This window comes from Chiloscyllium punctatum, chromosome 44 (assembly GCF_047496795.1).
Source record: "Chiloscyllium punctatum isolate Juve2018m chromosome 44, sChiPun1.3, whole genome shotgun sequence".
Taxonomy (NCBI): domain Eukaryota; kingdom Metazoa; phylum Chordata; class Chondrichthyes; order Orectolobiformes; family Hemiscylliidae; genus Chiloscyllium; species Chiloscyllium punctatum.
In genome coordinates, this window is record NC_092782.1 from 41,610,573 (window position 1) to 41,682,661 (window position 72,089).

A 72,089-nucleotide genomic window follows, 5' to 3' on the forward strand; every position below is an offset into this window, starting at 1 on the left:
AGGGATCCACGGTGATCTCCTTCCTCTCTGATCATTGTACACTGGACAGTGATCAGGAACATGGATCCAGGATCATCTCTCCCCTATGTCTGATCATTGTATACTGGACAGTGATCAGGAAAAGGGATCCAGGGTGATCTCCTCTCTTTCTGATCATTGTACACTGCACAGTGATCAGGAACAGTAATCCACAGTGATCTCCTCTCTCTCTGATCATTGTACACTGGACAGTGATTGAGAACAGGGATCCAGGGTGATGTATTCTCTCTCTGATCATTGTACACTGGACAGTGATCAGGAACAGTGATCCTGGGTGATCTCCTCTCTCTCTGATCATTGTGCACTGGGCAGTGATCGGGAGCAGGGATCCAGGGTGATCTCCTCTCTCTCTGATCATTGTGCACTAGGCAGTGATCGGGAACAGGGATCCAGGGTGATCTCTCCCCTCTCTCTGAATATTGTCACTGGACAGTGATCAGGAACAGGGATCCAGGGTGATCTCCTCTCTCTGTGATCATTGTACACTGGGCAGTGATCAGGAACAGGGATCCAGGGTGATCTCTCCTCTCTCTCTGATCATTGTATACTGGACAGTGATCAGGAAAAGGGATCCAGGGTGATCTCCTCTCTTTCTGATCATTGTACACTGCACAGTGATCAGGAACAGTAATCCACAGTGATCTCCTCTGTCTCTGATCATTGTGCACTGGACACTGATCGGGAACAGTGATCCTGGGTGATGTATTCTCTCTCTGATCATTGTACACTGGACAGTGATCAGGCACAGGGATCCAGGGTGATCTCTCCTCCCTCTCTGATCATTGTACATTGGACAGTGATCTGGAACAGGATTCCAGGGGGATCTCTCCTCTCTCTCTGATCATTGTACACTGGGCAGTGATCAGGAACAGGGATCCACGGTGATCTTTCCACTCTCTCTGATCATTGTAGACTGGAAAGTGATCTGGAATAGGGATCCAGGGTGATCTCTCCTCTCTCTCTGATCATTGTACACTGGGCAGTGATCGGGAATTGGGATCCAGGGTGATCTCTCTCTTTCTGATCATTGTACACTGGCCAGTGATCGGGAACAGGGATCTCGGGGGATCTCCACTCTCTCTGATCAATGTACACTGGACAGTGATCGAGAACAAGGATCCAGGGTGAGCTCCTCTCTCTTTCTGATCATTGTACACTGGTCAGTGATCAGGAACAGGGATCCTGGGTGATGTATTCTCTCCCTGATCATTGTACACTGGACAGTGATCAGGAACAGTGATGCACAGTGATCTCCTCTCTCTCTGATCATTGTACACTGGGCAGTGATCGGGAACAGTGATCCAGGGTGATCTAACCTCTCTCTTTGATCATTATACATGGACAGTGATCGGGAACAGTGATCCACAGTGATCTCCTCTCTCTCTGATCATTGTACACTGGACAGTTATCAGGAACAGGGATCCAGGATGATGTATTCTCTCTCTGATCATTGTACACTGGACAGTGATCGGGAACAGGGATCCAGGGTGATCTCCTCTCTCTCTCTCTGATCATTGTACACAGGACAGTGATCAGGAACAGGGATCCAGGGGGATCTCTCCTCTCTCTATGATCGTTGTACACTGGACAGTGATCAGGAACAGGGATTCAGGGGGATCTCTCCTCTCTCTCTGATCATTGTACACTGGGCAGTGATCAGGAACAGGGATCCACTGTGATCTCTCCCCTCTCTCTGATCATTGTACACTGGACAGTGATCAAGAACAGTGATCCAGGGTGAACTAACCTCTCTCTGATCATTGTACACTGGACAGTGATTGGGAAAAGGGATCCAGGATGATATTTACTCTCTCTGATCATTGTACACGGGACAGTGATCAGGAACAGGGATCCAGGATGATATTTTCTCTCTCTGATAATTGTACACTGGACAGTGATCAGGAACAGGGATCCAGGGGGATCTCTCCTCTCTCTCAAATCATTGTACAATGGACACTGATCAGGAATAGGGATCCACGGTGATCTCCCCTCTCTCTCTGATCATTGTACACTAGACACGGATTGGGAACAAGGATCCCGAGTGATGTCTTCTCTCTCTGATCATTGTACACTGGGGAGTGATCAGGAACAGTGATCCAGGGTGATCTCACCTCTCTCTCTGATCATTGTACACTGGACAGTGACCAGGAACTGGTAACAGGGTGATCTCCTCTCTCTCTGATCATGGTACACTGGACAGTGATCGGAAACAGGGATCCACGGTGATTTCCTCTCTCTCTCTGATCATTGTACATTGGACAGTGATCGGGAACAGGGATCCGGGGGATCTCTCCTCTCTCTCTTATCATTGTACATTGGACAGTGATCTGGAACAGGGATCCGGGGGATCTCTCCTCTCTCTCTGATCATGGTACACTGGAGAGTGATTGCGAACAAGGATCCAGGATGACCCCCTCTCTCTCTGATCATTGTATACTGGACAGTGATCAGGAACTGGGATCCACGGTGGTCTCTCCTCTCTCTCTGATCATGGTACACTGCACAGTGATCGCAAACAAGGATCCAGGGTGAAATCCCCTCTCTCCGATCATTGTACACTGGACAGTGATCAGGAACAGGGTTCCAGGGGGATCTCTCCTCTCTCTCTGATCATTGGACACTGCGCAGTGATCAGGAACAGGGATCCAGAGTGAGCTCCTCTCTCTCTGATCATTGTATACTGGACATTGATCAGGAGCAGGGATCCAGGGTGATCTCTCCTCTCTCTCGGATCATTGTACACTGGACAGTGATCGCGAACAAGGATCCAGGGTGAGTTCCCCTCTCTCTGATCATTGTATACTAGGCTGTGATCGGGAACACGGATCCAGGGTGATGTATTCTCTCTCTGATCATTGTACTCTGGACAGTGATCGGGAACAGGAATCTAGGGTGATCTCTCCTCTCTCTCTGATCATTGTACACAAGGCAGTGATCAGGAACTGGGATCCAGGGTGATCTCTACTCTTTCTCTGATCATTGTACACTGGACAGTGATCAGGAACAGGGATTCAGGTGGATCTCTACCCTCTCTGTGATCATTGTACACTGGACAGTGATCAAGAACAAGGATCCAGGATGACTTCTTCTCTGTGTGATCATTGTACACTGGACAGTGATCCGGAACAGTGATCCAGGGTGAACTAACCTCACTCTCTGATCATTGTACACTGGACAGTGATCAGGAACAGTGATCCAGGGTGAACTAACCTCTCTCTCTGATCATTGTACACTGGACAGTGATCGGGAACAGGAATCTAGGGTGATCTCTACTCTTTCTCTGATCATTGTACACGTGGCAGTGATCAGGAACTGGGATCCAGGGTGATCGGGCCTCTGTCTCTGATCATTGTACACTGGGCAGTGATCGAGAACAGGGATCCAGGGTGGCCTCCTCTCTCTCTGATCATTATACACTGGACAGTGATCAGGAACAGGGATCCAGAGGGATCTCTCCTCTCTCTCTGATCATTGTACACTGGACAGTGATCGGGAACAGGAATCTAGGGTGATCTCTACTCTTTCTCTGATCATTGTACACGTGGCAGTGATCAGGAACTGGGATCCAGGGTGATCGGGCCTCTGTCTCTGATCATTGTACACTGGGCAGTGATCGAGAACAGGGATCCAGGGTGGCCTCCTCTCTCTCTGATCATTATACACTGGACAGTGATCAGGAACAGGGATCCAGGGGGATCTCTCCTCTCTCTCTGATCATTGTGCACTGGACAGTGACCAGGAACTGGGAACAGGGTGATCTTCTCTCTCTCTGATCATGGTACACTGGACAGTGATCGGGAACAGGGATCCACGGTGATTTCCTCTCTCTCTGATCATTGTACACTGGACAGTGATCGGGAACAGGGATCCAGGATGATATATTCTCTGTCTGATCATTGTACACTGGGCAATGATCGGTAACTGGAATCCATGGTGATCTCTCCTCTCTCTCTGATCATTGTGCACTGGACAGTGATCAGGAACAGGGATCCAGGGTGATCTCTCCTCCCTCTCTGATCATTGTACATTGGACAGTGATCTGGAACAGGATTCCAGGGGGATCTCTCCTCTCTCTCTGATCATTGTACACTGGGCAGTGATCAGGAACAGGGATCCACGGTGATCTTTCCCCTCTCTCTGATCATTGTACACTGGAAAGTGATCTGGAATAGGGATCCAGGGTGATCTCTCCTCTCTCTCTGATCATTGTACACTGGGCAGTGATCGGGAATTGGGATCCAGGGTGATCTCTCTCTTTCTGATCATTGTACACTGGCCAGTGATCGGGAACAGGGATCTCGGGGGATCTCCTCTCTCTCTGATCATTGTACACTGGACAGTGATCGAGAACAAGGATCCAGGGTGAGCTCCTCTCTCTTTCTGATCATTGTACACTGGTCAGTGATCAGGAACAGGGATCCTGGGTGATGTATTCTCTCCCTGTTCATTGTACACTGGACAGTGATCAGGAACAGTGATGCACAGTGACCTCCTCTCTCTCTGATCATTGTACACTGGGCAGTGATCGGGAACAGTGATCCAGGGTGATCTAACCTCTCTCTTTGATCATTATACATGGACAGTGATCGGGAACAGTGATCCACAGTGATCTCCTCTCTCTCTGATCATGGTGCACTGGGCAGTGATCGGGAGCAGGGATCCAGGGTGATCTCCTCTCTCTCTGATCATTGTGCACTAGGCAGTGATCGGGAACAGGGATCCAGGGTGATCTCTCCCCTCTCTCTGATCATTGTATACTGGACAGTGATCGGGAACAGGGATCCTGAGTGATGTATTCTCTCTCTGATTATTGTACACTGGGCAGTGATCAGGAACAGGGATCCAGGGTGATCTCTCCTCTCTCTCTGAACATTGTCACTGGACAGTGATCAGGAACAGGGATCCAGGGTGATCTCCTCTCTCTGTGATCATTGTACACTGGGCAGTGATCAGGAACAGGGATCCAGGGTGATCTCTCCTCTCTCTCTGATCATTGTATACTGGACAGTGATCAGGAACTGGGATCCTGAGTGATGTATTCTCTCTCTGATTATTGTACACTGGGCAGTGATCAGGAACAGGGATCCAGGGTGATCTCTCCTCTCTCTCTGAATATTGTCACTGGACAGTGATCAGGAACAGGGATCCAGGGTGATCTCCTCTCTCTGTGATCATTGTACACTGGGCAGTGATCAGGAACAGGGATCCAGGGTGATCTCTCCTCTCTCTCTGATCATTGTATACTGGACAGTGATCAGGAAAAGGGATCCAGGGTGATCTCCTCTCTTTCTGATCATTGTACACTGCACAGTGATCAGGAACAGTAATCCACAGTGATCTCCTCTGTCTCTGATCATTGTGCACTGGACACTGATCGGGAACAGTGATCCAGGATGACTTCTTCTCTGTGTGATCATTGTACACTGGACAGTGATCAGGAACAGTGATCCAGGGTGAACTAACCTCACTCTCTGATCATTGTACACTGGACAGTGATCAGGAACAGTGATCCAGGGTGAACTAACCTCTCTCTCTGATCATTGTACACTGGACAGTGATCGGGAACAGGAATCAAGGGTGATCTCTACTCTTTCTGATCATTGTACACGTGGCAGTGATCAGGAACTGGGATCCAGGGTGATCGGGCCTCTGTCTCTGATCATTGTACACTGGGCAGTGATCGAGAACAGGGATCCAGGGTGGCCTCCTCTCTCTCTGATCATTATACACTGGACAGTGATCAGGAACAGGGATCCAGAGGGATCTCTCCTCTCTCTCTGATCATTGTACACTGGACAGTGATCGGGAACAGGAATCTAGGGTGATCTCTACTCTTTCTCTGATCATTGTACACGTGGCAGTGATCAGGAACTGGGATCCAGGGTGATCGGGCCTCTGGCTCTGATCATTGTACACTGGGCAGTGATCGAGAACAGGGATCCAGGGTGGCCTCCTCTCTCTCTGATCATTATACACTGGACAGTGATCAGGAACAGGGATCCAGGGGGATCTCTCCTCTCTCTCTGATCATTGTGCACTGGACAGTGACCAGGAACTGGGAACAGGGTGATCTTCTCTCTCTCTGATCATGGTACACTGGACAGTGATCGGGAACAGGGATCCACGGTGATTTCCTCTCTCTCTGATCATTGTACACTGGACAGTGATCGGGAACAGGGATCCAGGATGATATATTCTCTGTCTGATCATTGTACACTGGGCAGTGATCGGTAACTGGAATCCATGGTGATCTCTCCTCTCTCTCTGATCATTGTGCACTGGACAGTGATCAGGAACAGGGATCCAGGGTGATCTCTCCTCCCTCTCTGATCATTGTACATTGGACAGTGATCTGGAAAAGGGATCCAGGGTGATCTCCTCTCTTTCTGATCATTGTACACTGCACAGTGATCAGGAACAGTAATCCACAGTGATCTCCTCTGTCTCTGATCATTGTACACTGGACAGTGATTGACAACAGGGATCCAGGGTGATGTATTCTCTCTCTGATCATTGTACACTGGACAGTGATCAGGAACAGTGATCCTGGGTGATCTCCTCTCTCTCTGATCATTGTGCACTGGGCAGTGATCGGGAGCAGGGATCCAGGGTGATCTCCTCTCTCTCTGATCATTGTGCACTAGGCAGTGATCAGGAACAGGGATCCAGGGTGATCTCTCTCCTCTCTCTGATCATTGTATACTGGACAGTGATCGGGAACAGGGATCCTGAGTGATGTATTCTCTCTCTGATTATTGTACACTGGGCAGTGATCGGGAACAGGGATCCAGGGTGATCTCTCCTCTCTCTCTGAACATTGTCACTGGACAGTGATCAGGAACAGGGATCCAGGGTGATCTCCTCTCTCTGTGATCATTGTACACTGGGCAGTGATCAGGAACAGGGGTCCAGGGTGATCTCTCCTCTCTCTCTGATCATGGTACACTGGCCAGTGATCGGGAACAGGAATCTCGGGTGATCTCCTCTCTCTCTTATCATTGTACATTGGACAGTGATCGGGAACAGGGATCTAGGGTGATCTCTCCCCTCTCTCTGATCATTGTATACTGGGCAGTGATCAGGAACAGGGATCCAGGGTGATCTCTCCTCTCTCTCTGATCATTGTACACTGGGCAGTGATCAGGAAAAGGGATCTAGGGTGATCTCTCCCCAATCTCTCTGATCATTGTACAATGGATAGTGATGAGGAAGAGGGATCCACGGTGATCTCCTCTCTCTCTGATCATTGTACACTGGACAGTGATCAGGAACATGGATCCAGGATCATCTCTCCCCTATGTCTGATCATTGTATACTGGACAGTGATCAGGAAAAGGGATCCAGGGTGATCTCCTCTCTGTCTGATCATTGTACACTGCACAGTGATCAGGAACAGTAATCCACAGTGATCTCCTCTCTCTCTGATCATTGTACACTGGACAGTGATTGAGAACAGGGATCCAGGGTGATGTATTCTCTCTCTGATCATTGTACACTGGACAGTGATCAGGAACAGTGATCCTGGGTGATCTCCTCTCTCTCTGATCATTGTGCACTGGGCAGTGATCGGGAGCAGGGATCCAGGGTGATCTCCTCTCTCTCTGATCATTGTGCACTAGGCAGTGATCGGGAACAGGGATCCAGGGTGATCTTTCCCCTCTCTCTGATCATTGTATACTGGACAGTGATCGGGAACAGGGATCCTGAGTGATGTATTCTCTCTCTGATTATTGTACACTGGGCAGTGATCAGGAACAGGGATCCAGGGTGATCTCTCCTCTCTCTCTGAACATTGTCACTGGACAGTGATCAGGAACAGGGATCCAGGGTGATCTCCTCTCTCTGTGATCATTGTACACTGGGCAGTGATCAGGAACAGGGATCCAGGGTGATCTCTCCTCTCTCTCTGATCATGGTACACTGGCCAGTGATCGGGAACAGGAATCTCGGGTGATCTCCTCTCTCTCTTATCATTGTACATTGGACAGTGATCGGGAACAGGGATCTAGGGTGATCTCTCCCCAATCTCTCTGATCATTGTACAATGGATAGTGATGAGGAAGAGGGATCCACGGTGATCTCCTCTCTCTCTGATCATTGTACACTGGACAGTGATCAGGAACATGGATCCAGGATAATCTCTCCCCTATGTCTGATCATTGTATACTGGACAGTGATCAGGAAAAGGGATCCAGGGTGATCTCCTCTCTTTCTGATCATTGTACACTGCACAGTGATCAGGAACATTAATCCACAGTGATCTCCTCTGTCTCTGATCATTGTACACTGGACAGTGATTGAGAACAGGGATCCAGGGTGATGTATTCTCTCTCTGATCATTGTACATTGGACAGTGATCGGGAACAGTGATCCTGGGTGATGTATTCTCTCTCTGATCTTTGTACACTGGACAGTGATCAATAACAGGGATCCAGGGTGATCTCTCCTCTCTCTCTCTGATCATTGTACACTGGACAGTGATCAGGATCAGGAATCCAGGGTGATTGCTCATATCTCTCTGGTCATTGTACACTGGACAGTGATCAGGAACAGGGATCTAGGGTGATCTCTCCCCTCTCTCTGATCATTGTATACTGGAGAGTGATAGGGAACAGGGATCTCGGGTGATCTCCCCTCTCACTCTGATCATTGTACACTGGACAGTGATCGGGAGCAGGGATCCAGGGTGATCTCTCCTCTCTCTCTGATCATTGTATACTGGACAGTGATCGGGAACAGGGATCTCGGGTGATCTCTCCCCTCTGTCTGATCATTGTACACTGGGCAGTGATCAGGATCAGGGATCCAGGGTGATTGCTCATATCTCTCTGGTCATTGTACACTGGACAGTGATCAGGAACAGGGATCTAGGGTGATCTCTCCCCTCTCTCTGATCATTGTATACTGGACAGTGATCGGGAACAGGGATCTCGGGTGATCTCTCCCCTCTCTCTGATCATTGTATACTGGACAGTGATCGGGAACAGGGATCTAGGGTGATCTCTCCCCTCTCTCTGATCATTGTACACTGGACAGTGATCGGGAATAGGGATCCAGGGTGATCTCCTCTCTCTCTGATCATTGTACACTGGGCAGTGATCAGGAACAGGGATCCAGAGTGATCTCCTCTCTCTCTGATCATTGTACACTGGACAGTGATCAGGAACAGCGATCCAGGGTGATGGCATCTCTGTCTCTGATCATTATACACTGGACAGTGATCTGGAACCGGGATCCAGAGTGATCTCCCCTCTCTCTCTGATCATTCTACACTGGACAGTGATTGGGAACAGGGATCCAGGGTGATCTCCTCTCTATCTGATCTTGGTGAAATTACTAGATGGTAAAAGTTTACTATGACTGGCCATTCTGAACCTCCACCCCACCATCCCGGTAGTCACATGATGATGATAATGGTGAAGCCGAATGATCATGAAAGTCACTGTTTATCAATGAACCCAGAGAGATTGAGACCCGGGGTGTGAAAAACCCCTTATACTGAAGGGATATGGGAATGGTTTGTTTGGGTCAATAAATCCTTTACAATCTTAACAATAATCATGTCTCCTCGAACATCGTTAGACTTAAACAGGAGTGTGTCAGTGTTCGGATGGAAATGGAGAGGTGGTCCCTATCTGACAGGCACAGAGAGGGTCAATACAGACAGGGGAGGAGAATTCAGTTCTATATGAAAAGAGAGTCCGAGGTGACCGAATGATGAGGGGGGGATTGCAGTGAATCTCAGCTCCTCAGGCTATCTGCCACCTGTTCCTACATTTGACATGGTGCTCACACTTGGCAGTTACCCAGACAGGTTTCACTCTGTGATAAGTGACGGTCAAATTACTTTCATTACATTTCAGTATGTGCAAGGGCTGGTGATTAAATCCACTTAATCTGACCGTCACTAATCTATTTCTTCACCAATAATCACCTGGATAAACAGTACAGCTCGCGTTCTCACATTGAAATATTTTCAGACTGACTCATTTGCTCCTATCCATTAAGTGTTACAGAATCACTAGAATTTAAAAGGTCACTTGTTCATTTCTGCTCTGCTCCTCTCCTGAATGCTCCATGCTCCATCTGATCCCTCTCACCTTGCTCTGGAGGGGAGAATCTTTGAACCTTGAGTCAGTATCAGCAGGAGTTTTGTCTGTAATGACTTCGCTCAATATTGACATTCATGCATTGGACAGTGATTGAGTCCTGTCTGATGTCTCCTGTTATTAACCTGGGGAACCTGTTCCTTTCACAAGTCAATGATTGAAAACTAGAAACTTGTCTCTGATGAAGATAATGATTTTGCTGATGCTGATATTGTTACAAACAGACTAGTTCCTCCATGAGTCTGTGTCCCCTCTTCTTCCTCAGTCTAATCTCGAACTGGAAATGTCAACAGATCATTTGCCTTCATCAGCTGCTTTCTCAATGAGGCGACACAAGGTGATTGCAGCAAACTGACCCGCTAAACCCTGGCACCCTCTCAATGTGCATTGCTGTTATGGACTCTGTGACCTTCCTGGGCAATCCATGTCAAATCTAATTTGGATACATTTTGATAAAGGTGATAACTGTGAATAGGAAATCACCTCTGAAGTATGTGGCACAGGGTTGGGGTGGCTTGTTGCCACTTCCTTTGTTGTGTGCGTGTGCGTGTGCGTGTGCGTGTGTCTGTGTCTGTGTCTGTGTGGGTGTGGGTGTGGGTGTGCATGTGTGTGTGTGAGTGCACGTGTGTCTGTATGTGTGTGTCTGTGTGGGTGTCTGTGCGTGCGCGCGTGTGCCTGTGTGTGTGTGCATGTCTGTGTGTGGGTGTGAGAGTGTGTGTGCATGTGTGTGTGTGTGTGTGGGTATGAGAGAGTGTGTGTTTTATTGTTTATTGTATCCATAGGCTTTGTTGTCATATAGCACTGATAGTGGTTTACTTCTCCATTCATTTTAACTTTATTCCTATTGTTGTAATGACATATTATACCTGCACCATTCCAATGCGGCTGTAATCTGCTTTCCTTTAAGCTGGTTTCTTGCATTCATCAATGTTGTTTAAATTGTGTAACTGTGGAGTTTGTTAGATACTGTACAGTATTTTCTGTGACTTCTTTAATTCAGCTAAACTTTTCCACTAAGTATCTCTAAATTTGCAATTCCACAGCTTAAAAATATTCTAAAACCTTCCTGAGTCTGCAGCTCAGTTATAATTTATTTTTATGGCTCTCTCACTGTCCTTTGCAGTTTGACCTCCTGGATCCTAATCTCAGTGGTAGAAATGCTCAGTGTGAGAGACAAGAACTCTTTTTGACATCCCCTTACCTTCCCTTTCTCATCCTTGCATATTTTTGTTAAGTTGTTTCTTAGGAATATCTAACTTTACTTTTGGAACCTTCTCTTTCTCCTGAAAGAGACTGCTTCACTAAGGTCTTTTTCAGTGCAGCTAATGCTTTTTTTTTCTCCTCCTTCCTGGTCTATATTCTTTGCCCTGTACCTGTTACCAGCTTCCTGATGAAGGTTTATCTTCAGAGTGCTGGCTTGTCCTGTAGCTGATCCCACGACTGCTGCACTCTCTCCTGGTAATAGCAATTTAGCTGCTGAATCTCTCTCTCTTCTTAAAGCAGTGACGCTTGGTCATAGTTTTACTTCTCTTCAAAACATTCCTTGTTCTGGTTCTTATAGAGTCATAGAGATGTACAGGATGGAAACAGACCCTTCGGTCCAACCCGTCCATGCCGACCAGCTCCTTCTGGAATGTTCTCCTTTGGTAATGTTCTGTTTATAGTATTTGAATCTGCACTGCTGCCTGAGGAATTGTCCTGTTTGTCACTGCTGTAACCTCATGGTGTCTACTGCCTCTACCTCTTTGGGAAGCTGTTGGTTGAGGTAGGTTACTCCCATCACCCTCTTTTATTTCTATACTGTGTCTAGGATCTAGCTATTAGTGCTCGAGGACAGATCACTGGTGAGTCTACACAGAAGAGGCACTTATCTAAGTTAGTAAGTTGGCTTATTGAATGATAGTGATAAGAACAACTAATTTTACTTGTCAGACGTGATTACTTAGGGTTCTTGGGAGCTGAACAGAACACCTCTGTTCTCAATGAAGGGTAGTGTACAACTCTGTCTCCAATGTGTGTGATCCCATCAAATTGGATGGAGCTCAGAAACACAAAATTAACTCCTTCAGCTTCAGTACCTTGTTGAGAATTTGGGACTGGCCTGCTCATATACACATGGCAGTGTCTTTCCATAAAGTGTACTCTCATTCCTCGTTTATCCCATGGATATATATTACCTCAAACCAGTCGACATTAAACTGCATCTGAGGGCTCCGGCTTTAAGTTATGGGAGAATAAGGGAATCTCTTGATTGGGAGATTTATTCGAGGGGGAGGTCTTGATGTAGTTTAATCAACCAAGTCAGAAATATGCATTGTCTAATAGGGACCTCTTCCAGTACTTTCAGATAAGGAATTATATACAGAGGAAGACCACACTCCTGGCTCAGCCTTACAGGTCAGACATGGAGAAAAGAGTGCTCCGGTTCACGGGTGCTCTTTTGATTACATTCATTACAGTGTGGAAACAGGCCCTTCGGCCCAACAAGTCCACACCGACCCGCCGAAACTCAACTCACCCATACCCCTACATTTACCCCTTACCTAACACTACAGGCAATTTAGCATGGCCAATTCACCTGACCTGCACATCTTTGGACTGTGGGAGGAAACCGGAGCACCCGGAGGGAACCCACGCAGACACGGGGAGAACGTGCAAACTCCACACAGTCAGTCGCCTGAGGCAGGAATTGAACCTGGGTCTCTGGTGCTGTGAGGCAGCAGTGCTAACCACTGTGCCACCGTGCCACCCATTTGGTTAGCCCTCTGTATCATTTACAGAAAGGGTGTGCCTTAGGAGATGTGGAGAGACTCAGTTGGAACTAGGAGATGGTATTTCATTGGAAATATGAGAGGATATATGGGAAAATGTAAAGAAAATCTCAATATGTAACAAGTGCAGGCCATGCAACTGAAGATCTTACACAGGACTCATATGGCACCAGAGAGGCTAGCTAAGTTCAAGAGAGCAGTGTCTGCAGGGTGTCCCAAATGTAATGTTAGTATAGGCACTCTCACACACTGCTACTGGTCATGATGCAAGATCCGGAGATACTGAAGTGCCATAGTAAGGGAGCTGAAGGGAATCCTGGGAATTGAAGTCAATGTGGGCCTGGTATTTCTTCTTCTGGGGTTGCCAAATTTGCCCTCTGTGAGGGAATACGGGAAGAGACTGTGTAACATTCTTACTCACTGTGCGAGGAAGAACAGTTTAATGAATTGGACGTTGGAAAAGCCCTCCAGGTCTTATGGGGGGGTGGGGGGGGGGGGGCGTAGGCTGGTGACGGAGCATCTCCCCCAAGACTACCTCACAAATATGGTGCACCACAAAACAGAGCAGTTTGATAAGACATGCCAGCCCTTTCTTTTTTTTTCTTTTTTTCTTTTTTTTCTCTTTTTTTCTTTTTTTTTAAAACCCCCCACACTACCGCCTAACTGCAGTAGTGCTTATTTTCTTTCCCCAGCACCCATGGTGTGTGTGTGCAGGTGTGAAACACAGTGAAGGACACAAAGTGCACGAATCTTTATTTAATTTCCACCACCAGGAAGATAGGAAAAACACCCAAGTGGCCAGTGACAAGCACTGCCCTTCACATCAAAGGGCAATGCTGTGTGATCAAAAAGGTGAAGGGGAGGGTAGGGGCTAAATCAAAATAGAGTTGGAGGGAGAAATAATACACTCTACTCCCTGCGGCGCCCACGTCTCCCTGAACGACTCCAGGGTGTTGGTGGACACCGCGTGTCCTTCTCCAAGGACACCCGGGCCCTAACGTAACCCCGGAAGAGGGGCAGGCAGTCAGCCCTAACGACCCCCTCCACGGCCCGCTGCCTGGACCTGTTGATGGCCAGTTTGGCCAGGCCCAGGAGCAGACCCACGAGAAGGTCTTCAGACCTGCCCTCCCTCCTCCGTACCAGGTGCCCGAAGATCAGGAGCGTGGGACTGAAGTGCAACCAAAAGCAGAGGAGAAGGTTTTTGAGAAAATCAAAAAGGGAGTGCAAACGCCCACACTCAATATACACGTGGTCCACGGACTCCACAGCGCCACAGAACAAGCAGTTGGGCTGGGAGCCCGTGAACCACTGCAATCTGCGGTTTCAGGAGACTGCTGCGTGCAGCACCCTCCACCCCAGATCCCCGAGAGAAAGGGGGAGGACTCCCGCATAGAGAGCCCTCCACTGGGGATCCCCACCGCCCGGTGGCAAATGGGCAGCAGCCCTTTCTAAATTATAGTAACGCAGGCTTATTGGCAATATTAACCAGGGCCATGGTATAGCCGTGGGAGTCAGATTGGGTGCCCGTGGGACTCTAGGAGGGGCAAGCTGGGGAAATGACTGGTGGTCCTAGGGGTGGGAGCTTCAGTGGAGGTGTGGTGAGTGAAATAGAATAAAATAATGTGATGTAATTTAATTTAAGTTAATTTGAATTCAACATAATTTAACTTTTATTTAATTTAGTTTAGTTTAAGTAGATACCTTTGTTCTGGTAGAATAGTAGGTAGTTTATTATTAATCCTGTTGTGATATGGCACTGTTGTACTACCTTTTGTATCCTTTTATATTCTATATATATATATATTATATATAGTTGCTTTTGTACAAGACTGGAACAAGTTTTTAATAAAAGTACTTTTAAAAAAACTGCATCTGAAGCCTGTTTACCTATTTTTAAATCTGTCTGTTCATCAAATATTTTCACATTCCTTATCTCTTTTAGTAAAACCTCTTATTTTTGCTGTATCTGCCACATTTGAGATTGCGCTGTCAATGCCCAAGAGCAAACCAACTAAATCCCCCAGGAATTAATGATGAACTAGCATTTACCCTGTTGGGTAAATTCATCAGTTACCCTCCTTCATTCTCCTAGAGCCTTGAATCTGCTTTAACAGGAAAATCCCTCTGTCAGTGCAATAAACTGGCTATACTGGTAAGTGGTGTGATTAATGATATGGAATATCTATGAGGAACTTGGACTCAACTTCCTCTTCACTGCTGAATGTGACTCCTTTCCTGAAATACAATTGAGGAAGTGAGGACTGCAGATGCTGGAGATCAGAGCTAAAAAATGTGTTGCTGGAAAAGCGCAGCAGGTCAGGCAGCATCAAAGGAGCAGGAGAATCGACGTTTCGGGCATTCCTGAAGAAGGGCTTATGCCCGAAACGTCGATTCTCCTGCTCCTTTGATGCTGCCTGATCCACTGCGCTTTTCCAGCAACATATTTTATACAATGGAGGAACCCAGCTTCACTCTGCACCTTCTAAACTCATTGGAACACTTGGTTCAGTTCTCCCATTTTGGAAAAAGGAAGCTGGTCAGAAGTTCTTTGATATTGTCAAATACTTTGATGGGTTCAAAGTTTTGTCTTGAAACAACATGTTAAGTTGTTACACGCCCGTGTAAAATGTCATGCCTGCTGCCTCACTTATTAGTATTCACATCTTTGGCCTGCCATTCGCTCACTCTTTACTCCAACCCTCACCCTGACCATTGCCTCAGGCTGAGCCACAGTGTTTGTCACCTAACCATCCAACCTGAGTCTAAAATTTGTGCTCCCTTCCCTTGGTCCATTCCATTTCCAAGGCTGCCCACTTCCATCACTGAAACCTTTACTCTTCAACACAGCTGCAGTCCGAACCATCACTCCAAACCTCATGTGTTCCCTCCCCATCTGACAACAATTCTGTTTCAAATTCTCGTGATTGTTGTTAAATCCTTCCAAGGCTTCACTCTTCCTATCTCGCTCACCTCCTTCCCTCTCCTGTGGTCTCTCTAGTTTACTGATTGAGGATTGGTCAGCCATGATCATAATGAATGGTGGTGCAGGCTTGAAGGGCAGAATGGCCTACTCCTGCACCTATTGTCTATTGTCTAATTTTGTTATGGTCCCAGTTTTCATCACACCCCCATTGGTGACCGTCCATTCAGCCATCATGGGCTTCACTTTCCGAAATTCCCTCCTTAAAACTCCTCAACTCTCTCTCCATCTTCAACCAGCTGTTTGACTCTCCTAAGCTTTTGGGTCACTGTCTTAGTAATGCCTGATGTGTCTCAGTGACAAATTAACGATTGAGTTATGCGCTAGCAGAGGGTCTGAGGAATCATTAATGAATGTTAAATGCAAGTCATGATTTGGAGATGCCGGTGTTGGACTGGGGTGTACAACATTAAAAATCACACACCACCAGGTTATAGTCCAACAGGTTTGTCTGGAAGCACTAGCTTTCAGAGCGTCGCTCCTTCATCAGGTGATTCATCACAACCACCTGATGAAGGAGCAGTGCTCCGAAAGCTAGTGCTTCCAGACAAACCTGTTGGACTATAACCTGGTGTTGTGCGATTTTTAAATGTGTAAATGCAAGTTAGTGTCGATAATGCCATCCCTCTGGTCCTGGCCTTGTGACTTTAAGTTGTTGGGCATTGGCTGCAGGAATGAGAGGCCACATCCTGGCAGGAAACTCCAGGCTCCTCAAACTGTGGGGGGTGAGTGGGGGTTGGGGCCATTATACCCCTACCCATCCCTTCATTAACTTCATCAACCATGCTAGGGGGGGGCGTTGTGAGGTTGGTGCTTCTCTTAGTTTGGGATCTGGTGGTTTCCATCCATTATTAGGGGAATACAAGTATTTTTAACATTTTCAGTGGTATCACATCTGGATTGAGTCAAACTGACCTTCAGTGACAACAGACCAGTCGCCTGTTTTACACGCCACACAGTAACTCTTCCAAAAGTGAGAAGGCGCTGATGCTTCATCGTCTTCTGGCTGGATGATACTGCAAAGACCAACTTCACGCCATGATTACAAGTGACACACAGAGAGGAATATCTGGTCATCCAGAAAAAAACCTGGTATTTGTGAAAGAGTAAGCAAGAGAGGGCAAGAGTGAGGTGGAACGGGAGAGGAAGGAAGGAGAGATCAATAAAGAGGAAGAAGAAGGAGGGAGAGGGGCAGAGAAAGATAGAGGAAGTGAGGGCTGGGGATGAAGGAAAGAGGAGGAAGGAAGGAGAAGGAAAGGGAGGGAGAGAGACACCACCAAAGATAAAGGAAGGAGGGGAGACAGAAAGGCAAAGATGGAGAGGGAAGAGGGCGGGAGAGGAAGAGGTGAACATAGACAAAGTCAGCAAGAGACAGGGAGAGAGAGAGAGAGAGAGAGAGATGACAAAATGAGCGGGAGGGGGAAGGTAAAGGCAAAGTGAGAGGGAGCGAGAGAGACTGAGAGATGAGGAGGGAGAGACTGTGTAAGAGTAAGATGGAGAAAGACAGGTAGAAACAGAGAGTGGGATGGAGAGAGGGAAAGCTGTAGCTAGCTAGCAGGCTGCACATACGGTGAGTGGGAGGAGCTATCAAGCTGAGAATATTCCTGGTGTCTGGCAGCACCGTCCAACACTTGCTCCGACAGCACTGACAGGAAGCTTCACTGTCTGGCAACCCAGCTTTACTGCAGAAAGCTCCAGGATGATGGGCATTCTCAGAAGAACACACTTTCATTAAACATCAGTTTCCTACAACTTAATCTGCAAAGGACACTTTGGTGAGATTTCTGGTCTTGTGAATAACCTGTGGCTCTGCATTAAGTTTCATTACAGCTATCAATTGGACCCAGCTCCCAGATCCTAATAACCTCGATTTCATTGCATTTGCTGAGGGGTCAAATAATTCCCAGTGGAGCCTGTGGGATCAGGTTCTCACTGCTGGAGGTTGTGAACATCAGAGTGACGGGGAAGAAGGGGGAGGCAAAGAGAAGGGTAAGGAAAGGGGAAACTGTGGAAAAAGGTTACCTCGGCTAATGTTTGTATGGACAGGGAGTCTTTATTGAAGTCTGTGAGGTATACATTCCTGGGCTGGAGTCTTTGAGGAATCAGTACCTCTGCCAGAATGTGAGGGGAGTAGGTACCTCTGCTGGGGTCTGTGGGGAGTAGGTATCTATGCTAGAATCTGTAGGGGGGGGGGTAGATATCTCTGCTGGGGTCTGTGGGGAGTAGGTATCTCTGCTGCAGTGTATGGTAAGTAGGTATCTTTGCTGGAGTGTGTGGGGAGTAGGTATCTCTGCTGGAGTCCATTTGGATTATGTATCTCTGCCAGTGTCTATGGGTAGTAGGTATCTCTGCTGGAGTGTGTGGGGAGTAGGTATTCTCTGCTGGGCTGTGTGGGGAGTAAGTATCTGTGCTGGAGAGTGTGTGGAGTAGGTATCTCTGCTGGAGTCCATTTGGATTATGTATCTCTGCCAGAGTCTATGGGTAGTAGGTATCTCTGCTGGAGTGTGTGGGGAGTAGGTATCTCTGCTGGACTGTGTGGGGAGTAAGTATCTCTGCTGGAGTCTGTGGGGAGTAGGCATCTCTGCTGGAGCATGTAGGGAGTAGATATCTCTGCTGGAGCATGTGGGGAGTAGGTATCTGCACTGGATTCTGTGGGGAGTAGGATATCTCTGATGGAGCGTGCGGGGAGTAGGTATCTCTGTGGGAGTCTGTAGGAAGTAGGTACCTCTGCTGGAGTCTTTCAGGAGTAGGTATCTTTGCTGGACTCAGTGGGAAGTAGGTATCTCTGCTGGACTCAGTGGGGAGTAGGTACCTCTGATGGAATCTTTCAGGAGTAGATATCTCTGCTGGAGTCTGTGGGGAGTACGTATCTTTTCTGGAGTCTGTGGGGAGTAGGTATCTCTGCTGGAGTCTACGGGGAGTAGGTAAATCTGCTGGAGCGTGTGGGGAGTAGTTTTCTCTGCTGGAGCATGTTGGGAGTAGGTATCTGCACTGGATTCTGTAGGGAGTAGGATATCTCTGCTGGAACGTGCAGGGAGTAGGTATCTCTGCTGGAGTGTATGGGGAGTAGGTATGTCTGTGGGAGTCTGTGGGGATTAGATATCTCTGCTGGAGCATGTGGGGAGTAGGTATCTCTGCTGGCGTCTGTGGGGAGTAGGTATCTCTGCGGGAGTCTATGGGGAGTAGGTATCTCTGCTGGAGCATATGAGGACTAGGTATCTCTGCTGGAGCGTGTGGGGAGTAGGTATCTCTGCTGGAGTGTATGGGGAGTAGGTATCTCTGTGGGAGTCTGTGGGGTGTAGGTGTCTCTGCTGGAGTGTATGGGGAGTAGGTATTTCTGCTGGAGTATGTGGGGAGGAGGTATTTCTGCAGGAGTCTGTGGGGAGTAGGTATCTCTGCTGGAGTGTATGGGGAATAGGTATCTCTGCTGGAATCTATGGGGAGTAGGTATCTCTGCTGGAGTGTATGGGGAGTAGGTACCTTGGCTGGAGTCTGTGGGGAGTAGGTACCTTGGCTGGAGTCTGTGGGGAATAGGTATCTCTGCTGGAGTCTATGGGGAGTAAGTATCTTTGCTGAAGTCTGTGGGGAGTAGGTATCTCTGCTGGAGCGCATGGGGAGTAGGTTTCTCTGCTGGAGTTTGTGGGGTGTGGACACTATTATTACTGTGGATAGAATATGTAAAGCATTAATTTAAAATTGTTGAGGTTTACTTAAAGATTCTGTATCTTTTCATAACTTGTTCTAACCTGGGATTCTGTCAGTGGTTCCACTGACACAGAGTGGACTGGATATCTCAGATCCCATCCAGATTGTAGCTCTAAAAACAGCATCAAAGACCCCCAGCCAAACTGAAGTACTCCTGTCTGAGTGTGACTCTTCCTGCAGTAGGTAGGCATGCCTGCTGGTGAAACAGTTTAACTAGCTCACTAGTATTGTTCTGTTGGGTCTCGTTTTGCTGCGCTGAGTGTGTTTACAAGACTGTACTTTGATGCTTGTTTATTTCTGCTTCCCTCTCACTCTTCACCGTTTGTGTCCTTAGCAGGCAGTAGCTTATTCCATGTTATGGCTTGAGGAGCTTTAAAATCATACTTCTAACTGTATGTAGAAACCTTCCTTAGAAGTCCCAGTTTAACCTATAGTTAATTCTGGTCTGTTATAATTTGTGTTACAATTGATATCCTCCCAATTATTGCTGTTAGTAATTTGTTATCAACCCAAATGAGGCTGGGAGCTGAGTTAACTCCCACAGAATCTTGCAAAAAACAGGCTTTAATTCACATTCCCCTTGGAGTTATAGTATGTCAGCACTGGACGCCAATCATCCTGAGATAAGTTCCTTGGTAGAGCTACCTCCTTAAGTCCACTCTTTCCCTGAAGTCAGGAAAGTGTTTTCGCTTCCAAGTTTCTTTTGATTTTCTTTTCAGTTTTGTTGTTCTTTCTTCAAAGTGCAAAAATGCAAAAAAAAAGGTCAGTCGATAAGACCTATCAAAGGAAGTTCAGGATTATACAAGGTTAAAAGACAGTGTCTAAAACAATGCCAGAAATACCAGTAAATGTGAGGATTAGGAGGCTTTCAGAATGCAGGAGAACAATGGAGGAGAAAGAAACTGTTTAGAAAAGGGAGAACAAAATATAAACACACAAAAATGAACATAAAAATGGATGGCAAAAGCTTCTTTAGGCATGTAAAAAGGAAACTTTTGGCTCAAACAAATGTGGGTTCAGTACAGGCAGAGTCAGAGGAATTTATAATGGGGTGGAGAGAAATAGCAGAGAAGCTAATTGATTACTTTGTTTTGTTTTCACTGAGGAAGATACAGATATTTCCCTGAACGAGAGATTCAAGTGGCTAGGGAGAATGGGGAGCTGACGGAGATTAATATTATTGCAAGAAGATTATCCTGGAGAAATTAATAGGACTGAGAGTTGATACATTTCCAGGGCTGGATATTTTACATTCCAGGGCATTGAAGAGCTGGTTATAGAGATGGATTGGTGATTTATTCCAAAATTCTAAAGCTTCTGGGATAATTCCTGTGGATTGGAGAGAAGCAAATGTTACTCCATTATTTCAGAAGCGATGAAGAGTGAACACAGGGGAATACCGATCTGTTAGCCTTACCTCAGCTGTATGGAAAATGCTAGAATCTGTTATAAAGATGTGACAAATAGACACTAGGAAAATAGTGATTTGATTACATATATTTGGCATGGATTTACAAATAGGAAATCGTGTTTGACCAACTTGGAGTTTTTTTAAGATGTTGCCAACAAAATTGATGAAGAAAGTCAGTGGACATTTCATTCTCAGATCTTCAGGAGACATTTGATAAAGAGATCCACAGGAGGCTGGTTAGAGAAATTAAAGCGTGTGGGATAGGAGGTAATTGCCTGGCCTGGGTTAGTGACTGGCTGATAGACAGAGAAGGGACAGTAGGAATGAATGAGTTCTTCGCATGTTGGCAACTTGTGTGGCTAGTGTGGTACCACAAGACATGGGCCCCAGCTTTTTACAATATTTATCAATGATACAAAGGTGGGGACCAAATGTAATATTTCTGTATTTGCGGATAATAAAGGCTAAGTGAGATTGATAGACTTCTGATTACTAACGCAGCACAGGATTTTAGGAATGGGATACAGAAAACGTTGAAATGGTTAGCAGCCAGGATCATGATTTCACAAAACTAGACTTCACATTGAATGGGAGAGCGGGTTCAATGGGATGAATGGCCCACTCCTGATTTTATGTTCCTGTCTGTTTCCTTTCAGATAATCCATGTAACATCACAGTAACATACTGTGTAAAGAAAAATCCTTGTATTCCCTAGTCCTTTTTGCCAGTTACCTTGAATCTGCGTCTGCTAGTTTTTTTAGCTCTACGCCACTTTTCGGCTTAGTTAAGGTGTTCCGTGATTGTGAATGGCTGTATCAGAGCACTCATTAACCACTTCGGCTCGAAGGTGAGCCAGCGCTTCTATCTTCTCCAACCACTTCTCCCGGTGTTTCCATAGAATTGAACCCTGATCCCTTCCTTAGAAATCCACTCAGTGACCACACAAAAGCCTTGATATCCTTTGGGTACAGATTTGAAATCAATAATCCAACTGAGGCTTATTCAGTGGTTTATTAAGATTTAGCATATTTTATTGATTTTTTTTTAGTCTGTGCTGCCATTGATAAAGCTGAGGAACCCAAAACATTCTGTTAAAGGTTTTTTCAACTTGTCTCATGGCACCTTGAAGGATTGGTGTACATGCATCAACACCCCTCCCCCACCCCAGCTCTCTCTATTCCTACAGCCCTTTCATTCTCTGTCACTGAGTTTAAATTGCCTCTCCTCATTTCTGCTGCCAAAATGATCAAAAGGATTGTTTTGTGTCGAAGTGGTTGAATATAAAATGTGATGTACACAGATAAAGGGAAGGAACAGTGGGAATGATGTTGGGTAGGAGACAGATGGGCATGTGAAAGCAACATGAGACAGTAACATGTGACAGTGGGGGTGTGACGCTTGGCTGTGATCTGAGATATAATCTATTTGTCACGTTTTTCATTTTCTTTTCAAAAATATTTTGTTCTTCCTTCGCAAAGTGCTCCCACTTAATAACAGAATCATGAATAGGATCCCTGTCTGATGACTTGTCTCTCTCACACAGGGATCAGTGGACAGTGATCAGGAGCAGGATCCCTGTCTGATGTCCTGTCTCTCTAACCCAGGGATTAGTGACAGGGATCAGGAGCAGGATCCCTGTCTGATGTCCTGTCTCTCTAACCCAGGGATCAGTGGACAGTGATCAGGAGCAGGATCCCTGTCTGATGAGTGTCTAACCCAGTGATCAGTGGACATGGATCAGGAGCAGGAACATTGACTGTTTTTTTCTCCCTAGTTGTGTTCTTCTCACTCCTCCATAGGGAAGCAGAAAAGCCTTTAACACTTTGGAAAAGAGCATGTGATGTTCATCTGTTTTAAATGGAAGTTGTTAAATCTTTGGCACAGCAGGGACAGCAATCAGTTAGACCCATGAATGGCTGACTGACAGGATCGCACATTTGTTTCAAATCGTAGAGACACTGATTCCCGATTGCTTCTGATGGTAAAGATCTCGGAATTCCATCAGTCCCAGCTTTTGAGTCTCTTTGGATTAAACCCACATGGAAAATGTGTACAGTATGAAGTAGAGTCTGATGTTTTATACAAATAGGAGGGATTGCTCCCGTATGCCCCAAATCGGCAATTATGTTTAAACTACACCTTCAAGATTAAATAGTGCAACCAAATTTTCAAATGCCAAAACAAGTCCTTTGGGAGGTGAGAGTTGCTGATGACTGCCATGTTGGGTGATTAGTAATCGGAACCTGGAGTACACCATTTGAAGGTTGGAGGCCCAGACTGAGTTGGCAACCTTTTTATGTTACTCACTGGTGGGACGGGCGTGTCACTGGCTGGGTTAACATGTATTGCCTGTCTCTAGTTGCCTTTGAGAAGGGAGCTGCCTTCTTGAACCGTTGCAGTCCATGTGTTGTTGATCGACCCACAAGAGGGAGTTCTAGGACATTGACCCAGTGACACTGAAGGAACAGTGATATATTTCCAAGTCAGGATGGTGAGCAGCTTGGAGGGGAACTTGTAGTGGTGGTGTTCCCATGTATCCGCTGCCCATGTCCTTCTAGATGGTGGTGGAAGTGGGTTTGGAAGGTGCTGCCTAAGGAACTGTGATGAATTCCTGCAGGGCACCTTGGGGATAGTTACACACTGCTGTTATTGAGTGTCAGTGGTGGAGGTTGTTATAAAACAGAGGTTGATTTCCCCCCCGATAACTAAAACCAAAGCACCCAGAGAGGCTCACCTTGCCTTATAATCTGTGAAAAGAAGTAGTATGACCTCCCGCTTACCTCCCAATCTGTTTTAAAGGCGTGGTTAAATGAAATGAAATCTTTTCGCTCACTCTATAATCACCAAGTCACAAAAACCGAACAATTCACCTCTAACTATTAATTACTCCTGAATAAAACAAAATTCTAATGGTATGCTATTCCAATAAATTAACAAGTCCCACTTGTCTTGTCTTATGTGTCTGATATAACAAAACAACAGAATTTAGTCTCTCAAGATCACAGCTGGGATATGTCTTCCGGAATGTTCCTCACCCTCTCCCCCGATCTTCTTTCAGGAACATATCCTCCTTTGAATTCTTGCATCAGGAATGCCTCTCTCTGTGAATCCTGCTGTCTGGAATGCCACAGTGTCTGAGAGTACCGTGGTACCTTTCTTTGTGAGATGGTGCTTTCTCTGAGAGCTGAAAGCTGTTATCTCTTGGCAGATGGCAGTTGGCTCTCAGCGATTTTCCAAATGCCCTCATCGTTTATACCTTGATGACCTATTAATTTCTTACAACTGGATTGGTTCTAGGTTGTCAAAACCATCAGATTTAAATTTAATAGGTCCTTGGCAGCTAAGTGCTTGGCTTATGAGATTGGCTAAATTTGAAAAACAACTTATTTTGGTAAAAATGCTGCTCAGTTGTTTGATACAAAATGTTTCAATTTGGGCACTCTGTACTTCTGCACTTTCAGCTGCTGGTCAGACATCCATTTTAATTCTAAGTACTGACAAAAATTCATCTTTTAAAGGGACCGTACAATGCTTTCCTCCATTTTACAATTTTAAACGACTTCGCAACAAGGGAATGAATGCTTGTGGATGTGATCCTAATCAAACAGACTACTTTGCCCTGGGTAGTGTTAAGCTTCTGGAATATTGTTGGAGTTGTACCCATCAGGCAAGTGGGGAGTATTCTGTCACAGTCCTGACTTGTGCCTTGTAGATGCTGAACAACCCTTTTGGGGGGGGGGGTCAGGAGGTGAGTTACCTGTCGCAGTATTTCTAGCCTCTGAACTGCTCTTGTAGCCACTGTTTTGTATGGCTAGACCAGTTCAGATTCTGTCAATAGTAACCCCCAGGATGTCGATGTCTACATTGCTTAAAATGTGTCATCAGCAATGGACTCACCTGGGCCAACAAGATAGTGACAATTCCATTCAATAATAAAGGTTTCAGATCCGTTATGTTCAATGCCCTGTGATATAATGGATGCTTACACTTGAGGAACTAAATGTCACATAGATTTTCTTCCACAGCAGGATCAGTTTATATGTGACAAAAAATGAAAAGATGAAAACCTGGACAGTTAAACTATTTGCGACTCTCGGGCATTTAATGAGAAAGGGAAGCCTGATCACCCAACAATGAACCCCATTGAAATGGAGTCTCTCAAGTCACAGTGGGCAGGATCCAGGTAAAATAGGGAGGAATGGTGATTGAAACAGTGCAGCCTTTACCACCTCCTGGGAGGGGGCCTGAAGGACATTCCTGACTTCACCTGGTCAGTCAAGGCAGGGGGAGAACTGATTGCTGAGTTGATAGGTGAGTGTGTGTTGAATGGGAGAGAGCTGGTCCTCCAACACATATTCTCTGGTCCTTCATTTTCTCTGGATGATTTTCATAACAGATGGGCTCAATCTCTGTTCCCTCTGGTTGGGCTGTTTTTCACAAACAGCATGCAGTGAACTGAATGCCTTCTTTCTGACTGCACCCCTTGGGACTTTGATAAGCTGTTGGCTTCAAATCGCTGGTTGCTCAGCGATATCTCACTGTGTGTATATCTCACTGTGTGTATATCTCACTGTGTGTATATCCCCACTGTGTATATCCCCACTGTGTATATCCCCACTGTGTGGATATCTCACTGTGTGTATATCTCATTGTGTGTATATCTCACTGTGCGTATATCCCCACTGTGTGTATATCCCACTGTGTGTATATCTCACTGTGTGTATATCCCCACTGTGTGTATATCCCCATTGTGTGTATATCTCACTGTGTGTATATCCCCACTGTGTGTATATCCCCATTGTGTGTATATCTCACTGTGTGTATATCCCCACTGTGTGTATATCCCCATTGTGTGTATATCTCACTGTGTGTATATCCCCACTGTGTGTATATCCCCACTGTGTGTATATCCCACTGTGTGTATATCCCACTGTGTGTATATCTCACTGTGTGTATATTCCCACTGTGTGTATATCCCCACTGTGTGTATATCCCCACTGTGTATATATCCCCACTGTATGTATATCCCCACTGTGTGTATATCCCACTGTGTATTTATCCCCACTGTATGTATATCCCCACTGTGTGTATATCCCCACTGTGTGTATATACCACTGTGAATATATCCCACTGTGTATATCAACATTGTGTGTATATCCCCACTGTATGTATATCCCCATTGTGTGTATATCCCCACTGTGTGTATATCCCCACTGTGTGTATATCTCACTGTGTATATCTCACTGTGTGTATATCTCACTGTGTGTATATCCCCACTGTGTGTATATCCCACTATGTATATATCCCACTGTGTATATCTCCACTGTGTATATATCCCCACTGTGTGTATATCTCACTGTGTGTATATCCCCACTGTGTGTATATCCCACTGTGTATATATCCCACTGTGTATATCCCCACTGTGTGTATATCCCCACTGTGTGTATATCCCACTGTGTATATCCCCACTGTGTGTATATCCCCACTGTGTGTATATCCCCACTGTGTGTATATCCCATTGTGTGTATATCTCCACTGTGTATATATCCCCACTGTGTGTATATCCCCACTGTGTGTATATCCCACTGTGTGTATATCCCCACTGTGTGTATATCCCCACTGTGTATATATCCCCACTGTATGTATATCCCCACTGTGTGTATATCCCACTGTGTATATATCCCCACTACCACTGTGTATATATCCCACTGTGTATATCCCCATTGTGTGTATATCCCCACTGTATGTATATCCCCATTGTGTGTATATACCACTGTGTATATATCCCACTGTGTATATCCCCATTGTGTGTATATCCCCACTGTGTGTATATCCCCACTGTGTGTATATACCACTGTGAATATATCCCACTGTGTATATCCCCATTGTGTGTATATCCCCACTGTGTGTATATCCCCATTGTGTGTATATCTCCACTGTGTGTATATCTCACTGTGTGTATATCTCACTGTGTGTATATCCCCACTGTGTGTATATCCCACTGTGTATATATCCCACTGTGTATATCCCCACTGTGTGTATATCCCCACTGTGTGTATATCCCACTGTGTATATCCCCACTGTGTGTATATCCCATTGTGTGTATATCTCCACTGTGTATATATCCCACTGTGTATATCCCCATTGTGTGTATATCCACATTGTGTGTATATCACCACTGTGTGTTTATCCCCACTGTGTACATATCCCACTGTATGTATATCTCAATGTGTGCAATCCATTACCCCAATACAAGATATCCAATGTTGGCTACCCCAATGTTGTTACCTCTGATCTGCATTTCTTCAATATGTCTTGCCTCAGTCAGCGATATTCCAATGTGTGGTATCCTGACATGAAATATCCCAATTTTCCTGAACCTAACATAGAGTCAAAGTGTCATAGAGATGGACAGCATGGAAACAGACCCTTCGGTCCAACCTGTCCATGCAGCCCGGATATCCCAACCCAATCTAGTCCCACCTGCCAGCACCCGGCCCATATCCCTCCAAACCCTTCCTATATATATACTCATCCAAATGTCTCTTAAATGCTGCAATTGTACCAGCCTCCACCACTTTCTCTGGCAGTCCATTCCATACACGCACCACCCTCTGTGTGACAAAGTTGCCCTTTAGGTCCCTTTTATATCTTTCCCCTCTCAAACTAAACCTATGCCCTCTAGTTCTGGACTCCCCCACCCCAGGGAAGAGACTTTGTCTATTTACCCTATCCATGCCCCTCATAATTTTGTAAACCTCTATAAGGTCACCCCTCAGCCTCTGACATTCCAGGGAAAACAGCCCCAGTCTTTTCAACCTCTTCTTATAGTTCAAATCCTCCAACCCTGGCAACATCCTTGTAAATCTTTTCTGAACCCTTTCAAGTTTCATAACATCCTTCTGATAGGAAGAACAGAATTGCATGCAACATTCCAAAAGTGGCCTAACCAATGTCCTGTACAGCCGCAACATGACCTCCCAACTCCTGTACTCAATACTCTGACCAATAAAGGAAAGCAGACCAAACGCCTTCTTCACTATCCTATCTACCTGTGACTCCACTTTCAAGGAGCTATGAACCTGCACTCCAAGGTCTCTTTGTTCAGCAACACTCCCTAGGACCTTACCATTAAGTGTATAAGTCCCACTAAGATTTGCTTTCCCAAAATGCAGCAGCTCGCATTTATCTGAATTAAACTCCATCTGCCACTCCTCAGCCCATTGGCCCATCTGATCAAGATCCCATTGTAACCTGAGATAACCTTCTTTGCTGTCCACTACATCTCCAATTTTGGTGTCATCCGCAAACTTACTAACTATACCTCTTATGCTCACGTCCAAATCATTTATGTAAATGATGAAAAGTAGTGAACCCAGCACTGATCCTTTGGCACTCCACTGGTCACAGGCCTCCAGTCTGAAAAACAACCCTCCACCACCACCTTCTCTTCTACCTTTGAGCCAGTTCTGTATCCAAATGGCTAGTTCTCCCTGTATTCCATGAGATCTAACCTTGCTAATCAGTCTCCCATGGGAAACCTTGTCGAACACCTTACTGAAGTCCATATAGATCACATCTACCGCTCTGCCTTCATCAATCTTCTTTGTTACTTCTTCAAAAAACCTGAATCAAGTTTGTGAGACATGATTTCCCACACACAAAGCCATGTTGACTATCCTGAATCAGTCCTTGCCTTTCCAAATACATGTACATCCTGTCCCTCAGGATTCCCTCCAACAACTTGCCCACCACTGATGTCAGGCTCACCGGTCTATAGTTCCCTGGCTTGTCCTTACCACCCTTCTTAAACAGTGGCACCACATTAGCCATCCTCCAGTCTTCCGGCACCTCACCTGTGACTATCGATGATACAAGTATCTCAGGAAGAGGCCCAGCAATCCCTTCCCTAGCTTCCACAGAGTTCTCGTCCTGGGAATTTATCCACTTTTATGCATTTCAAGATAACCAGCACTTCTCCTCTGTGAAATGGACATTTTTCAAGATGTCACCATCTATTTCCCTACATTCTATATCTCCCATGTCCTTTTCTACAGTAAATACTGATGCAAAATACTTGTTTAGTATCTCCCCTATCTCCTGTGGCTCCACACAAAAGCCACCTTGCTGATCTTTGAGGGGGTCTATTCTCTCCCGAGTTACACTCTTGTCCTTAATGTATTTGTAAAAACCCTTTGGATTCTCCTTAACTCTATTTGCCAAAGCTATCTCATGTTCCTGTTTTGCCCTCCTGATTTCTCTCTTAAGTATACTCCTACTGCCTTTATACTCTTCTAAGGATTCACTCGCTCTATCCTGTCTATACCTTACATATGCTTCCTTCTTTTTCTCAACCAAACCCGAAATTTCTTTAGTCACCCAGCATTCCCTATACCTACCAGCCTTCCCTTTCACCCTAACAGGAATATACTTTCTCTGGATTCTCATTATCTCATTTCTGAAGGCTTCCCATTTACCAGCTGTCCTTTTACCTGTGAACATCTGCCCCCAATCAGCTTTCGAAAGTTCTTGCCTAATGTCATCAAAATTGGCCTTTCTCCAATTTAGAACTTCAACTTTTGGATCTGGTCTATTTTTTTCCATCAGTGTTTTAAAACTAATAGAGTTATGGTCGCTGGCCCCAAAGTGCTTCTCCACTGACACCTCAGTCACCTGCCCTGCCTTATTTCCCAAAAGTAGGTTAAGTTTTGCACCTTCTCTCGTGGTACATCCACACATTGAATTCGAAAATTGTCTTGTACACACTTAACAAATTCCTCTCCATCTAAACCTTTAACACTATGGCAGTCCCAGTCTATGTTTGGCAAGTTAAAATCCCCTAACATAACTACCCTATTATTCTTACAGATAGCTGAGATCTCCTTACAAATTTGTTTCTCAATTTCCCTCTGACTATCAGGGGGTATATAATACAATCCCAATAAGGGGATCATCCCTTTCTTATTTCTCAGTTACACCCAAATAACTTCCCTGGATGTATTTCCGGGAATATCCTCCCTCAGCACAGCTGTAAATGCTATCCCTTATCAAAAACATCACTCCCTTTGCTCTCTTTCTGTCACATTTTAGATTACTTAGTGTGGAAACAGGCCCTTCGGCCGAACAAGTCCACACCTCTGAAGAGCAACCCACCCAGACCGATTCCCCTACATTTACCCCTTCACCTAACACTACGGGCAATTTAGCATGGCCAATTCACCTAACCTGCACATCTTTAGACTGTGGGAGGAAACTGGAGCACCCGGAGGAAACCCACACAGACATGGGGAGAATATGCAATCCACACAGACAGTTGCCTGAAGTGGGAATTGAACCTGGGTCTCTGGCGCTGTGAGGCAGCAGTGCTAATCACTGTGCCACCGTGCCACCCATTGTATCCTGGAAATCCCTGAGCATGTTTCTGTAATTGCTATGATATCCCAGTTCCATGTTCCTAACCATGCCCTGAGTTCATCTGCCTTCCCTGTTAGACCTCTTGCATTGAAATAAATGCCGTTTAATTTATCAGTCCTACTTTGTTCTCTGCTTTGTCCCTGCCTGCCCTGACTGTTTGACTCACTCTGTTCTCAACTGTACCAGTCTCAGATTGATCTCTTTCCTCACTATCTCCCTGGGTCCCAACCTCTCACCTTACTCGTTTAAATCCTCCTGAGCAGCTCCAGTAACTCTCCCTGCCAGTATATTAGTCCCCTTCCAATTTAGGTGCAATCCATCCTTCTTACACAGGTCACTTCTACCAAAAGAGATATTGCATTGGCCTAGCATGAACTGAATGCTTTGTTTCTTTTCAGATGGTCCTGAAGTGTGGCATGAACAGTGAGGATTTGGTTACTTGACCATGTCCAATGGCACAGTGAATAGAACCCATGGAGTTGACAGTTCTCAGTATAATTACCTTGCGCTTGTGTTTGGTGTGCCACTAATAGTAGCCATCATCCTGGGCAATGTGCTGGTGTGCCTCAGCGTGCTGATTGAGAGGTCCTTGAAGACAGCGACAAACTACTTCATTGTCAGCCTGGCTGTAGCAGATTTACTTCTTGCTGTTCTTGTCCTGCCTCTCTTCGTGTACACTGAGGTAAGGAGTCTGCACCATCACCAATGAAATGATCCATAAGTGATCCTCAGAGCTGGTCATGTTTGCCAATGATTGTATTGTGTTTAGTCATGACTGTAACTGTTCAGATACTGAAACAGCTTGGCCCAAGATCTGGACTGCACTCAGACTGGAGAAATAGTGGGGGCTGTTTACACCTCATGCCACATACGTTCTTGGCCTATCTCCAACGAACGAGAGAGTAATTACTTCCCCTTAAGTAGCAACATAAATGCCATGATTACCAGAGGTAGTAAGAGCTAATCTGTGCTGAATTGACTAAAATACGTAAAATGTTTAACTTTGACAAATATGTATCTATGTAAGTTCTTTGGATGTTCTCTCAAACATTCACTGTGACTGTGATTACATTTCTACTGTAGGCAGGCTACATTAAAGTGCCCTCAATGTTGATTCATCAAACACTCCCAGGGCAGGTACAACACAGATAGGATACAGAATGAAGTTCCCTCGGTATTGTCGTATCAAAATTGCCCAGGCCAGATACAGAATAGAAGGGCAAATAGGAACTGCAAAAAGAAAAATGTCAAGTATCCTGCAGACACATAAATATCAAAAAGAACATCAGGAGGGGTACAGAGCCATGAATGGGGGGGGGGGGGGGGGGGGGGGTATGAGTTTGATGGATTTGTACCTAAATCAAATCTGAACAACATCATGAGGCCACTGTCCTCTTTAAACGCAGGAAACCTCAGAGTCTGATTGGTTGAGTGTGGGAGAGGAAAACTACTGACGGTTCTAATTAGAAGTCTTTTTGTTAACAAGATATAGCTCATAGTGTGTTAGCAACGAATTACAGGTTACATTGAAATGATAGACATTGGACAGGAACAATGAGGTGGACCTGGGAGTTACAGTTCCCTTCTTCAGGATCCTAAACTGTTTTGTCAGAGTCTAAACAACAATATCATAGAGGGTGGTGCTTAAGGTACTCCTCAATATTAACTCCGACAGGCTCTGATACCCTTATCTCACAAAGGTAATCTCACGGGTAATGACACTGAAATGGCTGAAATATATTTACTTTGTTCCAATGTATACCACAGAAACTGCCCAACACCAGGGGAAAGGGAGGACTGCAGATGCTGGAGATCCGAGTCCGAAAAATGTGGCGCTGGAAAAGTAGAGCAGGTCAAGCAGCATCCGAGGAGCAGGAAATCCTGATGAAGGGCTTATGCCCGAAACATTGAATCTCCTGCTCCTCAGATGCTGTCTGACCCTGTTGTGCTTTTCCAGCGCCACACTTTTCGACTGCCCAACACTAACCAAGTAACTGATTATCCGGATGCATTAAAAAATGATAAGTTTCAGAACAGAAGTTCATTTGGTCAAAGAAATCAGATTTATGTTTCATCAGTAAGTTCCAGCTAACCACCTTCTCATTAGATGCCTCAGCTGTAGCCCTTCTCTCCACTTTCCTCTATCCCAACTACCTTGCACTGGATTCTTCATGATTTCTAATATCTCGTTCCTCCCTACTCACTTTCTCCCATTTTATCCACTCCCCTGACTGCCATACCCCTGAGAGGTTTCTCTATGCAGAAATATTTCCAATGATCTCCTGCCCTCACTGACTAGCTAATCGTCCTTTCTTCAGACACCGACCATTGCCCACGGGCTGTCCATGTGCAGGTGCACTGAGGAACCTCCGATAACAGGAAGATGGACTAGAACCTGGGAAGCTATTGGCCAATGCAGTTGCAGTGTAAACTGCCAAATTCCACCAACCTGGAACATTTCTAATGTCCAACAACCGCCACATTTTTAATAGCATTATTCACCATCCCATTCCAGAAGGTTCCATGAGGAAACTTCATTTTTGTTCTTATTTTAGGAACGAAGGAAGATAAGAGATGTTCGCTTCTGACTACCATTGACTAGATTAACTCGTTGGGCCTCGGCTTTGGACATTCCTTGTTCTTTTATCTCAGTCACTTCTTGTGTTGATGTGAAGCCCCACTGACTGTGCTTGTGCTACTTGTGTTGTTTCATTAATTTTTTCCAGTTTCAGGGAGGGATTTGGACTCTGAACAGCTTCCTGTGTGATGCATTAATGACAATGGATGTGATGCTTTGCACAGCTTCCATCTTCAACCTCTGTGCAATCAGTGTGGACAGGTTTGTATGAATCTTCGCATCTCTTCACTGAGTAGGCTGTCTTCAGTAAGTCCCACATTGAGAAACTGAAAATAGACTTCAGCATCCAAAACCTAACCCGAAAGTAAAAGTTATGCTTGACTGGTTTCATTGAATTATTTGAAGAAAACATATGAGCCGGGTGCTGGCAGGTGGGACCAGATTACGTTGGGATATCTGGTCGGCATGGATGAGTTGGACTGAAGGGTCTGTTTCCATGCTGTACATCTCTATGACTCTAACAGAAATGGTAGATAAGAGTGGTAGAGTTGATGTCTGGATTTATAAAAGATTTACAATGAGTTATGTAGTCAATGTATAACAACGATCAGACATATGAAGAGAGGAGCCAACAGAGTGCATGGCAAGCAGAACAGAAAACTATTGATTTACACAGAATCCGGACGGTGTGGAAACAGGCCCTTCGGCCCAACATGTCCACGAACCCCCTCCGAACAGTAACCCACTCAGACCCATTCCCCTATCCTATTACCCTACATTTCCCCTGACTAATGCACCCAACTTACACAACCCTGAACACAATGGACCATTTAGCTTACTCCACCTCACACTTATCCATATTGATACTCATTTTGCCATTTTTACACACAATACGGCCAGTTATGTACGTCTCCCTGTACTTTCATACAGTTCTCCTCCATACTGGCTATTCCTTTCCCTGACCACTGGTATCATTCACAAAGTATAAAGTTGGCGTTCGGATTGCTCTGTGCAGATTATTTGTGCAAATTGTGAGAAATAACAGTCCCAGCAGCTTGGGGCAACTGACTGTGTGGAGTTTGCACATTCTCCCCATGTCTGCGTGGGTTTCCTCCGGGTGCTCCGGTTTCCTACCACAGTCCAAAAATGTGCAGGTTTAATGAATTAGCCGTGCTAAATTGTCCATCGTGATCATGGATGTGTAGGTTAGGTGCATTAGTCCAGGGTAAATGTAGGGGAATGGGCCGGGGGGGGGGTGTTACTCTTCGGAGGGTTGATGTGGACTTGTTGGGCCGAAGGGCCTGTTTCCACATTGTAGGGTTTCTATGAATCTAGAACTTTCAGTGTACTGCCTCTAGGCATTAGCTCAGCTGGCTAGACAGCACCACGTAGATTTGACTAAACCAATAGCACAACCTTCAAGTCCTGCTCCTGTGTATTCAGGTTCTGTATCCTCATCCTATTCCTGGTCTCTTCATCTAAATCCTTAGTAGACACCAACCAGCTGAGTCTGTTTTCTGATCTCCATGATATAAGAAGGATGTGGATGTACTAGAAAAGGCTGAAAAACATTCAAACAGGTTAGGGTGACTTTCTGTAGAAAGGAGAAGACTGAGGATTGATCTAATAGTGATCTTTAAGATTATAACATTATTTCATGGAGTAGACGCAGAGAAGATATTTCCATTTGTGGTGAGACTAGGACCAGGGGTCATAAATATAAGATATTCATACATAAATCCAAGGGAAAATATCAGAGAAATATCTTTTCACAGAGACAGTGGCTTGAACATAGAAATCATTAGCTCAGAGACTGGCTGAGGTGACTAGGATGGATGTATTTAAGAGGAAGTTAAATAAACACAAGGAAAGGTATGCCAGTGAGATTAGATGAAGAGGATTGTGAGAAGACTCACATGGGTCATAAACATTGATATTGATCAGTTGGACCAAGTGCCCTATTTCTACACTGCAGATACTAGACAACACTTCCTAACTCTTGGTTAATGTGGTCCTATTTAAAACCTAGTGACCTGGTTCTGAGTGAAATCTTTATTCAGTGGCCTTACTGGGATGCTGCTGGAATTTATACCATAAGACCATAAGACATAGGAGTGGAAGTAAGGCCATTTGGCCCATCGAGTCCACTCCACCATTCAATCATGGCTGCTGGGCATTTCAACTCCACTTACCCACATTCTCCCCATAGCCCTTAATTCCTCGAGACAACAAGAATCTATCAATCTCTGCCTTGAAGACATTTAGCGTCCCGGCCTCCACTGCACTCTGCGGCAATGAATTCCACAGGCCCACCACTCTCTGGCTGAAGAAATGTCTCCGCATTTCTGTTCTGAATTTACCCCCTCTAATTCTAAGGCCGTGTCCACGGGTCCCAGTCTCCTCACCTAACGGAAACAATTTCCCAGCGTCCACCCTTTCCAAGCCATGTATTATCTTGTACGTCTCTATTAAGTCTCCCCTTAATCTTCTAAACTCCAATGAATACAATCCCACGATCCTCAGCCGTTCCTCATATGTTAGACCTACCATTCCAGGGATCATCCGTGTGAATCTCCGCTGGACACATTCCAGTGCCAGTATGTCCTTCCTGAGGTGTGGGGACCAAAACTGGACGCAGTACTCCAAATGGGGCCTAACCAGAGCTTTATAAAGTTCAAGTAGCACAACGGTGCTTTTATATTCCAACCCTCTTGAGATAAGTGACAACATTGCATTCGCTTTCTTAATCACGGACTCAACCTGCATGTTGACCTTTAGAGAATCCTTGACTAGCACTCCCAGATCCCTTTGTACTTTGGCTTTACGAATTTTCTCACCGTTTAGAAAGTAGTCTGTGCTTTTATGCTTTTTGCCAAAGTGCAAGACCTCGCATTTGTTCATGTTGAATTCCATCAGCCACTTCCTGGACCACTCTCCCAAACTGTCTAGATCCTTCTGTAGCCTCCCCACTTCCTCAGTACTACCTGCCTGTCCACCTAACTTCGTATCATCTGCAAACTTCGCTAGAATGCCCCAGTCCCTTCATCCAGGTCATTAATATATAATGCGAACAGCTGTGGCCCCAACACTGAACCCTGTGGGACACCGCTCGTCACCGGCTGCCATTCCAAAAAAGAACCTTTTATCCCAACTCTCTGCCTTCTGTTAGACAGCCAATCCTCAATCCATCCCAGTAGCTCACCTCGAATACCATGGGCCCTCACCTTGCTCAGCAGCCTCCCGTGTGGCACCTTATCAAAGGCCTTTTGGAAGTCTAGATAGACAGCATCCATTGGGTTTCCCTGGTCTAACCTACTTGTCACCGCTTCAAAGAATTCCAACAGGTTTGTCAGGCATGACCACCCCTTACTAAATCCATGTTGACTTGTTCTAATCAGACTCTGCTCTTCTAAGAATTTAGAAACTTCATCCTTAATGATGGATTCTAGAATTTTACCAACAACCGAGGTTAGGCTAATTGGCCTATAATTTTCCATCTTTTGTCTTGATCCTTTCTTGAACAAGGGGGTTACAATATCCCACTCTTTCAAGGGCCAACACAAAGTTTAAAGATTTTGAAAAGAACACAACATTCTCCAATTTACCTGTCTTCTTGGGCAGTGGTTTTCAGTCAGTATTCTGGGAGGACTGTCCAAACTTCCTGTGAAATTTTGTACAAAGGTAATGAAAATCAATGTCAAACAAACATTATTTCACCTTAAACAATATTATGACCAAACAAAACTACAATTCATGAAAATTAATCATCAAATTAAAAGCATGGCATTGGTCTTTTGATTCTAAAATGTGAACATTCTAAACACATGGCCAAAGGGCAAATTGAGATGACATGAGAAAAGTGGGTGTGCTATGGAATTGTTTTGTCTCATTGAAGTGTACCATGTTACTGAAAAGGCTGGGAACCACTGGTAAGGAGCAGTTTGACAGAAAGATAGGAGCAGGTTTCTGTACTTAACAAAAACTAGCATTTATTCTGGGTAAATAGACTCAAGCTACAGGTAAACAATTATGGATCGTTGCAAAATAATTAGAGTCATAGAGTCATACAGATGTATAGCATGGGAACAGACCCTTCGGTCCAACCCGTCCATGCCGACAGACATCCCAACCCAATTTCGTCTCGACTGCCAGCACCTAGCCCATATTCCTCCAAACCCTTCCTATTCATATACCCATCCAAATGCCTCTTAAATGTTACAATTGTACCAGCCTCCACCACATCCTCTGGCAGCTCATTCCACACACGTACTACCCTCTGCGTGAAAAAGTTGTCCCTTAGGTCTCTTTTATATCTTTCCCCTCTTACCCTAAACCTATGCCCTCTGGACTCCCCGACCCCAGGGAAAAGACTTTGTCTATTTATCCTATCCATGCCCCTCATAATTTTGTAAACCTCTATAAGGTCACTCCTCAGCCTCCGACGCTCCAGGGAAAACAGCCCCAGCCTGTTCAGCCTTTCCCTGTAGCTCAGATCCTCCAACCCTGGCAACATCCTTGTAAATCTTTTCTGATCCCTTTCAAGTTTCACAACATCTTTCTGATAGGAAGGAGACCAGAATTGCATGCAATATTCCAACAGTGGCCTAACCAATGTCCTGTACAGCTGCAACATGACCTCCCAACTCCTGTACTCATACTCTGACCAATAAAGGAAAGAATACCAAATGCCTTCTTCACTATCCTGTCTACCTGCGACTCAACTTTCAAGGAGCTATGAACCTGCACTCCAAGGTCTCTTTGTTCAGCAACACTCCCAACTAATTAAAACTCTAATCTCCTTAAAAACTCATTTATATACTCACACATGGACACGCACACACACGTGTAAACACATACACTCACACACACTCACACACGCACACATACTCTCTCTCTCTCACTAAGATTGACATCGAAAAAAGACGCATTTTAGAGGGAGGGAAAAGTGGGAAAGCATTTCAATGGTCAATATTCAGATGAACAGTTGAGATGGCTCTTGTGCTGATTAGAATGCTGCTTCTTGGTCTTTTACCTGAGACTCCCCCTAGTTTGTACAAAGCACATGGTAGCTGCTTCACTGATAAAAGGCCTCAACATTATTGGTTAAAGTCATATCTTACAGTATCTGCTGAACAACAGACAAACTGAATTTCTTTAGTCTTAAAGTAGCTTTTACTGCAGAGAACAGAGAGATTTCCTGGGTTGGTGATGGTCTGAAGGCTTCTCACTACCTTGTTCATGGCTTCAAGTTGTTTGGGTACCAGAGAACCAATCACATAATTGTTGGCAGGCAGAAGACCTTTGTCATTGGTCACGGGTCACTAGTCCATAAACCAATCTGCTATTTGCTGCCAAAGTTCCATCAGTACACAACTCTTTGGGTCCAGTTCATTTGTAACCATTGATACAACCCACAGCTGTGCAAACAATGCTCACAATGAGTCTCGAATTAATTGGTTTTCAAGCCACGGAATAATTCTGGTTTCAAAACTGTTCTTCTCTCATTTCAGTGCACAATGCATGGCAAAAGTTTTTAGTTCTATTGTCAAAACCTTGAATTACCTTCTCTTAACCTGCCAAAAGGCTGTATTCCCTGGTTCTGACCTAAGCCTTTAATGACCTGGTTTGACAACTTCTGAACATAGTAATTGCAGCCTAGAAGCTGTCACATCCACTTGTAGATTGATCCTAAACCCTAACAGATCACCCTCACTGTAATCTCTCAGTTACACCACAGAATCAATCTAGTCATACCCAAGACAGGGAACAATCCTATCCTAATCAATTTTATCAGCTTCTGACTGACGTATATCAGAAAGCAGCCAAAACAAAAAGAGCTGGCTGAATGGCTTGTGTGTCCAGATTAACAACAGACGATCATTCCCAAACCCTTGAAATGATGGCTCACAAATCCTTGGGAGCTTCCTTGTTGGAGGGAGCTTCATCAAACATCAGGACTGGTACTTGAGTGTGTAACTGTGTGCCACGTTCTGTGGGGGTAGGGGGTAAAAGATCACTCCTGAGGGTTTGGGTCAAAGGTCATTGGCTGCAGTGAGATGGGAGCTGGTTAGTTTGAACCGACCTCCAGTTCCTCTGGCCGACTCTGACGGATGTCTCTGTGTCTGGTGCAGGTACGTCGCTGTGATCGTTCCGCTGAAATACAACAGGAACCACTTCAGTGGGCGCCAGCTCATTCTCATCATGGCCACCTGGCTCCTGTCGCTTGGGGTGGCTTCCCCAGTTATCTTTGGGCTCAACAATGTTCCTGGCCGGGACGTGACAGATTGTAAACTAGAAGACGGCACATTTGTGGTTTACTCCTCGGTCTGCTCCTTCTTTGTGCCATGTCCAATCATGTTGCTCCTGTACTATGGAATGTTCCGGGGCCTCAAACGCTGGGGGGAGAGCCGCAGGATCACACTCCCGTCCCGGGATCGCACGTTCGCCTTCAACCTCTCACCCCGCAAGCGCGAGAGACATGTGGTGAAATACATTGTGCCAAATCTAAGCCCCAGCGCAGCTAAGAACATTCCGGAAAGTGACTTGATCACTACGCAGCTCGACAGCACTTCCGATGTGGAGACACCTGATGGAACAAAGGCAGGAACCCCAAAGGAGAATGGGGCTCTATCGCGGCACGGCCTGGGGAGAGAGCCCTTCATGAGAAGCCGCAGAGTCAGTGGCCGTGAGAGGAAAGCGATGAGAGTCCTCCCGATTGTTGTAGGTAGGTACTTACCCTGTCTGCCATATGGCAACATGTGATGGGCACAGGGGAAGACATGACCCAAACAGTCAGTCTTTATGTTTCAGCAGGGATACCAAGGAGCAGAGTGAGGGGCTGGGGGAGAGTGGGAGGATGGGGAGAGTGAGGGGTCGGGGAGGGTGAGAGGATGGGGAGAGTGAGGGGTCGGGGAGAGTGAGGGGTCGGGGAGAGTGAGAGGATGGGGAGAGTGAGGGGTCGGGGAGAGTGAGAGGATGGGGAGAGTGAGGGGCTGGGGGAGAGTGGGGGAGAGTGGGAGGATGGGGAGAGTGAGGGGTCGGGGAGGGTGAGAGGATGGGGAGAGTGAGGGGTCGGGGAGAGTGAGAGGATGGGGAGAGTGAGGGGTCGGGGAGAGTGAGAGGATGGGGAGAGTGAGGGGTCGGGGAGAGTGAGAGGATGGGGAGAGTGAGGGGTCGGGGAGAGTGAGAGGATGGGGAGAGTGAGGGGTCGGGGAGAGTGAGAGGATGGGGAGAGTGAGGGGTCGGGGAGAGTGAGAGGATGGGGAGAGTGAGGGGTCGGGGAGAGTGAGAGGATGGGGAGAGTGAGGGGTCGGGGAGAGTGAGAGGATGGGGAGAGTGAGGGGTCGGGGAGAGTGAGAGGATGGGGAGAGTGAGGGGTCGGGGAGAGTGAGAGGATGGGGAGAGTGAGGGGTCGGGGAGAGTGAGAGGATGGGGAGAGTGAGGGGTCGGGGAGAGTGAGAGGATGGGGAGAGTGAGGGGTCGGGAGAGTGAGAGGATGGGGAGAGTGAGGGGTCGGGGAGAGTGAGAGGATGGGGAGAGTGAGGGGTCGGGGAGAGTGAGAGGATGGGGAGAGTGAGGGGTCGGGGAGAGTGAGAGGATGGGGAGAGTGAGGGGTCGGGGAGAGTGAGAGGATGGGGAGAGTGAGGGGTCAGGGAGAGTGAGAGGATGGGGAGAGTGAGGGGTCGGGAGAGTGAGAGGATGGGGAGAGTGAGGGGTCGGGGAGAGTGAGAGGATGGGGAGAGTGAGGGGTCGGGGAGAGTGAGAGGATGGGGAGAGTGAGGGGTCGGGGAGAGTGAGAGGATGGGGAGAGTGAGGGGTCGGGGAGAGTGAGAGGATGGGGAGAGTGAGGGGTCGGGGAGAATAGGGAGGGTGGGGCTGTAGGGAGAGTGAAGGGATAGAGTATGTGTGGGCAAAGTGAGGGGGTTGGGAGACTGAGTGTGATGGGGAGTGAAGAGAGTGGGAGATGATGTAAATGGGGAGATTGAGGAGTTGGGGAGGGTGTGGCGATGGGAAAATGAGGGGGTGTGGAGATTGAGGAGGTGAGGAGTGTAGGGTGAATGGGAATGTGAGGGAGATAGGGGAGAGTGAAGGAGCACAGAGACTGAATGGGTGGAGAAGAAGGAGAGAAGGTGGGTGAGTGGGTGTTGAGAATGTGAAAGGGAGTATTTGGGAGAACAATTAACAGAGATTGGAGTGAAGTGAAATAGAGTGGGTAGAAAGGAAAGTGAAGGAGTAAGAATGGAGAATGCTCTGATGGGGTCACAGTGTAATGGGGATCAGAGTGCAATGGGGTCACGGTGCAATGGGTCAGAGTTTAATAGGGGTCACACTGTGATGGGGCCACAGTATAATAGGGGTCAAGCGGTGATGGGGTTACAGTGTGATGGGTCACAGTGTAATAGGGGTCACAGTGCGTTGGGACCACAGAGTAATAGAGGTCACAGTGTAATCAGGATCACAGTGTAATAGGGTTCACTGAGTAACAGGGTTCACAGTGTAATGGGGTCACATGGTGATGAGTCACAGTATAATAGGGTCACAGTGTAATTGGGTCACATGATGATGGGTCACAGTGTGATGCGTCACAGTCTAATGGGGTCACAGTGTAATGGGATCACAGTGTAATAGGGTCACAGTGTGATGCGTCACAGTGTAATAGGGTCACAGTGTGATGCGTCACAGTGTAATAAGGTCACAGTGTAATAGGGTCACAGTGTAATAGGGTCACAGTGTAATGGGGTCATATGATGATGGGTCACAGTGTAACGGGGTCATATGGTGATGGGTCATGGTATCAGGGTCACAGTGTAATCTGGTCATATGGTGATGGGCCACAGTGGAATAGGGTCACTGCGATGGGGGAGAGTGTGCAATGGGGTCGAAGTGCGATGGGGTCACAGTGTAATAGGGTCACAATATAATAGGAAGGGCTGAACAAGGGCTTATGCCCGAAACGTCGATTCTCCTGCTCCTTGGATGCTGCCTGACCTGCTGCGCTTTTCCAGCAACACATTTCAGCTCACAATATAATAGGGTCACATGGTGATGGGTCATAGTGTGATAGGGTTCACAGTGTCAGAGGGTCACAAGATGATGCGGTCACAGTGTGATGGGGTCACAGAGTGATGAGATCACATGATGGGTCACAGTGTAATAGGGTTCACAGTGTAATGGGGTTACATGGTGATGGGTCACAGTGTAATAGGGTCACTGCGTAATAGAGTCACAGGGCGATGTGGTCACAGTGTGATGGTGTCACAGTGTAATAGGGTTACAATGTAATAGGGGTCACAGTGTGATGGGGTCACAGTGTAATAGGGTTACAATGTAATAGGGGTCACAGTGTGATGGGGTCACAGTATGATGGTGTCACAGTGTAATAGGGTTACAATGTAATAGGGGTCACAGTGTGATGGGGTCACAGTGTGATAGGTTCACAGTGTGATGGGTCACAGTGTAATAGGGATCACAGTGTAATAGGGGTCACAGTGTAATGGGGTTCACAGTGTAATAGGGTCACAGCCTAATAAGGGTCTCAATGTAATAGGGTCACACTGCGATGGGGGAGAGAGTGCGATGGGATCACAAGTGTAACAAGATTAGATTCCCTACAGTATGGAAACAGGCCCTTCAGCCCAACAAGTCCACACTGACCCTCAGAAGAGTAACCCACCCAAACCCATTCCCCTACCCTATATTTACCCCTGACTAATGCACCTTACCCTACAGGGCTTACAGAGCGATTGGGATCATAGTGTAATAGTGGTCACAGTGTAATAAGGTCACCGTGAGATGGGGTCAGAATGCAATGGGGATGAAGTGCGATGGGGTCACAGTGTAATAGGGTCACAATGTAATAGGGGTCACAATGTGATGGGGTCATAGTGCGATGGGTCACAACATATTGGGCTTGTAGTGTAGTAGGGGTCACAGTGCAATGGGGATCTCAGTGTAATAGGGTCACAGTGCAATGTGGTCACAGTGTAATGGGGTCACAATGCTATGACATCACAGTGCGATGAGGGTCACAGTGCGATGGGGGTCACAATGCTATGATATCACGGTGCGAAAGGGTTACAGAGTGATGGCGTCGTAGTGCAATGGGGTTATGGTATGGGGGGGGGTCACAGTGTGATGGGCAGAGCAATGTGCTTGCAGGTGACAAACTCTGAGCCTCCCCCTTTTGGGACTGGGATATGAATAGACCTGCATTAAGTGTTGTATTCTTTCCCCCTCAGGAGTGTTCCTTGCTTGTTGGACTCCGTTCTTTGTGGTTCATGTTCTGAAGGTTTTGTGTGAAGCCTGTTCCATTGGCTCCATGTTGATCAGTGTGGTCACATGGTTGGGATACGTAAACAGTGCAGTCAATCCCATTATTTACACCATCTTCAATACTGAGTTCCGAAACGTCTTTCAGAAGTTACTACACTGTCAAACATGAGCACAGCCTTCTCAATCCTCGCTGTGTTTGCGTTTAGAACAATCTGGGAAAAGCAGCTTTTGAAGATCTGGAGGTCTGATAGCACGGTCCTGTCTTGTCCGAAAGCTTTCAAATGGACTTTTTAACAATCCTCCAGTGAATCAGCTGTCTAAAGTGGAGCACGTGACAGGAGAAGGAACTGCTTCAGGAAGCGAGGAGTTCAGGAACGTGTCAGATTTCATCACCTTATTCCTGATGAAGGGCTTTTGCCCGAAACGTCGATTTCGAAGCTACTTGGATGCTGCCTGAACTGCTGTGCTCTTCCAGCACCACTAATCCATACATTGCAAGGCTCAGAGACTGACCTTTGGAGATAACTATGCCCATGTACTGGACAGGTGCCAGGAACTCACTGTTATCCATGGGGTAGAGACACGGCCCAGGGGAAGAAGATCCACACTGTCTATAAGATCTGTTAGTTTCTCTGAAGGCACATTTCCCCATAACACTGTCAATTCTTTCTTTTCATATAATGATCTGAACCCCTTCCAAAATCTTCAACTGAGCGTTCCTTCATCATATTTTCCGGCAATATATTCCAGGTCCTAACTATTCACCTGTGAAGAAAATCTTCCACATGCCATCATTGCTTTATTTGCCAATTATATTAAATCAATACCCTCTTGTCCTTAATCTTCTACCAATGGGAACAGTTGTCCTACTCAGTCCTTTCTACTCTGTTCAGGTCCTTCATGGCTTTGAATATCTCGATCAACTCCCCTCTCAACCTTCTCTTCTCCAAAGAAAAGAATCCTGAATTTTCCAAACCAACCTCATAACTGAAGTTTCTCACTCCTGGAGTCACCCTTGTGATATTGTTACTGTACCCTCTATAACGTTGTCATGTGTTTTCTAATGTCTTCTCTCAGCTGGACACAATTCTCAAGCTGAGACCAAACCAGTATTGTGACCAGTGATCTGTTACTGTTCAAAGTGGTCCCTTTGGTTTATGCTAAATGCTGCTATTGGTAAAAACCAGAACCCTGTTAGCTCGGCCACCCTAGTTGCCCTTGAGATGGTGATTGTAAGCTGCCATGAAGAACTACAGTCTATTTGGTGTAGTTAGAGCCACAATGCTGTAATGTAGGGAATTCTGGGATTTTGACCCAGTGACAGTGACGAAACGGTGATGTAGTTCCAAGTCAGGATTGTGGTGTCTTGGAGGTGAACTTGAAGGTGGTGGTGTTCCCATGTATCTGCTGTCCATGTCCTTCTAGATGGAAGAGGTTGTGGGAGTGGCAAGTGCTGTTAAGGAGATTTGGTGAATTTCTGCAGTGCATCTTGTAGGTAGTTTACACAGTTGTTACTGAGTGTCAGTGGTGGAGGGATTGGAGCTGAAAATGTGTTGCTGGAAAAGCGCAGCAGGTCAGGCAGCATCCAAGGAGCAGGAGAATCAACGTTTTGGGCATGAGCCCTTCTTCAGGAGCTCTGAAGAAGGGCTCATACCCGAAACGTCGATTCTCCTGTTCCTTGGATGCTGCCTGACTTGCTGCGCTTTTCCAGCAACACATTTTCAGCTCTGGTCTCCAGCATCTGCGGTCCTCACTTCCTCCATGGAGGGATTGGAGGCTTGTTGGTGTAGTGCCAAGCAAGCAGGCTGCTTTGCCCTGGATGGCATCAAGCTTCTTGAATGTTGCTGGGGCAGCACCCATCCAGGCAAGTGGGGAGTATTCCATCACATTCCTGACTTGTGCCTGGTAGATAGTGGACAGCCTTAAGGGGAGTCAGGGTATGAGTTATCACTGCAGTATTCCTAGCCTCTGACCTGCTGTTGTAGCTACAGTATCCATACAGCTAGACCAGTTTACTTTCTGGTCAATGGTAATCCCCAGGATGTTGATAGTGGGAGAATTCAGCGATGATCATGCTATTGAATGTCAAGGGGTGATGGTTAGATTGTTTCTTGTTGGAGATGGTCATTGCCTTGCATTTTTGCAGCATGAATGTTACTTGCCACATGTCAGCCCAAACCTGGATAATACTCAGCTCTTGTTGTATTTGGACATCTTTCACCATTGCAAATGGTGCTGAATGTTGTGTGATCATCACAAAGATCCCCACTTCTGACCTTATGATGGAGGGAAAGTCATTGATAAAGCAGCTGAAGGTGGCTCGGCCTAGGACACTAACCTGACGAACCCCTGCAGAGATGTCCTGGAGTTGACATGACTGACCTCCAACAACCATAACCATATTCCTATGTGTCAGATATGACTCCAACCAATGGAGAGCTTGCCCCCATTGATGCCAGTTTTGTTAGGGCTCCTTGATGGACTACTGTGTCAAATGCGGTCTTGATGTTAAGAGCAGTCATTTTCACCTCCCCTCTGGAATTCAGCTCTTTTGTCCGTGTTTGAACCAAGGCTGTAATGAGGTCAGGAGCTGAGTGACCCTGGCACAACCCAACTGGGCATCACTCAGCAGGTTATTGCTGAGCGGGTGCTGCTTAATAGTATCGTTGATGACACCTTCCATCATTTTCCTGATGTTCAAGAGTCGAGTACTTGGGTGGTAATTGGCCCAGGTGGATTTGTCCTGTTTTTTGTGTATGGGACATTCCCGGGCAATTTTCCACATTGTCAGGTGGATGCCAGTGTTGTAACTGTCCTGGCACAGCTTGGCTAGGGGAGTGGCAAGTTCTGGAGCACAAATGTTCAATACCATTGCTGCAATGTTACCAGGGCCCACAGCGTTTGCAGTATCCAGTGTCTCCAACTGTTTCTTGATATCAGATGGAATGAATCAAGTTGGCCGAAGACTGGTATCTGTAATCCTGGGGACCACTGGAGGAGGTCAAGGTGGATCATCCACGAGACACTTCTGGCTGAAGATTGCTGCAAACTCTTTGGCCTTATCTTTTGCACTGAGTGACGGGCTAGTCCATCATTGGGGATGGGGATATTTATGGAGCTGCTTCCTCCACTGAGTTGTGGAATTGTCCACCACCATTCACGACTGGATGTGAAGGACAGTTAAGCTTGGATCTGATCGTTTGTTGTGGGATCGCTTAGCTCTGTCTATTACCTGTGCTTTAAGCTGTTTGGCATGTGAGTGGTCCTGTTTGGTGGCTTCACCAGGTTGAACCCACATCTTCAGGTATGCCTGGTGCTGATCATGGCATGCCCTCCTGCACTCTCCACTGAAGCAGTGTTTATTCCCTGACTTGCTGGTAATGGATGAATGGGGGATATGCCAGGCCGTGAGTTTACAGATTGATTTGGAATATGATTCAGCTGCTGTTGATGGTTCACAGTGCCTCTTGGAGGTTCAGTCTTGAGCTGCTCGATCTGTTCAGATGACTATTCCATTTAGCACAGTGATAGTCCCATACAGCTTGATGGAGGGTATTCTTAATGTGAATGCTGAACTGTGCAGTGGTCACTCATTGACAACCACATCATGCAGATTGGTGAGGACAAGGTCTAGTATATTTTTCCCTTTTGTTGGTTTCCTGTCACAGATCCTCCAGCAGCTATGCCCTTCAGGATTCCATTAGTAGTGGGGCTGCTGAACCACTGTTGGAGGTACACATTGTAGTCCTCCATTCAGAGTTAGTTCTGGTCATTGAACTTGTCCTGTTAAGGGGTGCTTTAGCATAAATTGAGCCCGTAGCTGTCACCAGCTCCATTAAAAGGGGATTACAGTTTTTTCTGAATCTGCACATCAACACCACTGTCACATAAAACATGAAACACATCTGTAAAGATCAAGAGATTTCAGAAAAACCTGAATGGCTTTTTTTATCCAAACATAAAAGCAACATGGATTGACACTTGGTTTATAAACCTCATCAGAGAGAATGATTGACATTGTTCCTGTCTCTTTCACAACTACAGGGTATGTCCCTTTTACAATCAATGAAGCACTTTTGAAGCTTTGTCATCAAGGAAAAGCAGCACCCAATATCCACACAGCAAGCTCCCAGAAACCAAAACGTGATAACAACTAGAATTCTGTTAACAATTTTGTTAACAACAATTTTGGTGGCATTGATTGTGGGATAAATATAGGACAGGACACTGGGTTATAATGCCTTTAAGATAATGTCAAGGGATCCTCATATGTAACTGAGAGGGCATATAGAATTTGATGTAGACATATAGGGTTTATATGGACATATAGGGTTTGACATGGCATATAGGGTTTGATACCTCATTCAGAGGTCAACAGCTCCAACAGTGCAGCACTTCACTGGAGTGCAAGCTTCAATGTCTTTAGTCAGATCCTGGTTGGACTTAAACTACCACCTCTGACTCAGAGTTGAGATTTCTACCAAGTGAGAAACTGCTGCTTGTAGCGGAAGTATCATTGAGGTAATGGTACTGAACTATTGATGAAAAGACCCATTCTAACACTTTGGAGGCTTCAGAAGTTTAAATCCCACCATGGAGAAATGTAGATTGAATTATTTCGTAAATCTGGAATCAATTGCTAGTCTCATGATTGATCAAGAAATTGTGAAAAAAAAACCCATCTGCCCCTCAGGAGAGGATATCTGCTTTTCTTACTTAGTCAAGTCTTAACATGACCACAGACCCACCACAATGGCCTAGCAAATAGTTCCATTGTGTCAAACCCTAACAGAAATAAAAATCCCTCTGAGTGTACCGACACCAGATGGGCCACAGCTGTTCAAGACAGATAATTCAGGATGAACAAAAACTGACTTCTCAGCAACACTCATTCAAAAACCGGTCAGATCTCTTCACAACAACACTACTCTGTCAGAAGAAGATACCTTCAAAACCCCTTTTTAAAAAAATAATCCTGATTCTTCTCACTGGTACACTCCATCTAAACAGAAAGAGGTGGCTGTTTACCTGTAATATATATATATCGGTGTTATTTGATCCTATTTCTCAGCTTTGTTGTTTCTGAGGGAATTAATTTTCCAGTGGGGTTCACTGCCTCAACCAGAAGCCTGGAGAACCGAGGGTCACCATCTTGACAGTGTTAGTGCTAAGTTCAAGAACTTGCTCTAAATCGAAGGTTACAGCCTCTCTTGACCTCAACCTATCCATCCCTAGCCATAACAAATAGGTACCTGCCTCCTATCACTTGAAGAGGGAGGGAATGAAGCAAATTTTTGGGGGCATTTTGGGTATTGAGCAACTGCTACAAGTCACCAAGGTCTTTCCAGAACAGGATATTACAGCTACGTTTAATCAGGTGTACTTTGAAACATCTCTGGCACAGGTGGGATTTGAACCTTGGCCTTCTGACTGAGAGGTCGGTACACTACCGCTATATCACACGAGGGTGTGATTTGCTTTCACTAGTTCAGCAAATCTGTCCGACAGTACTGCTGTGGCTTATTAGGACTAAATAAAAGAGCTCATCTGGACTGAGTTTATAGCACAGAATTTAAAATGATTTGAAATTCTAATGGGGCAATGGGTGGTTACACAAATTGGCAGAGTTCATAACGTACAATCTCTGTTGACCACACACCCAGCTCTCAAATACTCTGTGTGGCTCAGTTGCCTCTAACTTGTGTGTGTGTGAAATATAAGGAATGTTTGGACTGTGGGAAAGTCAAACCACTTCACTCAGCACCCTCACAGGGTAATGTGCAAATACCCAGGACCCTTAATTGCAATAAGTTCCAGGACCTGGACTGGAACCAGATTCTTTCAGTAACTACATGGTGTCTGAATACACAGGACTGTGGGACCTCATTTCTGAAATAAATGCAGAAAACGTGTGGGAGAGAGGGCGGGTGGGCGGTCAGAATCTTTATGTTAACGTGGGATTTGGGTCGAAGTTGGTGGTGTGTGCTGTCGCAGCCTCCGTGATGAATTACTGCCACGCTGATGTCAGCCAATTGAGGCCACTCGTTGGTTGGTAGGGGGCTTGCAGCTGTCACAGTGCCAGTTGGGATCTTCAGTTGGCAATGTACGCAGCTTATGCCAACCATGGCTAAGTCAATGTGGTAGGCTCAGGGCAGGAAGTGTGGGTGGGGGTGGGAGAAGCGTTGGATGAATTCAGAAAGACTCCCCCTCTCAAATACTGTTGCCAGGTCACAGCTATAGCTGCTGCTACGTCCCTATCCTGGTTGGCTTGCCCATCCAGCATTGTGACCCAGGAGCTGTACCTTTCTCACCTGACAGAAACTTGCTTGGCCTCCTCCCTCTCTCCAGCTTCAGACCAGCAGTTCCCAGCTCAGCCAGTGGAGGGGGTTGCTGATCTCTCAGAGCCTCCCATTGGCCCTCCAGCATTAGGAATCTGCCCCACATCCAAACTGAAAGACAAGCTCATTCCCTAGTCCAAAGTGAGCTGTAACTTTGAGAGTTGCAGTGGGTGCATCAAAAGCACAACTGTGCAGGTTCAGGACCCAGTAACAGATTACACATTCAGTTCTCCAATACTGATTAAAAAGCCAAGCCAATCCAATAGTTCAGCTCTGTGACCCCTCACCTGAACTGGATAAAGTTAGAAATGCAATAGGTTTTCAGCAAGTGAAAGGTAAGGTAAGAATCAATGGGGTGGGGTCTGTGAAAGGGTGGAGGGCAGGAGAAATTAATCAGAAACATTACTACCCAGACCAGGGTAGTAGTGGGAGGTAGGTAGCGGAGATGTGAATGGAAGAATCCTGAATTAAAAGTGAAGGAAATAAGAGACACTCAAAAAAGGAGAAAAGGCTAGCAAAGTGAACAAAATGGAGACATGAAATCCTATCGTGCACTGGTCATGACTGGGGACAAAACCTTGCACCATTCTCTCCTGAATGGTGACAATGTGGGGTGGTTCTCTCCTGACTGGTGACAATGTGGGGTGGTTCTCTCCTGAATGGTGACAATGTGGGGTGGTTCTCTCCTGAATGGTGACAATGTGGGGTGGTTCTCTCCTGACTGGTAACAATGTGGGTTGGTTCTCTCCTGACTGGTTACAATGTGGGGTGGTTCTCTCTTGACTGGTTACAATGTGGGGTGGTTCTCTCTTGACTGGTAACAATGTGGGGTGGTTCCCTCCTGACTGGTTACAATGTGGGGTGGTTCTCTCTTGAATGGTGACAATGTGGGGTGGCGGGAGAGAACAGAACATACTGAATATGTTTAAGAATGTGCATTGAAAGGTTCTGAGAATCAGAGCTTCACCCCAAAGTTGGGATTCTTATTTTTATTTTGAAATCACATTGTGCTAAATTCCTCAGATATGGAATCTCCTGCTAAGTGGCGATATTGCATGATAGTTGATGTATCAGCTGACACTGTCCATGGTCTAGGTACACACACATAAACATGGTGGCCTGATATGTGGTATGCTTTGTCAGCCAAGGCCAGGGAAGTTTATTCTAGCATGATCAGTGCAGTAGGAATAGTCTCGAGAGGATGTTCCTGCTGCTTTGTGATTAGGTTTTTCTAATTCTTACATTGTGTAGAAAGAGGGGCCTTTCAGCCAACATTCTGAACAACTCAGGGGCATATTTTGTGTTCAATCCTTGTCCAGTGATGCAAATATAAAGTGAAACAATTTCAGCCAACAATGGTTGAAAAACTTAGTTTTATTGCAGAGTGTACACTAGGCATCAACACTCCTCAGTGATTATGTAATTATGAATAATTTTGAATAAGTTTTGCACCTTAAGTCTGAACTCCAGATCAGAGGACAGTCTCACTCCAAGATGGTCACACTTGGATTTACCTTTCCACCGTAGGTTCTACCGTTAGATCCTACATCAGGTTCTCAAACAACTGAGCGCCTGTGTCTGTCACACATGCTCAGGGATCCTCACATGTCAGTTATGGTGTTGGATGTGGCTCAGTGGTAGCATTCTTGCCTGAGTCAGAAAGGTCCTGGGTTCAAAGCCCACTTCAGGGACCTCAGCACACAAACGAGACTGACACTCCCAGGGCAGCACTGAGGGAACACTGCACTGCTGAGAGAGCCATCTTTCGGATGAAACATTTTGCTAGGTCTCATCTCTCTGTTCAAGCTGATATAATACACCCTTCAATATCAGGAAAAGATAAGTACAGAAGTTACTCTCCTTTCCATTTTTGCCTTTCTTGCAATATCTATTTCTCTGTTTCCCTCCACAGGATGGTTGGAGTGTTTCCTCTTTTTTTAAGTAACAACTTAAGATGGAAGTATTATAGTGTTTCATGAGGAAGTTATAATCCTCTGAAACCACGTGACCCATGGAGTTCTTCGAGGATTTTCACTGCTGCGAAGGACGTTGGGATAATGCCCTTCCATAGCAATCATTAATTCGATTAATGTTGTTCAGCAAAAAAAAAAGCAAAGGTGGAATCAACAATTGATGAACAGAGCTCTGGCAAGTGATAGGATGGGATGGTAACAGGGTTATCGGATCTTTACCATATATCTCCAACCTGTGCTGTTCCTGTCCTGGGAATGTTTGATGGGACAGCGCAGAAACAGTTTGCATTGTATCTAATCGGTGCTTGGGATGTCCACACTGATCAGAAATGTGTCTGAGTTCAGGAATGCTGAGGCTCCCACTCTGAACCTTTAAACAAGAATAGAATCGCTTAGACAGTCTTTAATTAGATAGTGCCACAGGACTATGATTCCCAATCTTAACAACCACAAAAATACTGAAAACCTAATTTACATAATACAGTGAAGTACTAGTCGGGTGAGTCTTGATGCTCAGAAACAGTGACTTGAATGAAAGTAGAAAATTAATATAAGCACCTCTGTATATCTGTTATCCAATCACCAGTCAGCCAGAGAGAGTCCCATCGTACGTGACTTTGTGATCTGTGTGTTTGAAGAGATTGTCTCTGGTTTTAGCTGGTCTTTGCTTGGAGTGTGTCAGCCAACATTACAAGATGAGTTTGGTCTGTTATTTCTGTGTTTCCTCCTATCCATTACTGTATACAGTAAAACACTGACTATAAATGTACTAGCAGTGTCTGACAGGTATGTGTGTGTGTGTGCGCGCGCGCGTGCGTGTATCTGCATTCGTCTCTGTCACTGTGTCAATCACAGGTTCCCGTAGATGATTTTTGGACAGGTCTCTGGTGCTATACAATGAGATTCATGTTCCACTAGACCAGCAGGACACTGACAGCCTGGAACACAAGGCTTGAAGCAGTGAGCATCAATCACTCCCAGGGGAACATCTTTGTTAAAACAGGTCTTAGGGCACGGAGGGCCACACTCATCAAACACGTAACCACGATCAGATGGACAACCGACAGCTGCAGAGACAGAGAGAGAGCGAGCACAGTCTAGTTAGCACACTGATTATTTTTATTATTTTAATATTGCAATGTGCTTGACCCATCCCACTGTAGGTGAATCATAAAGTAACTGGTTGTACTGTTACACTGAACTGCTCCCTCACTACCTGCTCCTGTCTCTTTTATTAACATATTTAACCTGGTCACACAGTCCCATCACATTGATCAATGCCTCAGCCTGCCTCCAACACGGTCTTTCAGACTTGATCGAGTATCGGTTTCAACAAGGTCACCTTTCACCCTCTTGGACATCAGGCTGAATCCAGGCCCAGTCAGAGGGGCTGTCAATCATTGCAGGAGATGAGTTGCTGATGTCTATTGGCCCTAACTTAGCAAAGTAACTCAGACAGAACACAGCTGTCACTTGCTCCCTTTGAACTACCCCTTTGCCAGAGATTTCAAAGTGGTGGGAGTTGGGTTAAAAGCGGTCTCTGTGGAGAAAGACAGGGGCCTCTGGATTCGAGTAGAAAAATAAGAACATACCACAGAGTGTTGGTGATCGCCAGTTCAGGATAAGTGAAGCTTCTCGACACTGAGATGCATAAGCCTCCAAAGCATCGCACAAGCAGTCGTCGATATTGGAACCACAAGCACACAGGTCATAGACACAGGAGCTGAAAAACATCTCAGGTGGCACAACCGCATGGCACCGCTCAAACACCTTGGACTTCAGGATCTTGCACTTGGCATTGGCCTCTTTGCGAGCTCGGTAACCCGCCTGTTTACAGGGGTCAATGTCTTCTGCATCTGGACAGAGCAGCCTGCTCTGGTTATTACTGTGTACCTGCAGGGATTACACACAGACACAAACACGGTGAATCTGGCTGGCAATATTGGGCACACACCAGTCTCTTATCCAGCACGCCTCCTCAACCCAGCTCAGTGCCATGCTGGCCAAAAGGAGCGGCCCAGGATAGGAGGAGAGGGAATGAGGGGGGGGGGGGGAAGGGTGACGGGGGTTGGTGGTGGTGAAGATAATCAGAGAGGTTCAGAGAAGTCTACCCACAGGAGGCATTTGGCTGAGGCACAGTGATTAGAACAGGAAATGGGGGCACTAGGCTTCATTACTGGGATTCCACAAGTGAAAAGGTGAGGTTCTATCACAGAAAACATTGTGAAAAGCTCACTGGGATACCCCAGAAGATTCAGGACACCTCTCTAGTGAGGAGTCTTTTTCAGTCTTAATCTGTGCTGTATTTATCCCGGGACAGTTTACTGGGGGCAGTATAGAGCTAGCTTTATCCTGCAGTTAACCTATAATATTTAAAATTTGCCTCTGACACTTCTTACTGTTTGAAATATTAATTGTTCCCAAATAGAGTTACTTGCCTTAACTTTAGTACAACCCTTTCAATTTGGCCTCATGTATTGGTGTCCAACACTCCCTGTGAGATTTAGCTGTGAGTGATGGGCATAGGCCCAATACTGACTGCTGAAACAAATTCTCTCAGGACTGTCGTGGGTGAGTGATCGGTGAGATTTATGAGCTGAGCGTGCACAAAACACATGGGTCTCGGGAGATTCTTTTTTGATACTTGTGTTTTCTATTCCAGTTTGGTCTGGTCTTAACGCTGTCTGTGTAACATTTGCACCTCAGAGTCTGAGATTGTGATTTCAAGCCCTGTTCTAGATTCATGAAGCTATAATCTAGTGTGATATACCCAGTGCAATTTGGATAGGGTCCTGCACAGTTGAAAACACCTTATTTCAGATCAGACATTAAACTGAGGTCCCATTTACCTTCACAGTTAGATGTACAAATCCTGAAAACACCATTTTGAGTAAGAAAGGAGATCTCCCTGGTATTCTGGTCAATGTTTATCCTTCACTAGCATCATTAAAGCAGATATTCTGGTTCTGAGCATGTTGCTGTTCTTCCTGCACTCCCACACTGACCACACTTGGAGAGTGGAATAATCTGGGATACTCGGAGATGCTGAAAGCTGCTGTGGAGATATCAGCTCACTCCTTTTCCCTTACTTGGGAAGTGGGCATCAACGGCAAAGTCAGCCTTTACTGCCCCTCTCCAACTGCCCCTAAGTTTACTCAGAGGGTCTAAAGAGTCAACCACATTGCTGTGGGTCAGGAGTCACATGTAGGCCAGACCAGGTAAGGATCCTGGAGTAGAGTGGTGCTGGAAAAGCACAGCAGTTCAGGCAGCATCCGAGGAGCAGGAAAATTGACGTTTTGGGCAAAAGCCCTTCATCAGTCCTGGTTTCCAGCATCTGCAGTCATTGTTTTTACCTAGCCCAGGTAAGGATGGCAGTTTCCTTCCTTAAATGACATTATATTAGATTTTGATTAGCTTTTAATTCCAGGTTTTCATTATGTGAATTCACATGTTGCTATCCACTGTGGGAAGATTTATACCCATGCCCCGAGACAATAAGCCAGTGGCTCTGGGTTACTCACCCAGTGACAATACCACACTGCAGCCCCCCCCTTTCTGTCCTTGGCCTGTCTTTTGAATGAATGCACTTGCTGTGAAACTGGCTGTTAATGCAGAAAGTATCCTATCTTTGCCCACCCCTAGTGCAGGCTGCTCTATCAGTAACCAGCAATCAGATACTTCTTACAGGCAATTGCTGGGAACTCATGCAAACACACAGAGCTTCCACTATACTCATCCTCAGAACCCACCTTCCAACTGTTACCAAACGTTGCCTCAGAGGTGACAATCTGCCCGCTGCGGATCCGCATGTCATCCTGGGGATAGTTGTTGAAGTTTCCACAAAGCCCGCACACCTGCCCTTTGTATGTTCCAGGCAAGCTGACTTCTAAATGGGATTTCCCATTCCACAGGACCTGAGTGAAACAATAGGCATTTCAGAGTCCCGAGCAACGCACTCAAAGATGTTCCACATTGCAGGGAGGGTACAGAGGGAGCACGGCACTGCTGCAGGGACAGTACAGAGGGAGTACAGCACTGCTGCAGGGACAGTACAGAGCGAGTACAGCACTGCTGCAGGGACAGTACAGAGCGAGTACGGCACTGCTGCAGGGACAGTACAGAGGGAGCACGGCACTGCTGCAGGGGCGGTTACAGAGGAAGCCCGGCACTGCTGCAGGGGCGGTTACAGAGGGAGCACGGCACTGCTGCAGGGGCGGTTACAGAGAGAGCACGGCACTGCTGCAGGGGCGGTTACAGAGGGAGGACGGCACTGCTGCAGGGGCGGTTACAGAGGAAGCCCGGCACTGCTGCAGGGGCGGTTACAGAGGGAGCACGGCACTGCTGCAGGGGCGGTTACAGAGGGAGCACGGCACTGCTGCAGGGGCGGTTACAGAGGGAGCACGGCACTGCTGCAGGGGCGGTTACAGAGGGAGCACGGCACTGCTGCAGGGGCGGTACAGAGGGAGCACGGCACTGCTGCAGGGGCGGTACAGAGGGAGCACGGCACTGCTGCAGGGGCGGTTACAGAGAGAGCACGGCACTGCTGCAGGGGCGGTTACAGAGGGAGCACGGCACTGCTGCAGGGGCGGTTACAGAGGGAGCACGGCACTGCTGCAGGGGCGGTTACAGAGGGAGCACGACACTGCTGCAGGGGCAGTTACAGAGGGAGCACGACACTGCTGCAGGGGCAGTTACAGAGGGAGCACGGCACTGCTGCAGGGGCGGTACAGAGGGAGCACGGCACTGCTGCAGGGGCGGTACAGAGGGAGCACGGCACTGCTGCAGGGAGGGTACAGAGGGAGCACGGCACTGCTGCAGGGGCGGTACAGACGGAGCACGGCACTGCTGCAGGGGCGGTTACAGAGGGAGCACGGCACTGCTGCAGGGGCGGTACAGAGGGAGCACGGCACTGCTGCAGGGAGGGTACAGAGGGAGCACGGCACTGCTGCAGGGAGGGTACAGAGGGAGCACGGCACTGCTGCAGGGGCGGTTACAGAGGGAGCACGGCACTGCTGCAGGGGCGGTACAGAGGGAGCACGGCACTGCTGCAGGGGCGGTACAGAGGGAGCACGGCACTGCTGCAGGGAGGGTACAGAGGGAGCACGGCACTGCTGCAGGGAGGGTACAGAGGGAGCACGGCACTGCTGCAGGGAGGGTACAGAGGGAGCACGGCACTGCTGCAGGGAGGGTACAGAGGGAGCACGGCACTGCTGCAGGGGCGGTACAGAAGGAGCACAGCACTGCTGCAGGGACGGTACAGAGGGAGCACGGCACTGCTGCAGGGGCAGTTACAGAGGGAGCATGGCACTGCTGCAGGGAGGGTACAGAGGGAGCACGGCACTGCTGTAGGGGCAGTACAGAGGGAGCACGGCACTGCTGCAGGGAGGGTACAGAGGGAGCACGGCACTGCTGCAGGGACGGTACAGAGGGAGCACGGCACTGCTGCAGGGGCAGTACAGAGGGAGCACGGCACTGCTGCAGGGAGGGTACAGAGGGAGCACGGCACTGCTGCAGGGAGGGTACAGAGGGAGCACGGCACTGCTGCAGGGGCGGTACAGAGGGAGCACGGCACTGCTGCAGGGGCAGTACAGAGGGAGCACAGCACTGCTGCAGGGGCAGTACAGAGGGAGCACAGCACTGCTGTAGGGACGGTACAGAGGGAGCACGGCACTGCTGTAGGGACAGTACAGAGGGAGCACGGCACTGCTGTAGGGACAGTACAGAGGGAGCACGGCACTGCTGTAGGGACAGTACAGAGGGAGCACGGCACTGCTGTAGGGACGGTACAGAGGGAGCACGGCACTGCTGTAGAGACGGTACAGAGGGAGCACGGCACTGCTGTAGGGACGGTACAGAGGGAGCACGGCACTGCTGCAGGGGCGGTACAGAGGGAGCATGGCACTGCTGCAGGGAGGGTACAGAGGGAGCACGGCACTGCTGCAGGGGCGGTACAGAGGGAGCACGGCACTGCTGCAGGGACGGTACAGAGGGAGCACGGCACTGCTGTAGGGACGGTACAGAGGGAGCACGGCACTGCTGTAGGGACGGTACAGAGGGAGCACGGCACTGCTGCAGGGGCGGTACAGAGGGAGCACGGCACTGCTGTAGGGACGGTACAGAGGGAGCACGGCACTGCTGCAGGGACGGTACAGAGGGAGCACGGCACTGCTGCAGGGGCAGTACAGAGGGAGCACGGCACTGCTGCAGGGGCAGTACAGAGGGAGCACGGCACTGCTGCAGGGACGGTACAGAGGGAGCACGGCACTGCTGCAGGGACGGTACAGAGGGAGCACGGCACTGCTGCAGGGGCGGTACAGAGGGAGCACGGCACTGCTGCAGGGACGGTACAGAGGGAGCACGGCACTGCTGCAGGGACGGTTCAGAGGGAGCACGGCACTGCTGCAGGGGCAGTTACAGAGGGAGCACGGCACTGCTGCAGGGAGGGTACAGAGGGAGCACGGCACTGCTGCAGGGAGGGTACAGAGGGAGCACGGCACTGCTGCAGGGGCGGTACAGAGGGAGCACGGCACTGCTGCAGGGAGGGTACAGAGGGAGCACGGCACTGCTGCAGGGAGGGTACAGAGGGAGCACGGCACTGCTGCAGGGAGGGTACAGAGGGAGCACGGCACTGCTGCAGGGGCGGTACAGAGGGAGCACGGCACTGCTGCAGGGAGGGTACAGAGGGAGCACGGCACTGCTGCAGGGGCGGTTACAGAGGGAGCACGACACTGCTGCAGGGGCGGTTACAGAGGGAGCACGACACTGCTGCAGGGAGGGTACAGAGGGAGGGAATTCTACTGAGAGTCAGAATTAAAATATTCAACTGACTAGTCAAGTGAGAAGCCCTGTGCTGTAATAGGTTTTATACCAATGTACATGCTTTTGAATGCGGCCTCTGGAGTGAAACCAGCCCGCACAAGCCGAGTACTTTCTCAAAGTGCCTCAGTCTGATTCTCCACGATGTGTCCATGCCTCATTCCTTTTCCCAAGCTCTCTGGGAGAAGGCCGTTCAGCCCTTCTGAGGCTGGGGTGAGGGACAGGTACAGAATCCACTGCACTGCAACAGCACCTGGGGGAACCTTCAACCTCTTCGGCTGGGTTAATGGAAGCCCCAATCCTTCAGCTCCATCTCCACTGCCCTTTCTGAACCTCTCCCTGTGCTCCGTGTGGTTGCTGTCCTGGGTGAGGGGCCAATGAGATCTGGGTTCTCTCAGTGAGCACAGCTTGGGTGAGTGCCTCGCTAAGTCCCTGCGGTGGCTGGGGTGGGAGCACTCACCTTCACACCGATGTTGGTGTTGAGCAGGACGCTGTTGGCTCTCCTCTCAATGTAGATATACGGCTCCTTGAGAAAAGGCAGAGACACACTGCGACTGTCCACCTGCAAACAAACCAGACACTCTCTCACAACCCGACCAGCGAAGGAGAGAACCAGCAATGAGGAGAGTTCACGGTGACAGACGCAACAATAACTGGGTAAACCTCTCACACCCGTCCAATTCAATGTGAAACGTGCTGCTCTCATAGACCAGGGTTCAGGCTGTCACTCTGTGACCCCAGGATCTCACAGATTGAAACTGATGCCTTGCAGCAACACCCCATTACTGGAGCAGAACCTCCTACAGCACTCCCTCAAAATACACACCACGCTCGGGTATAAGGCTCTTTATTGCTAACCCTTCAGCTAGTGAACAGTGACAAATTCCATTCAGTTACCATGACGAGCCAGTCTTGGAGAAGTTGGACAATCAGCTCCCCGATCAGCACGGTCACCTCCTTGGTCCATGACACTCCCTTCCGACCTCGATCGTCGTTGGTCACGTGGATACTGAGGAGACAAGGTCAGATTTTCATAGAATCCCTGCTGTGTGGAAACAGGCCCTTCGGCCCAATAAGTCCACACCGACGCTCCAAAGGGTAACCCACCCAGACCCATTTCCCTACCCTATTACTCTACATTTCCCCCTGACTAGCGCACCTAACCTACACATCCCTGAACACTACTGGCAATTTAGCATGGCCAATTCACCTGACCTGCCCATCTTTGGACTGTGGGTGGAAACCGGAGCATCCAGAAGAAACCCACGCAGACACGGGGAGAATGTGCAAACTCCACACAGACAGTTGCCTAAGGTGGGAATTGAACCCAGGTCCCTGGCGCTGTGAGACAGCAGTACTAACAGCTGATCCGTCCATAATGTTCAGGGAGTGACATACCAAGAGAGCGAGAGACAGACAACACACCAGATGGAAAGAGAGAGAGATTGACTGAGCCAGTTACAAGCCCAGAGAGAGAGAGGGAGGAAGGGAGAGGGAGGGAGGAAAGGAGAGGGAGGGGAGATGGGACGAGGAAGAGGAATAGGGCGAGGAAGAGGAATGGGCGAGAGGGGGGGATGGGCGAGGGGGGGGGGATGGGCGAGAGGGGGGGGGGGATGGGCGAGAGGGGGGGGGGATGGGCGAGAGGGGGGGGATGGGCGAGAGGGTGGAGTGGGCGAGGGGGGGGGGAAATGGGCGAGGGGGGGGGAATGGGCGAGGGGGGGGGAAATGGGCAAGGGGGGGAAATGGGCAAGGGGGGGGAAATGGGCAAGGGGGGGGAAATGGGCAAGGGGGGGGGAAATGGGCAAGGGGGGGGGAAATGGGCAAGGGGGGGGAAATGGGCAAGGGGGGGGGAAATGGGCAAGGGGGGGGGAAATGGGCAAGGGGGGGGGAAATGGGCAAGGGGGGGGGAAATGGGCAAGGGGGGGGAAATGGGCAAGGGGGGGGAAATGGGCAAGGGGGGGGAAATGGGCAAGGGGGGGGACGGGCGAGGGGGGGGACGGGCGAGAGGGGGGACAGGCGAGAGGGGGGGGACGGGCGAGCGGGGGGACGGGGCGAGAGAGGGACGGGGCGAGAGAGGGACGGGGCGAGAGAGGGACGGGGCGAGAGAGGGACGGGGCGAGAGAGGGACGGGGCGAGAGAGGGACGGGGCGAGAGAGGGACGGGGCGAGAGAGGGACGGGGCGAGAGAGGGACGGGGCGAGAGAGGGACGGGGCGAGAGAGGGACGGGGCGAGAGAGGGATTGGGCGAGAGCAGGAGGGAGTGGGAGGGAGAGATTAAGAACGCGAGCTAGAAAGACTGAATACAACAGAAAGGTTAAAAATCACACACCACCAGGTTATAGTCCAACAGGTTTATTTGGAAGCACTAGCTTTCGGAGTGTCGTTCCTTCATCAGGTGAAGGAACGACGCTCCGAAAGCTAGTGCTTCCAATTAAACCTGTTGGACTATAACCTGGTGGTGTGTGATTTTTAACTTTGTCCAACACCGGCATCTCCAAATCATTACAACAGAAATGGAATGAGATTGTAAAACAGAGGGGGTTAAGAGAAAGCCAGTGACAGAGGAATGCAGTGTCCAGTCAGGGGAATTAGAAAGCAAGAAAGAGAGAGATGGACAGAACATAATAGAGGCAAACAGATACAGTCAGGGGAATGTCATACACCAGATTACCACTCTCTGAGCAGTGCAGCTTGATGGTGCCTGTCAAAGATAGTCACCTGAAGTCCCCTCCCTTGCAGTCTTCTGCCAGAACATAGCTGCAGGCTCCTTGGAAGTGGATCATCTTTCTGTCAAATGTGAGGTAATGGGGGTCACCGAATACCATACACGTGGCAGGGCGAGGGATGCAGTGAGGGCAACACATTCCTGGAATCAGCACCGGGCTCTCATCCTAAACAGAGAGCGACAGAGAGAGAGAGAGAGAGAGAGTGACGCAAGGAGAGAGCTCACACTTAATGTACCAAAAGTTGCTAAATTGTGGAGCTGGAAAAAGCACAGTAAGGTAAGCAGCATCAGAGGAGCAGGAGAATCAACGTTTCGGGTTGGGACCTTTCATCTCCTGCTTCTCTGACGCTGTTTGACCTGTTGTGCTTTCTCCAGCTTCACACTTTGTCAACTCTGACTTTCCAGCATGTGCTGTCTTCACTCTCTCCAATTTAATGTACCGACCCCATTGATAATCTGCTCCATTCACTCCAGGTATCGGTTAATCTGAACATAAACCTCCTGAGACCCTCGATTAGATTCCAGGCTGTAACTTATCCCCGAGACCCTCGATTAGATTCCAGGCTGTAACTTATCCCTGAGTATCTGTCATTTATATACAAACCTCCTGAGGTTCTTGATTAGGTTCCAGACTAGAACTCACCCTTGGGTATCTGGTCTTTTGAATATAAATCTCCTGAGACCCTCGATTAGATTTCAGGCTGTAACTTATCCCTGAGTCCCATGATTAGATTCCCAACTGTAACTCATCCCCACCCTGGGTATTTGTTATCCTGTCCAGGTCATTCTGCTATAATGTGTGTTTCGTGAATGTGAATTCACTGTAATGTGATCGATGAATTGGGGACACTGTTTCTAAAACGTGAGCTTTTAAAGCATGTATTGGTTATAACGTGACTGCAGCACTGTTAGTTTTAATGGTACTGTTTTTACAGGATATTTGTTAGAACACAGCATTGCACAAGAATGGAACTACCACGTTATAGCAGAACTGACTGGATATTGTAACGCAAGTACAGAAATAGTGACTGTGCTGACTTTACCCTGGAAATCTAAGCATGGCTGGCCTGATCCCAACTCCTGCTCTGGTGTATAAAGTCCCCACCCCGGTGCCTGGCCCTCCCTTGACATACCGATGAACAGGTGACTGGTGGGCAGTGCTCAGTTTGACAGTGAACCTCCCCGGAGATACAGGTGCAGGTGGTACACTCATCCACTTCCCAGTGCTGGTTCGACTGGTACCTCTGTCCCTGGTAGCTGCAGGAGATCCGGGGATCTGCGGACACGATGAAGCTCAGAGATAGCAGTGAGTAAAACCTAAGTCCCCATGCCCTGAGAATCTCCTGGAAGGAAAATCCTAGCATTGTCTCCACCTGGATGGGTGCTCAGGATGGTACTGAGGCACACACACACCAAGTGGGGCTGCACAGAGTGAGCTGATTGTGTCTGAGGAGCTGGGAACGACCCGAGGTCGGGTTGGATTAGCTGGCGATGGCCAATGAGCCACAATGAGATCACTCCGGGTTAGAGGGGTGACCATCAGGGGGCATCCTGATCCTCAATACTATCCATGGGTGGAAATGGCAGAGCATCAGTGTGTCTGATAATCAGTGTCACTAATTGAGGGAGAAACTATTTAAATGATCTAGTGATGTTCCACACTCCATAAACCTCACTCAACCAACACACTGCTGCCTGCATTCTGACTGTGTTCACTGACCTACGGTAGGTGCCAATGCTTCGGTTACAAAATTCTCGTCTTTACCTTCACACCTCCTGTGCACTCAGAGTCAGGACTCCACAGCACTGCTGTATCTCAGGAACATTGGAATTGTGAGATGGTAAAGGACCAAGGTGTATGTGGATCACTCTCCCACAATCCAAGCAGAAAGGAGTTGTTGACTAATAATGGCAGAGTCACAGAGATATTGAATCAAGTTTGCAACCCCTTTCAAAGAAGTGTAAGAATAACAGAAGCTTGAACACAGAGTCATAGAGATGTACAGCATGGAAACAGACCCTTCGGTCCAACCCGTCCATGCCAACCAGATACCCCAACCCAATCTAGTCCCACCTGCCAGCACCCAACCCATATCCCTCCAAATCCTTTCTATTCATATACCCATCCAAATAAAGAATCGTGAATAGTTTCTTTCTGGCTGTTATTAAATTGTTGAGTGAACCTCTCTGATTCCAAATCTATTGCTGATCTTGCTGTTGATCGAATGCTGATCTAATGCTGATCTTGCACCTCCTAGGCAGCTGTAACCCTTTACGCCTCACTTTGTCTAAACATCCTTTGATCTGTATGTCCTGGTATCTTATGATCTGCCTGTAATGCTCACAAAACAAAACTTCTCACTCTACTCAAGTACGTGACAATAATAAACTAAATCAAATCAAATAATAAGGCCGTAATATTTGGGGATTTTTAAAACAAGCTAAACATTAACTGGAATGGTTCTAGTGTGAAAGATAGGAAGGGAGCAAAATTCTAAAATTGCATCCAGGAGAACATCTTTAGCCAATATGTATAAAGTACAATAAGGGAGGGGTCAGTTCTGGCTCTAATGGACACAAATTAGCCTGGACTAGTGGAAGATGTATCAGGAAGCTGCATTTGGGCTTAAATACATAAATGAATGAGCTTCATTGTCATGTACTCACATGAGTATAGGGAAAAAATTTACAAGTTGCCATTTACGGAGCCATCTTGGGTACAAAGGTATCTAGGTACAGAACCTTGAGTACAAATTCTTAGGGAAAAATAAAGAAATAAGAAGTTCTGCATTGCAGACCTTCAAAGTACAAAATTACAGTTACAAATTTAAAGAAGATAAAAGCTCAAAACAACATTCCTTCCACAGCCATGTAATAATAAAACAAATCAAAATTAAAAAAAAAAGAGAAATTTTGTTTCACGGCTGTGGGCTCCAGGACCCAGAGCCCCCACCAATGCTGAAGGAAATCTCCATGGAGTCACAGACTGATGCTGAAGCTGCCAGAGAGAGACACTAACTCAGTTCAGCTTAGGATAACTATGGAAAAGGAGAAGGATGGGCCAGGAATTAATGTTCTAAACTGGGGAAAGGTGAATCTTACTGAAGGGTAAGGTACAAATTGGCCCAAATGAATTGGGAGCAGCTCCTTGCAGATAAACTGGTATCAGAGCAGTGGAAGAAAGTACCAAGACTACAGGGGAATATGTTCCCTAGAAAGACAAAGGGTGGGACCAAGGCCAGGGAATCCTGGGAGTCAAGAGGGATACAAAGGTTAGGATTGTATGAAAGGAAGAGCCTTATGGTAGATACCAGGAGTTCTTATTCCCCAAAGTACGGGGTGGGTGGGTATCCAAAAAGGAGAATCCAAAGGATTTTAAAAATAATTTGAAGTAGTACGAGAATAGTGAAGGAAAAAGTAGGAGCTGTTAGGGAGAAGTGAGATAATCAGGGGATGGTTCTGCAAGATGTGGGCACAGTTCTCAATGGAAATATCGCATCAGGAACGTGAAAAAGGCGACACAATAATAGAGATCAGGGTGGGAGACAATGAACCATTTTAAGATGTGTAGATGTATAGTACAGAGTAGCACAGTGGTCAGCACTGCTGCCTTGCAGCGCCAGAGACCTGGGTTCAATTCCCGCCTCAGGCGACTGTCTGTGTGGAGTTTGCACATTCTCCCAGTGTCTGCTTGGGTTTCCTCCCACAGTCCAAAGATGTGCATGTTAGGTGAATTGGCCATGCTAAATTGCCCGTAGTGTTAGGTGTAGAGAGAAATGTAGGGGAATGGGTCTGGGTCGGTGTGGACTTGTTGGGCCGAAGGGCCTATTTCCACACTGTAAGTAATCTAATCTAATGTATGTAGAGAGAGATGGGGAGTGGCTGGGGTGGTGTTCTGTTGGGTTTAGCAGCTTTAAGTATGGATCAATGTGCAGGCCTGTATGAGATGTATCCCAGCCTATTGACAGGAGATATATTATCACTCTGGCAGTAATTTTCAAATCCTCTCTGGTCACAGGTGAGATGCCTGTGGACTGCAAATGTTGTCCCATGATTAAATGGGAGGAAGGGATAGGCGAGGAAATTACAGGTCTGTCGGTCTAACCTCTGTGGTGGGGAAGTTGTTAGAAATGACCTTGAGAGACTGAATACATCTGCACTTTGAGATGGTCAGCTTTGGTTTGTTAAGGGAAGAAAACAATTGTTGGAGATCAGAGCGGGTCAGACAGCATCCAGAGAGAGAGAGCAAGCTAACATTTCGAGTCTTTATCAGAGCTGGAGTGAAGTGTGGAGGGGACAGTGTTTATGCTATAGTTTTGTGCATCTATGTATGTATGTGTGTCTATGTATGTATGAATGTATGTGTGTGTCTGTGTGTCTGTGTGTCTGTGTGTCTGTGTGTCTGTGTGTCTGTGTGTATGTAAGTGTGCGTGTATGTAAGTGTGCGTGTATGTAAGTGTGCGTGTATGTAAGTGTGCGTGTGTGTGCGTGTATATATGTGTGTATATATGTATTTGTGTGTCTGTGTGTGTATATGTGTGAGTATGTGTGAGTATGCATGTGTGTGTGTGCGCGCATGTGTGCATATGTGTGTGTGGTTGTGTATATGTGTGTATATGTGCGTGCGTGTGTATGTCTGTGTGTACGTCTGTACATGCGTGTATGTGTACATGCGTATATATGTGTGTGTATGCATGTGTATATGTATGTGTATGTATATATGTGTGTGTGCGTATGTGTGTATATATGTTTGCGTGTGTGTGTGTATGTGTGTACGTGTATGTGTGTATATGTATGTGTTTATGTGTGTGTACGTGTGTATATATGTGTGTGTATACATGTGTCTGTGTGTGTGTATATGTGTGTGTGTGTGTGTGTGTGTGTGTCTGTAGACAGGATGTTGATAGTTCAGATGGTGATCGAATGTGAGAATGGCAGAACAATCGTGCGTCTCCCGCCAAGCTTGAAATGTTTGCAACCACTTACAGGAGTTTTTTCGAGGGGATAACCAGGAGCATTGATGAGAGTGATATGATTATTGTGGACTTTAGTGAATTCACTCAAGGTAGTCTGGACAAGAAAACAGAAGACCATGGGATATATGGCACAAAAAGTTAGCCATGTCCTTTGCACTAATGAGAGGCTACTCAGCAGATAGACTGCAGTCTTTGAAACAATCCTGAAGCCAGCTCATGGGGAACTGTAAGGCTGTCTCTAGACTTTCAGGCTCTGCAATTGCTCTGTCCTCCTCCTGGTTAATATCCTGATTACCTGTCTCATTTTCATCATTACAAGGTTACTCTCAATCCTCCATTTTGTCCATATCGAGGCCTACCACCCACCCAGACCTCAGCTCCCTAACGGCTCAAGTTGTGAATTGCACAGCACACCACAGTCACAAAGGGGCATCCCAACAGCATTCCAGGCACAAGACTGCACCTTTAGGAAGCCTACAGTCTGTTCCACTCTGCCGCTGTGGAAGGGTGAGCAGCATTGCTCTTTTATTCTCCATCCGCTGGTGACTTTTTAAAAAAAGCGGTCATGTGCTATATTTGAAAGGGTTCTCCTTGTCTCTGTATTGGCCCAACACCCTGGAAAGACGCGGCACACCTCCAAGTGCTGCAGTGGGTCAGAGTCATGACAGCTGTCAGAATACTTGGTGCAGAGCTTCGAAACGTGGCTTCGTTCGTCACCAATTATTGAGAGGAAAATCCTCTCGTGTTCCCAAATGTTAGAGGTTGGTGATAGGCCACTCTGAAAGCAACACAGAGTGCAACAGTATCATGGCCTTGGGAGAATCTCAATGTTCTCACAGTTTGACTTGCACTGTAATGGGGATGTATATTACAAGGTGGGCTCCAGTGAAACTGGCATCAGTTACATCCCAGACGCACCAATGAGTCAAGGATTGGGAGCTGCCGCAGAGATTACCAGTTGCTTCCTAAAACAAGCCAGGGACATATAGATCAAGAACAGCCACTGGGCTGGGATTGAGACCCAGTCCTTGAGAGTGTATGGCCTCATTCAGTCGATGACATATCTCGGATATGGTGGAATGGGACATCCTGTCTTCACTATCCCTGTTGTTCAGGCAACTGCAGTGGGGCCTTGGTTTCCACCATTACCCTGCAGCTTCCCTGTGCAGCTTCACTTGCTGTATATCCCTGTGGAAGTTCCTGCTGCTGTCTGCTTCTCCAGTGGAAGCAAGGCCATGAGAAAGGCAGTGCATTGTACTGGACATTTCAGTTTGGTCAGGTGATAGTTAGAGAGGGTGAAACCAGAGAGAGACCATGTAATGCTACTGAAGGGACACCTCTGAGCTCCCATATCCACACCAAGCAAGATTAATATTCTACCCTCACACAGGATGCCATGGAGGCTACCCAAAGAGCTCATCATAATGTCTCAATATGGCGTGCTATAATCTGTAACTGTCGCCAATCGCACAGGGGATACCCACACTGGCTAGGCTCCACTAAGAACATACGTCCACCTATAATCCACCAAACCCTCTCCTCCATATCACAGTCCATATTCTTGCACAGTTGGAGGAGATGCCAGACTCCTGGAGGCAATACTACAACACTCACTACTGGGAATGTCAGGCTCTGTTTGAAGATCATTGATGTAAAAAAGATTTGTTGAGCTTACATGACAAAACAAAAGCAATCAGTGCACACAAGGTAATGCTCACGACTGCTTGAGAACACAGTTTGTTACCTGTAACCTATGACAATTACTGTTCTCCAGGTGAAGTGGAAAGTGAAGACAGATTGAATGCAATGCTAAACCAGTGAAGGTATGGTTACTGCAAATGGCCCTTGCAGGGCCTCAACATCAAAGTGGGTCCCTGTACCCCACAGAGAAAGACTGGTACTTACTCCTCTAATGAGCATGCTCCCAGCCAGTGTGTGAAGGTATTGTATGGTTTACTTTTGATTGGACATGGCAAAGTTCCAACTTTATCCTCATGACAGCAATCTGCATCATCTGCCCACTCATTTCTCACTATCCTTCCTGTTCCCTTCTGTATTGCTGGCTCTGTGGCCTCAAGGACCCTTCAGCCTCCCTCAGTTTGGGCTGGGCTCCTTTACATCACCCATGTGTCTATTTTGCCTCTGGAGGGCGCTATTCTGCTGCTGGACCAACACCATCCCCATGGAGAGGTCAGAGTAAGTGATCTGATGGGACCAAGCCCAACAGCCCCCACTTTGAGAGCTCCCAGTCCCTAGTATAACTTCCTACCGTATTATCCCTCAACTGGATCCTGTCATTGTGGCTATTTCCTCAGTGACCCAGTACAACGAAGCTCATTCCTAGACTTGATGAGCCCACCTTCCCCGAAATGTCGACGTGCTCCTGAAAAGCCCCCTAATGTTAGAAACCCCATGACTGACCATGGCTCACCCAAATGAACTGATCTCTCAAATGGAGCTCCCCAAATGACCTACCTGTAATCCCAGACTGCTTCCATATCATGACTGCAGGAGTGTTCTTGGCCCAATCCCTTAACCAGAAGGACACCGATCCCAGACTTGCTTAGGACCAAGTGCTGTGGCTAAATCCCTGGACTTTAATTGGACAAGGCCCTTGACATGTCTGTAACAGTACCTTAGATTGTGAGTAGTCCACCCACACCCCACTAAGCACTCGCCCCTTTGACTAGCTAACCCACAGAGATTGGATATCTCGAAGTAAGCACTCACGGCCTTGTGAACTAACAAGGAGCCTAAGTCCTAGAAGATGCCTGGCTCCATGTCAGAGCAAGGGATCTCATATAGATCCTGCCTGGCTGTCTCTGAATGAAATGGAGAAGCCTACTGGCAGAGACCTCGACCATCTCTCACCTCCAGAGTGGGTGCTTGAAGCCCTGAAGTCATGGTTGAGTTAGACTTGAGAGAGAACACGATGATGATGATGATGATGCTGATGAGAGGCTGGGAATTTGATGATGGAGGGTCCAGGAAGAACATACTCACTGACCAAGGAAGGAGTTGTACAGTCCATTTGGTTCCATGTAAAGGGAAACAGGGTGGCTGGTACTGTCAATCAGAGAGCTGCTATGGAAGTAATGGGGTAATTCGCCAGGTACCCGCTCCATTTGTGAGCTGTGTTTTAATGTTGCTTCTCGACGGAAAAATTGGAAATGCAATATGAATGTGATGTATGAGAATGAGTGCGAATGCATGGAATTGCACCACTGGGGACAAGATTCTGAACTCACCATCTAATGCTGAAGGTCAAAACCAGGTGAGTATTTCTCAATGTTGAGAATCTGTTAGTTTTTCCAGTCTTGTCTGTTTTAGTCACCTTGCTTACTCTTATTTTTGCCACACCATTCTGCCCATGGTGTCAAACAGTAAAGCCCGACTTTGACCCGACATCCCAGTTACCTTGGCATTCATAACAGCACTGCCCTGGAGAACGGACCTTGATCAGACCATCATGACAGATAACAGAAAGACATTCCTTGATGTGGCACTCAATGTGTCCAAGCTATAACAGACCAAACAAGAGCAAGCATTAGAAAGGACGGGAACTACGTGTTTGTGAGAGACTGTGAGAAACTGATAAAGAGACAGTGAGAGAGAAACTGTAGAAGATAGGGGGAGTGTTAGCAACCAACTGTGGGAGAGTGAGAGAGAGAAAGACAATGAGAAACAAATAGAGAAAGAGAGAGAGAGAGAGAGAGAGAGAGAGAGGAAGGCAGTTTGAGAGAGAGAGAGCGAGCGAGAGCGAGACGAAGGCAATTTCAGAGAGAGAGAGAGAGAGAGAGAGAGAGAGAGAGAGAGAGAGAGAGAGAGAGAGAGAGAAAGAGGCTAAAATTACAAGATAGGGAGAGAGATAGTAACTGTGATGGAGGGAGTGACTATGTGTGTAACCTACGTTGCAGGAACATGTTATGCATTCATCGACAGAATCAGTCCAGGTCTCACCATCGGAAACACGATGGTTTTCAGCCTCAACCACACATTCTGCAGATGAAACATGAGAAGAGAGAGATCAGGAACACAACTGGTTAGATACAGTGTAAAGTTCCCTCTACGCCATCCCACCAAATACTCCCAGTGCAGCTCCAGCATGGTAGTAGGTACCAAGTGAAGTTCCCTTTACACCAAGGCAAGACAGAAATCAAGGGCCAGCTGCTACCTTGCTTTCTGGCCCCTTACTGCCCCCCCCATTGTATCCTTCAGGTGAAAGGATTCGGGGAAGGCCTTGGTTAACTAAGGAAGTTAAGGATATTATTTCAATCAAAAGAAAAACAAACAATGTGGGAAAGATTGATGGGAAACTAGAGGATTGGTGAACTTCTAAAAGCCAACAAAAGATGACCAAAAAATAATGAGGAAGAAAATAGCCAGCAATATAAAAACAGATAGCAAGAGCTCCTTTAACATATAAGAAGGGAGAGAGAAGCCAAAGTGAACACCGGCTCCTTAGAGAATGGGGCTGAAGAAATAATAATGGGGAAGCGGAAAATGGTAGAAGTGGTGAATAAATATTTCACATCAGTCTTCACTGTGGAAAATTGGAATAACATTCCATAAACACTAAATAATCAAGAGATAAAAGGTGAGAGGAAGTAAATACAATAATGATTATCGGAGAGAAATATGAAGGAAAATAATGCTGGCTAAATATTATTATGGTATAAATTCTCTGGTCTTGACTGGCTGCATCTTAAGATACTAAATGGAGTAGCTACAGAACTACTGGATGCAATCTCCCAAGAATCTTGAGAAAACTGAAAGGGATATCATGCCAATAACATCCTTATTTAAAAAGGGAGGGAGACAAGAAACAGGTAACTGTAGATCAGTTAGCTTAACCTCTGGCATTGAAAACATGTTAGAATCTATTATAAAGGATCTATTATGATGGGCAGCATGGTGACCACTTTGAAGGATCAGTAATGGGCCGAATGGCCTGCTTCTACACTGTAGGGATTCTATGATGTACTTGTAAAACATTTAGAAATGCATAATCGATCAGAGTTAACATGGATTCATGAAAGGGATATCATGCTGAACAGATATTATTTTGAAGAGGCATGTCACAGAATAGAGAAAAAGGGGAACTATATATTTAATATATATGGATTTTTAGAAGGAGTTGTGTCAGGTACCACACATTATGCTTCTTCATAAGAACCCACGCTGTTAGGGGTTGTATGTAAGCATTGATAGAGGATTGGCTAATGGACAGAAATCAGGGAGTTGGAATAAAGGAATCATTCTCAGGATGATAACTTGTACCTAGTGGTAGTGTGATGATATTATAGCTTTAAGAGGTATATTTCATCCTGTTTTTTTTAAATGATAAAAGGTTGAGACAAGAGGAGTTGAGCAGTCTGCTTCAAAGCCCATAAAGTAAGCAGTTTGAGAGGCCTTGGAGTGTTTTTCTCCAAGATTGGAACAATAAAAGCAGTCTGAATGGGTGGGATCAAGCTACCGCAGACCTTTGTACCTGATGACACACCTGGATTCAATGCCCTCATGTTGGAATGACTCAAGGCTCCTGATTTGAGGTGGGTATTCTCAGTGTCAGCGTTCCTGTTGTCATTTTTTGCGATGAACAGAGCATGGCCAAGAATGGACTGTGTCACCCAGAATGCATCCTGGCTGTGCAAACCCATGGCCACAGGGACTTGGGCTCTGACTCGAGGACAGGCTAGATCTCAAGCTCTGGATAACTGTCCCTACCATGTGATGAATTGCTGAGCCAATAAGAGAGGGGCAGTGCTGCCCTAGCTCAGGGTCACCCAATGGGTATAGCCCCTAGTGATTAGCACTGTAGGCATACCCTTTATCCAGGCCCTGCTCTACAGCAGCCTGGTAAACCCTCCCAGGGAAGCCATGATGTGGAGGTGCCAGTATTGGATTGTGGAGGACAATGTCAGAAGTCACATGACACCAGGTTATAGTCCAGCAGGTTTATTTGAAATCACAAGCTTTTGTT

The 72,089-nt window shown here is 47.0% G+C and overlaps 2 protein-coding genes across 2 annotated transcripts in view; one reads left to right on the forward strand and one right to left on the reverse strand.

Moving 5' to 3' along the window:
• The first annotated feature begins 17,624 nt into the window (after window positions 1-17,624).
• On the forward strand, window positions 17,625-43,663 carry drd4-rs (dopamine receptor D4 related sequence). The gene is made up of 5 exons (XM_072562081.1): window positions 17,625-17,674; window positions 30,828-31,111; window positions 33,156-33,268; window positions 39,139-39,731; window positions 43,246-43,663. The coding sequence occupies exons 2-5, from the start codon at window positions 30,875-30,877 to the stop codon at window positions 43,446-43,448; spliced, it is 1,146 nt and encodes a 381-aa protein (XP_072418182.1). The 5' UTR covers window positions 17,625-17,674; window positions 30,828-30,874; the 3' UTR covers window positions 43,449-43,663.
• A 7,310-nt stretch (window positions 43,664-50,973) lies between these two features.
• The window catches only part of kcp (kielin cysteine rich BMP regulator), a 161,117-nt gene continuing 140,001 nt past the window's right edge, over window positions 50,974-72,089 (reverse strand). The window contains exons 45-53 of the mRNA XM_072562062.1: window positions 70,017-70,105; window positions 69,524-69,626; window positions 62,264-62,406; window positions 61,124-61,296; window positions 59,304-59,415; window positions 58,867-58,968; window positions 55,340-55,504; window positions 53,183-53,483; window positions 50,974-52,657 (exon numbers count right to left, since the gene is read on the reverse strand). Coding sequence (XP_072418163.1) covers window positions 52,440-52,657; window positions 53,183-53,483; window positions 55,340-55,504; window positions 58,867-58,968; window positions 59,304-59,415; window positions 61,124-61,296; window positions 62,264-62,406; window positions 69,524-69,626; window positions 70,017-70,105 — 1,406 coding nt within the window. The 3' untranslated portion in view covers window positions 50,974-52,439. The remainder of the gene's footprint in view (window positions 52,658-53,182; window positions 53,484-55,339; window positions 55,505-58,866; window positions 58,969-59,303; window positions 59,416-61,123; window positions 61,297-62,263; window positions 62,407-69,523; window positions 69,627-70,016; window positions 70,106-72,089) is intronic.

What these genes read in the sequence shown, in the direction of transcription:
- drd4-rs (XM_072562081.1), top strand. Translation starts at nt 30,875, where the DNA reads ATGTCCAATGGCACAGTGAATAGAACCCATGGAGTTGACAGTTCTCAG. An exon ending in TGTGCAATCAGTGTGGACAG is followed by an intron (nt 33,269 to 39,138) that starts GTTTGTATGAAT and finishes TGTCTGGTGCAG; the next exon opens with GTACGTCGCTGTGATCGTTC. An exon ending in AGTCCTCCCGATTGTTGTAG is followed by an intron (nt 39,732 to 43,245) that starts GTAGGTACTTAC and finishes TTTCCCCCTCAG; the next exon opens with GAGTGTTCCTTGCTTGTTGG.